This window comes from Salvia hispanica, chromosome 2 (assembly GCF_023119035.1).
Source record: "Salvia hispanica cultivar TCC Black 2014 chromosome 2, UniMelb_Shisp_WGS_1.0, whole genome shotgun sequence".
NCBI classification, from domain to species: Eukaryota; Viridiplantae; Streptophyta; class Magnoliopsida; order Lamiales; family Lamiaceae; genus Salvia; species Salvia hispanica.
Window position 1 is genome coordinate 28,274,449 of NC_062966.1, and position 72,089 is coordinate 28,346,537.

At 34.6% G+C, this 72,089-nt stretch overlaps 4 protein-coding genes across 4 annotated transcripts; 2 read left to right on the top strand and 2 right to left on the bottom strand.

The window, feature by feature from the left end:
• Window positions 1-431: 431 nt before the first annotated feature.
• Window positions 432-920, bottom strand: LOC125206700 (putative F-box protein At3g17270). Its single transcript, XM_048105940.1, has one exon. It carries the CDS (start codon window positions 918-920, stop codon window positions 432-434), a length of 489 nt encoding a protein of 162 aa, XP_047961897.1.
• A 3,984-nt stretch (window positions 921-4,904) lies between these two features.
• LOC125206701 (fatty acyl-CoA reductase 2, chloroplastic-like) lies at window positions 4,905-9,510 on the bottom strand. The gene is made up of 10 exons (XM_048105941.1): window positions 9,501-9,510; window positions 8,511-8,699; window positions 7,452-7,552; window positions 7,169-7,368; window positions 6,746-6,846; window positions 6,445-6,643; window positions 5,872-6,033; window positions 5,719-5,800; window positions 5,259-5,620; window positions 4,905-5,168 (listed from the first exon to the last, which is right to left on the bottom strand). The coding sequence occupies exons 1-10, from the start codon at window positions 9,508-9,510 to the stop codon at window positions 5,012-5,014; spliced, it is 1,563 nt and encodes a 520-aa protein (XP_047961898.1). The 3' UTR covers window positions 4,905-5,011.
• Window positions 9,511-19,148: 9,638 nt separating this feature from the next.
• Window positions 19,149-25,010, top strand: LOC125204978 (LRR receptor-like serine/threonine-protein kinase FLS2). The gene is made up of 4 exons (XM_048103758.1): window positions 19,149-19,972; window positions 20,138-20,341; window positions 22,592-24,433; window positions 24,526-25,010. The coding sequence occupies exons 1-3, from the start codon at window positions 19,792-19,794 to the stop codon at window positions 24,082-24,084; spliced, it is 1,878 nt and encodes a 625-aa protein (XP_047959715.1). The 5' UTR covers window positions 19,149-19,791; the 3' UTR covers window positions 24,085-24,433; window positions 24,526-25,010.
• Window positions 25,011-27,934: 2,924 nt separating this feature from the next.
• Window positions 27,935-34,073, top strand: LOC125205865 (probable LRR receptor-like serine/threonine-protein kinase At3g47570). The gene is made up of 9 exons (XM_048105027.1): window positions 27,935-28,793; window positions 28,865-29,008; window positions 29,113-29,259; window positions 29,331-29,540; window positions 29,613-29,834; window positions 29,995-30,198; window positions 31,044-31,187; window positions 31,445-33,430; window positions 33,526-34,073. Exons 1-9 carry the CDS (start codon window positions 27,965-27,967, stop codon window positions 33,888-33,890), a joined length of 4,251 nt encoding a protein of 1,416 aa, XP_047960984.1. The 5' UTR covers window positions 27,935-27,964; the 3' UTR covers window positions 33,891-34,073.
• The last annotated feature ends 38,016 nt before the right edge of the window (window positions 34,074-72,089 follow it).

The window sequence follows — 72,089 nt, forward strand, 5'->3', positions numbered from 1 at the left end:
AGAAATATCACTAGTACTCAACGTGTATTCTTTGGTCCAAGATTCTTCAACTTGGTATTTCTTTATCAACCAGATGTCAGTTTTATTGGAATATGAGTAACAAATACAGAGGCAGTCCCTCAAAATAGACAACACCCCAACACACAAGTCCTCGTGTTCAGCTATCAAAGGAGGAGCAGAGAAGATACTAAAACATTCGGTTTCAATATCAAAACCAAAAATTTGTACGGGTTGAATCAAATCATTTACAATCCAATGGAGCTTTCCATTACATATAACGCATCCATCGCGACATAATTCGAAACCAGAAGCAGCACCGGCTTCAACGCGCCTCCATATTCTTGTTCCAAGGGTGTATACATATGCATAATGAGGGTCGGATCCGGCGTCCCCATTAAGGCAGACCACCTTATATTGCCCACTTAATTTGCTCATACCAAATCCAAAACACAACTTAAAATCTTCTGAGATGCATTCCTCTGGGCATAAGACCTGATATATTGACGAGTGATCGGATTGCATATAACAAGCGAAATTCGAGCATGCCCTAACTCTGAGTACAGAAGAAGCAATCCATTAGCGGCCATACCTGCCATGTATGCTGAGTATGTGTGAGGGATGCCAAAATCTATGAGGGGCATGATGTAGTGAAGATCATTGCTTTCCGTATTGGCTTCGTCTTCGTCTTCAATTTCGAAAATCGTGCACCGAGTTGAGTTCAACTTGGTTGATATTATGCGAACTAGGATGCGTGGGGTTTTGATTATGGAAAGACAGGATTTGACGAAATCATCGGACTCAAACATATCGCGCCATGATTTGCAAACAGACTTGCTGATTGCAAGGCTTGGGACAGAGAGGGGTGAGAGGATGTTGGTGGTTAGTTCTGATGGTAGATTCGTGAAGAAATCTTTCTTCATTAGTGGAGAGTTTCTGAATCTCTGATTCTCACAGGCTAATGATGATGGATAACAAGAATTAGGGATTAGGGTTTCTCGTCTTGTTATTAAGGCAAAAGTAGTTAATTTATATAAAAAGAGTTATTATCATAAGATATATTAATGCCCTAAATCTTGCACGCTACTCTACCACTTGCACTAAAAGGAAAGATTTAAACTTAGGAAAGATACATACTCCCTCCTTCCCACTTAAAATGCAACGGGAATTGGCACAAAATTTTATGTAATGTTGTTTTGTGAGTTAATGAAGAGAGAGTAAAGTAAAAGAGATGAAAAAGTAGAGATAAAGTTGTTTCCATTTTAGGAAACGTTTCATTTTTAATGGGACAAACAAAAAAGGAAAACATTTCATTTTTAATGGGACAGAGGGAGTATAAGAAAAGATCCAAAGTAAAGGTAAGATATCATGCTATAAAATCAATCTTTTTATATTTTTGCAATTTTATATAGGAAAGAATTAGCTTCTTAACAAAAAAAAGTTATTATCATAAATGGATACTACTCCAACACAGCGGATTTAATCCCTTCTTCTGAAATCTCTTATATATTAAAGCCCTAATTCTTATTAACACGATACTACTCCAACGCACCAGCTAATTCCTCTTCCTCCTACTCTTCCTCGTTTGAACAGCAGAAATGATGCAAGATTTCTTCACAAATCTACCAACAGAAATCACGACTGACATCCTCTTACGCCTCACTATCCGAAGCTATGCAATCAGCAAGTCCGTTTGCAAAGCATGGCTCAATCTGCTCGATTCCGACGATTTTGACAAATCCAATCTCAAAACCCCACCCGCCCTAGTTCGCTTTAATTTTACGAGGAGGTTCCTAGCTCGGTGCACAATTTTCGAAATTGAAGACGGAGATGAAGCCGATCTAGAGAGCCATGATCTTCACTACAACATCTCACGGACTTGGAGATCCCTCACACTAACATAAGATCAATGGTTGGTATCGCCGCTAATGGATTGCTTCTTCTGTACTCACCATCAATACAATATATTGCTCATGTTTGCATATGCAATCTCATCACTCGTGAATATACCGAGCTCAGTTACCCTGAGGACTACCGTCCGTAACGACTGTTGCGAGTTGGATTTGGTGGGAGCAAAATAAGTGGGCAATATAAGGTGGTTTGGATCAATCCGGACACGGGTTCCGACTTTTATTGTGTATATACCCTCAGAACAGGGACATGGAGGCGCGTTCAAGCCGGAGCTGCTTCGGGTTTCAGATTCGAGGGTCAACCAACCCATTTTATGTAATGACAACCTCCATTGGAATGTACTCCTAAATGATTCAACGAATTTCATATGGGCTTTTTGTGGTTTTGACGTTGAAACGGAACGTTTTAGTATCTTCCCTTTCCCCTTCCCTATGGGAGATGGATTGGGTTTGAGGAATTTATCTGTTTTGAGGGACTGTCTGTGTTATTCTTACTACACACGCAATGATGAAATTGTCAACCGTGAAATTGTCATCTGAATGATGAAGGAATACCAAGTCGTTGAATCTTGGACCATGGAATACAAGATAAGTACTATCGAATTAGATTTATCTTTTCGTAGGCGTTATATATCTGTTGAAGCAATTAAACTTTTTAGAGATGGTGATGTTTTGATGTTGCTGGACCGTTCTATTCTAGTCTACTACTCCAATAAGACAAGAACTCCTCAACAATTCGATATGTATCAGAATGGAGATGCGAAGGATTACAATCCCGCCCTGATTTTTTATCCTAGCCTTCTCCCTCTCAAAAATTTTGGATTCGAGAACGTGATATCGAAATTTTAGTCCAAAAATTTAGTCAAAATTTTTGGGTTCATGTCGAAGGTTTGTGTTCGGGTTTGGTCTTGTCGTGTTGAATCGAAAATGTAGTTTAATTTATTCATTTGAATGAATCATTGCGATTTTATGCAGAGTTGGTACAAAAGTGGAATTAACAACTTCTAATTTCATTTTTATGTGTCGTTATGAGTAAATTATCTAAGACCATGAAATTATTAACCATACACATACAAATTAAATACTTATAAAACATAAAAGGGTTAAAATACCATTTAAACAGTGTTTTAATAACTGGACCTGACCGGCGGGTTCAACCAGTTAAGCCGGGCAAGCATATGTTTTATGAACAATGTACCAAAAAATAGTCGCATTGATCGATTTGATTCGGAGAGATATAAATCACCTTCAAATTGAGCCGTCCCGAATCTCTAAAATAGGCATGTTCGGTGTGTTCGTGTTTACTGTTTTTGTTATCGTGTGGTGTAACTGGTGTTTGAGCTTCAAGATTGCTCTGGTCAGATGGCAAGATACCTTGTGATTTGTGAAGATTTCTTGACTAGGTAAAACAGAGTATAGAGAAGTGCCATTAATGCTATTTTTTTGGGACAGAAAGGAAGAAGAAATGTCATTGCTTTACTTGTGAAAGCAAGTTAAATCAAGAAAATCAAAAAACACCAAAAAAACCCTGGACACAAACACATAAATGTAGACTAATATAATGAACTAGAACGAAATAACTTTCTCAATTCTGATATTCTTGAACGAGAAAAGGCTATGAGTGAACATAAAAGGATAGAAATTGTCTTACTCTACAGCTGCATCCTTAAACATACTGACCTGTTTAGTAGTTCTCGTCTTGTTGGAATAGTAGATGAGCCTCTTGTCGTCCAGAAACATCAAAATGTCACCATTTTCGGAAGCTTTGATAGGATAAACAAATGGTATTTCATTCCGATCAAAATCAATACCACTCAACCTATATTCTATGGCCCAGGATTCTTCAACTCGGTATTCCTTCATCGACCAGATGACAATATCATCGCCACTTGTGTGAAAATAACACAAGTAGTCCCTGAAAACAAACAACTCCCCTAAAGTCACCTCAAGTGCATCCATCCAAGGAATAGTAGAGAAGAAAGGAGCAGAGAAGATACTAAAACATTCAGTTTCAACATCAAAACCACATAAGTAGGGTGCAATCATATCATTTACCATCCAATGGAGATTGCCATTACATATAGTGCATCCGATTCCGAAATAGAATCTGAAACCAGAAGCAGCACCGGCTTCAACGTGCCTCCATGTTCGTGTTCCAAGGGTGTATACATAATGAGAGTCGGATCTAGCGTCCGCATTGAAGCAGACCACTTTATACTGTCCACTTAATTTGCTCACGCCAAATCCAAATTGCAACTAGAATCTTCAATGTATTCCTCAGGGCAGGAGAGCTGGATATACTAACGAGTGATCGGATTGCATATGTAAAGAGGAGTGCTACCTCTGAGTATAGAAGAAGCAATCCATTAACGGAGATGCCTGCCATTAAATCCAAGTATGCATGAGGGATATTGAAATCAGAGAGCTGCATGAGGTAGTGAAGATCATTGCTTTCCGTATTGGCTTCGTCTTCGTCTTCAATTTCGAAAATTGTGCACCAAGTTGAGTGAAACTCGGTTGATATTATGCGAACTAGGACGGGTGGGGTTTTGATTTTGGAAAGATGGGATTTGACGAAATCATCGGACTCGAGCAGATTGAGCCATGCTTTGCAAACGCACTTGATGATTGCACGGCTTCAGAGAGGGAGGCGTGAGAGGATGCCTGTCGTGATTTCTGGTGGTAGATTTGTGAAGTAATCTTGCAAAGAGACTATGAATTAGGGTTTCTTATAGCTTTCAATATTTATCTGCCAAATTTTCTGTATTTTTTCCTCAATATTTTTCTTTTATTATATTAAAATATGAGCTTATTAAGCATTATTGTTATTTATATAATTCAATACTATAGATTTGTGTTATATTTATAAAATCGGATATTCTATATTCAAAAATGATTATCTTGATTATTTAAAAATAAATATTACAAAACTTATCTAGCTAGTCAAAACTTATCTAACAGTATGCAAACACCAATTGAAAGAGTTTAAGATCCAATCCAAAGCATTAGTTTCACAAAACATATTATTACCAAAATAATTTGAGAAACAACGGAGACAATCATACATATAAGTATATTACCAAAATAACTTTTATACAAATGATTTACATAGAGCCATTGACCATATGTTTTATCAAACCAGGAATATGAATTTCCTCAAAGTACTTCTTCCACTCTATATTGCTTGCATCCACTTCAAAGCTAACTCTTTCCTCCTTTGACATTGCTTCAATTAACTTCTTTGTGTTCGATGTGTCAAACCTGAACAATAATATATATTTTAAATATATTGATTTATATGTACAAAATTCTCTAAGAAATCCAGACCCAATGTTAATCAAGATAATGTACCTTGCACTGAAAAATCCTATGAACTCATACAGCTTGCAAAGTTTGTTGGCATATGCAACTTTGGCTTTAGCTTGATTTCGGGATTTTAGAGTCATCTTCTCATCACCATTGATTGAATTTCTTGTGTATTCAGAGAAATCTTGGAAATTGTCAAAATATTTAATTCTTGAAATTTTTTGAGATGGGATAAGAGGAGCTGAGTTGAAGTAGTGGAAAAGGTATTCAAAAAAATCAGAATATAATAGAGGATTTGTAGCACTAGATGCAACATGGTAAACACTAGGTTGTGGCTGTGGCCTATGCATGTTTCCCTCCTTTGCAATAGCTGCAATTGTTGTATTTGCTACCATATCTACTGGTATCTGATTAGGATAAAAAAAATTAATACTATTTCTTAATGAAACTATTGACCAAAAAAATCCATTCTAATTAATTCCATTTAATAATGACTTGAACTTACAACATCCATGACCACTTGAGAGTCTCCAAAAAACCCTGGTAGTTGTCCTTTCCCATAGGCCATAATGACAGGATCAAACATCCTAAATTCAATTATCATTAAAAATGATGCAAAATAAATATTGGAAATTAAATTAGTTAGCTAGATAAATACCTATTTCCTTGTATCCATCCAGGGAAAGGGTCTCTATAGGTGCTTTCAATAACAGTGGGCCTTATAATAAGCAAAGGCACATCTCCTCTTATTTCATCAAGAGCCATTTCTCCCATAGCTTTAGTCATGTGATATGAATTATGCCATCCAAATTCCGTTGCTCTGTTACATTATCATATCCAAAATAGGTAAATACTTATATCTCAACGATAAAAAAAAGTACATGAAGTTTATCGAGATTTATTGGATATATGTTGAAGTTCCAATGGACAATACTGGACACATTAACCATGCCAGAATAACCTGAAATTCGCAATGGGCTTGCAAAACTGACCAAGGAATCAAAGTCATCGCTATAACGTGATGTACAATGAATTTGATTTCCTTTTGAGTTCCTGTGGTTTTCAAACCACTTATAATTAGCATTTTAGTTGTTATGCAATTAATTTTATATTATTAATAATAAATTTTGAATTCAAGAAACTGGGGTTTTTGTGTTTTACAATCAGTTCAATCATTCTCTTATGATGCATTTGCATAAGTAAATATAAGAATAAATGAATTGTAGTATACCTGTCTTGGGCAAGCCTTTTGAGATTTTTGGTAAGATCATGTTGGGTAGAGGAAGAAGATGATAATTTGAGAATCAAGTTATTCTCCTCAACTAAGTCAAGTAGGGCTGATTCAACACAATATTCCTCCTTTCTTCCATTCCCTCCCATTATAAATGGCTTTTCCATGATCAACCCTTCTCTTTTTCCACTAACATAAGCTGTCATTTCAATTTCAAATTAATACTAGTAGTAAATTTGTGATAGACCAAATAAGAGAATATTTTCCAAAGACTAATCTGTTAAAAGAGAATTGCGCGTACCAGTAGAAATATGCGCAAAGAGAGTGAGATTATTGCATGTCTTTGCAAACCTCATCAATCGTTGGGGGGCACTCATGTTTGCATCCACCAACAAGTCATACCTATTATCAAAATATATAGACAAGTTTATTTCATTCTCCAAAATACGTGTGATTTCTCCAAAATACACATCTTTTAAATCTATATCTTAACCCTAATCCTAAAATGAAACCAATTAAAATCAACCAAATTAACATATTGATCAAGATATAACTTTTATAGAGAAAAATGTGATGGGCTATGCCTATGTTACCAAAACTAAAATGGACTCATTTTTGTGGACAGAACAAAATGAAAGACCATTTCATTGTGAACGGAGGGATTGTCATTCGTATTTGAGATGATTCTCTCTGACAAGAAACGAGAAAAATGAACTAAACGAACCTGTCATTCAAGACTGTGGAAGCTGCAGATTGGATTATGACATCGACATCTTTTCGAACTTGAGCAATAGATTGAGAATCCATTCCGAGATTCGGTTCACAGATATTTCCGGCAATAGGTATCAGCTTCTCTCGTATCATGGTTTCGTAGGAATCCCCAAGTTCTTCCTTCAGAGTTTTGAATAAGTCCGAGTTTGTTATCTAAAAACATTCAAAGGAATTATGTTAAATAGGAGTAGTATATAAATATTATTACAAGCATTTTGAAATTGGTAAGAACTCACTTCATTTGTTAATCTGGTAGATGCAGCCTCTTTGTCCTTGGCCTTGATCAGTAAGTAGATTTTGCCCACAGACATTGATCTTAATATCTTCTCCACAAGAACTGATCAAATAAAACAAGTACATATATGTAAGATATAAGTTGTGTGTGTATAGTACTAACATAAATATCAAAAAATGGATTTTATATTTTTTATATATATTATATAGTGCTGCAGTAGTTGACCATGTACTAATATCTATACTGGTTCACTTATAGGTCTTGTTTTTAAAATATTGACTTTTTCACCAAAACTAATCCAAAACTTTTAATTCTACATATTCTTGATTTAATTTATTTTCACAAATCATATTGAAGGTGATTTTACAAGGATTCTAATGTCATCATTATTGCATATGTTCGGATTAAGAAATTTGATAAGTACTCCCTCCGTCACACAATAAGAATCATATTTTGCCATTTAAGTCTGTCACATAATAAGAGTCCTATTCACTTTTATCATAAATGGTAAGTAGGTTATATATTCCACTAACTTATTTCACTCACATTTATTATAAAACTAATACATATACTCCCTCCGTCCCATTTTAGGAGTCCCGATTTACCATTTTTAGGTGTCCCACTTTAGGAGTCTCGGTTAGAATATTCCATAAATAGTATTAGGCCCCATATTCCAATAACCTTTTTCTACTCACATTTTATTATAAAACTAATATAAAAAAGTAGAACCCACAGTCCACTATCTTTTTTCACCAACTTTCCTTTACATTTCTTAAAACGCGTGTCGAACTCAACTAGGACTCCTAAAGTGGGATTGATGGGGTACTTCACTTACTTATTCAACTCACTTTTCTTTATATTTTTAAAACTCGTGCCACAACTAAATACGACTCATATTGTGGGAATGAGGGAGTTATATTTTTTGGATGCTAATATATTTTGAAAATCGTTAATATCTCGACATATGAATCATATTATACAGATGTAATACATGTATAAATATCAATATAAGCATGCGTAAAATATCAAAATATCAGACACAATATTAATAAAAATATACCTTTTCCAAGAAGGCCGGTGGCACCGGTGAGAAGGATGTTCTTCCCGTGGAAAAAAGGAAGAATTCCTATCCCAGTATCTGCTGCTGCATTGAATTCTTGATGATGCAGCTCTGCCTCAAGAGGGTGACAAGGAGAGTTGAAGTAGGTGTATCCATCATAAAGAACTTTCTTCCACTTGACAAAACATTCTTATTTCCAACACTATTGATATTGGAAAAGGGGAAGTGGTTATGATCAATAGTTTTGGGGAACTTTGCCAAGGGAAACTTGATATTGCTTAGCAACATTCTTACTGTATTTGTGTGTGGTGTGTGTATATTGTGTTTGTGTGTTTTGAGAAGTGTGATTTTGTTATGGAATAGAATTGATGTATTTATAGCCACAACTGAAGAAGGGAAATATGGTGATCTAATGCATGAAAATTCTAAGCTATTTGTAGCTAGGAAGATATTATGTGTTATGAAGATATTTCCTTAACTTTAACAGATGAATTTGTTATTATAGAAACAATACTAAATTTCTTGTGAAAAATGACGAGCTGATAATAATTAAATTTTCGCCTCATGTAAAGCTCACAAACTCATTTAAAAAACCTATGAATTTATCGTAGATTTTCAAATTTGAATACAACAATTATTCTTATTTTATATATTCAAATTTATTTTTGTTTGGTAGTATAACTGTTTTGAAATTCAAATCAGGAAGTATTTTTTTTTCAATTTTTAATTTACTTTGTGAGATTGTTGTTTCATAATTGATCTTTATACACCTGCTTTGTCGTACCGAATTAATATTTGGATAAGCTCTTGATTTTAGGCATATGTATATCATTTTTCTTTTAAGTTTGAAGTGCAGAAGAAAAACGTTGAATTTTAATTAGACCCCTATATTAAGTTATTAACACATGGAAAAATTAATCCAGTGGTGATTTGATGTAAATTTGATAATGTTGGAGACCAAATTGTAAATCAAATTTGTACATAGCCTACCATCTCTCATGTTTTGATTTATTGCAGTATTATATTAAGATTTCTGGAATATGGATAACGTTTCCCATCTTACGCATGTTGAAAATTATTAATGTTACACGTTGCATGTCTTGGGTTCGTACTTACAAATTTATTTCAGAAGAAACGTATAATAAGTTTCAATAATTTCAAGTATTCCAGTTTTTATAATCACCAATTCACCATATTATGTATAAACTAAAAATCTTTTAACAGTTAAAAATAATTATTTGAATTCATGTTTAAATTAATTTTCTAGATGGACTAATAATTGATGACATGTAAAACCAAATTAATTAATTTTATGTAACATGAACTATAACAATTCTCATGATGCGAAGAGTACTATAATGGAAGACAGTTCAATTGAATTAAAATTTTAAATTGAACTACTATATGTGACCGACCATACAGTAGCTAGTTACAATAGTATAAACAGATAGTTTACTTTTGCATCTAAATGGTTGTTTAAGTTTATATTAAACAATTTATTCCTTTTAAAAAACATTAATAATCTATTTAATAAAATATTATATTATGGATTTTAATTAAAGCATTCAGAATGTTATTAGTTTTTGTCGTTTAACTAACTATACAGATTTTACGACTAAAATCATTTATAAGAATATTGCAATTAAGTAAACTATTTTGATAGAAATATGGAGTATATGGTTTAGTGTAATATTAATATTTTAAACTTAATACATATGAAAACTTTTCCAACTTCTAAGCTAGACATTCATGGGATAAAATATGATATTCAAATAGAATAAAATAGTGAGAATAATCATGATTTTATTGTTGATTTTGTTGGACAATGATCTCCAAGCTATATGGAGTATGTTATAGTTTAGGGGACTAAATTGGATAAAAATATGTACTGGTTTAGTTCCAATTTTATTCACATGTTCACTTTTTTTGTCCAACATCCATGTACCATTTTTATCTTATTTTATTTAGTAGTACTATACTGTAGTTGAATTTTTTATTTATTATCAAGAGTTTATTGGACCAAATTAACGACTCTGCAAATATATTTTTCGAATTTATTTTCACTTTTATCATATAAAGTTAATAAATTCGAAAGTAGGGTGAACAATTAGTATACACGGAGTATTATGGTACTCCCTTCATATACATAAGTAGAAAATTAATTTAAATTAATAGTTTACTTGGAATGAATAGATAAATTAATAATAAAATATAAGTGATTATTTAAAAAATAAAATGACCACAACCATAAATTAATTAATCTTATCTATAAATAGAAGATTAATTTAAAATATTTGTATCTATTCCTCGTTATCACCAAATTGGATTGAAAATGGTGTTAAGATTAATCATTTCCAAAATACGTGTGCACTATTTAAAATTGGATTGAAAATTAGTACTATAAAGTTCTATAATCTCCAAATATGTAGGCATTAATACTGAAAGCAATCACACATACAAGTTGAATTATTAATTTCTTTGTGAACTTTTACGTTTGGTCATCATCATCTTCATGGCCTAGCTTAGCTAAAAATGTTTATTTTCCATATCCTACAAAATACTCCACGTTTTCAAGTTAAATTAAAATTCAATAGTATTTACTTGTTATTTGACCCTCAAAATCCTTCGCGTTTTCAATTGTTAATGCATTGCTAATATACATGTAAGCAGCAGCCGCGATTAAATACATAATACACTCCAAGATAAGCGATTCATATTCCTAATAGTGACTTCTCTTCTCTTTCAATAAAAATTACTTCCTCTATTTAATATAAATATAGCATATTTCTTTTTTCGTATGTCCTATAGAAATAGTTCGTATCTATTTATTACAATCTTTTTCTCCTTTCTTTCGTATTTAATTATTCATGGGCTTCATCTTCCACTATACAATTTCAACTATTTTCTCTCCTTCTCTCAAACTTTACCAGTTACGTATTAAAACATGTGTCAATCCTAAATGACGTATTCTATGGGATGGAGGGAGTATAGCACTAATTCTTTTAAATTTTTAAATTTTATTTTCTATTTTTATTTATTTATTCTATTTTTTTACTTTATATTATTTCCTTTTAACTCATTAAACATTACTTTATTAAAATTCATGTCCGAAATAATTTTCAGACAAATTTCTACATATTACATGGGTGTTACAATAATGTACACACGTTAATCGTAAGTGAAAAAGGATCGTGTGAGACGTGGGGGGGCCTTTTGAGTCAAATTATTTAACGACATTACTATACATAGGGTCGATGAAAAGTACTACTACTTGTAATTATGTAATTTGAAATTTTCCCATACCATAAATGTAAATGAAAAATTGAAGTTACACACGGCCCTAACTTAAAAATTTAAAATATAGTGAATTTATTCTAACATGAGTTTTGTTATTCGGAATAAAAGCTCGCAAAAAAACGAAAGCAAAAAAAAAAACACTCACTGGCAAAAGTTTTAAACACAAGTGTAATTTGCACAATTAAGTTGGTCAATTAATGCATGTAACACGAACAAATTAATGTTAAATTGAAGAAGAACCAATGTATATTTATCCTTCAATAATCTTACTTAAGTTACAAGATCATACTTATCACATATAACTAAGGCAAACGTCAAAAGTGGATATATAATTTATGCCTTATCTCAGTTTATGACAATTTATTTCTTATCTCAAAGATGCAAATAGCATGCATTGGTGTCCAACCTAGACAAATTAGAATGGATTACTATCACACCTAAAGATAAAGTCTTTCCCTAATAGTAACAGCTGCTCAATCAACTTGTAAACTGATGTAGAATTCATTTTGGACTAATTATTAATAATTTATGAGCTTATTGGCTTACTTTTTGCAGTTTACATCTAATAATTTCTCTGCCCTATAATTTAAAAAAAAATATTTATTTATACTCGGTAAAAAAAGATGAGTTTAATCGATGCTTGAGTATTTTCGATCATGTCAAGACGAAGATCTTAACATAATACTCAACAATTTTTTATTTTATACCGATGATGAGTTTTACCAGATATGATAAAAAAAGAGCCACAAAGCCAAAAAAATGTTCAATACTCAACCAAAATTATTACTAATATATACGCCAAACACTGTCAATTAGGCATTGGCATACCTGACAAAGCCAATTCATCAATTGATTTTTCTAGTTATAAATTGGAACGTTTCTACATAAGCACGTTTCTGAGGGTGGAAACAAATCGTTAATATCAAATTACTGCTCAATTTAGGAAATATTAAAAAGAGTGATAAAATACATAAAATTATATAGTATTGGGCCGGAAACAGAGCAGCGGCTCAGGTTTCGTACCCTCTCCGCACTCTCTTAATTTCTTTCTTAAAATTTAATAAATTGAATTAATGAATTCAAAAATACTAATAATTTCTTTAAATTGATTACTCACGAAATTAAATTGTCGTCTCCGGAATTAACTAATCAGCTCCAACAATTAATTAGCTAGCCTAAACATTAAGAGCATCCACAATGGTGTCGCTTAACCATTCTTGACCCGTCCCGTTGGGACGGGATGGTTAAGGGAGGCTGATGAGGGTGCACCGTCACAAATGGTCTTCAGTTATTGATGGAGGATCCCATTTTGGCAGGCCACATATTTAAATTTTGATATTTTTAAACAAAGAAATATTTAAATTGGTTAAAAAATTTCCACTTCTCCAAATATTAATGTTTTTCCCCCTTTTTTTTCATTTTTTATCCTCCTATTATGGAATTATGGTTTTATCAATGAAATTTTATTTTTATAATTTTAATATAATATTTAATTTAAAATTAAATTTATTATGAAAAAATAAAATAAATAAAATAGTGATATTGATGAATAGTGAAGGGATTGTTAAGAAATGAATGATTGTGGATGTTGTTTCTTAGATAAGGAAGGATGGGGGGCAAAAAGTAGAGATGGCCATGAATAGTATAGTTATGGAATGAAGGGATATCGTTGACTTCTGTGAATGCTCTTACATTTTGTTTACTTTTATTTTGCGGACCGAAAATTACTCAAGCTCAAAAGAATTATTGAGTCTAGCAAAATGAAGGCCCAACAAAAAAAAATTTAGTCGAGAACTATACATCCATCTGTTTGTTAATGCTAAGTGTTGTATATGCAATTATGCACAAAGAAATTCAAGTTTGTGATTACCTATCTTGTGTAATTGCAGCTCCTTTTGCTTCACTTTATCTTCTAGTTCTCTATTCTCTGATTAATTGAAAGTGTTCAGATTGTGGAAGAGAATGAAACGTATATATACTATATACCGTTGGGATTAATTGAAATTGATTTCTGAATTGATTGTCCAATTATATTAGTTCCAAAGAGTTGAGGTGAATTGATTGATAATAGAATCGCACGCAAGATTTATTTGATTCTTCCAAAAGTGGGCTAAACAAAACAAAATGGGCTTGAGGAATTTTTGAAAACTTTCTTATGTTTTTACTAGGCCCAGGACTGGAATTTTTGACTTTCTTTTATAAGGCCCTAGTGTATTACTACTCCTTCCGTACCATAGTAGTTGCCACACATTCCTTTTTAGTTTTTCCCACAAAATATGTCATATTTCCTCTTTTAGAAAAAATTTCCTCTCATATCAATTAAAAAATCATATTTTCTCTCACCACTTGACACACAAAACATTTCCTAAAATCTCGTGTTATCTCCCAAGTGTGTCATCTTCTTTGGAATGGAGGGAGTACTGTTACATGTCTGTAATTTGATTTCTGTAATTTTTACTTCCTGTGGTATATTTTAACTTGGGTTTCAATTAGTACTTTCTTAATAACCTTGCAATTTTTCGTGCATACAAGTTATCAAATTTTATCTATTTATTTTTATATTTGTGAAATTAATTTATAGCAGCAAAATTAATTTATACCACATAATGGAGTAGTTCTATTATCTAGTATACTCCCTCCGTTCCTTAGATTTTATCATAGTTTGACCGGACGTACATGGATTTTAAAAAATGTAATAGAAAGTGGGTTGAAAAAGTTGGTAGGACATGAGTTCTACTTTTAACGTACTAGTTTTATAATAAAATATGAGTGTGAATAAATTAGTAGAATGCGTGTCCACTACCAGAAAAGGTAAAAAATGAAATGTGACAAATTTGTGAGACCGTTGTAAATGGAAAATTGTGACAAAATTTCATGGACGAATGAAGAATTTGTTTACATAAGTGTGACAAGTGTAGTCAACGACGACCCGCGTGGTTTGCCCTGTTGATCACGTAATACAGTTAGAGATGTCAAATGGGCCGGGCCGACCCAGCCCAGCCCGGCCCAAGCCCGGTATGGGCCGGCCCAGGCCCGGCCCGCCAATGAAATGAAGCGGGCTTGGGCTGGGCCGAGTAGATGAATTGTGCTCCAATTGGGCCTTTTTACAAACCCAGGACCGGCCCGAGCCCAGGCCCACTCGAAGCCCGGCCCAGGCCCAGGCCCGGCCCAGGCCCGGCAGAATCTAATTATTTGCTTGGTTTTATACTACTACTCCTATATTTGTTTGTTCTTTCAATTGTTTTAATTATGGATAACATAATAATATACTAATGACATGTCCATATCTACTATTTATTAATAACATTATGCAAAAATATTCAATTAATCAATTATTACTCAACTTAAATCAAAACTTATACTAATAAATTTGATTTTCATATTTATAGAGTAGTATTGACTATTTTTTTAAAAAAATAGAGGATCCTAAAATTGATTGTGGTATAATTATTTTGATATGCATAATTATAGAGATTAGTTGTTAATAATTTATCTCTATCATATATAGCTCCCTAATTATAGTGAATAGTGATGACTACTTATCTATATTACTATTTATATGCAAATTGTAATATGCATTAATGTGTATGCCTTACGGTAGTAGTATTAGTATATATGCATATGACTATATGAGTATAAACAATGAAGATTGGATATTATTTCATGCATATTCATTTCTATTAATATATTGTTAGATGCATGATTATTTTATATTTTTATGTTTTCATAAATTTTTTATTAATGATATTATGCAAAAAATAATCAATTAATTAATTACTCAACCTAAACTAAAACTTATAACAAGTTTGATTTCCATAAATACATTTGATTTGCATAATTCAATGGTTAATTGATTTGCATAATTATAGATAGTATTAGTTTTTACTTCATATATCTCAATTAAAAATAGTTCCATAATTATAGTGCGTCATGATTCTAATTTTGTGGGATAATGTAACATTTACGTGTGTAATCTATAACATTAATACACAAATTTTTTGGGAATATATTAAATTGTAGCAAAATCTTGATTCCTTATTTTGTGGAAATATATATTTATAAATCATTATACACTATATACTATTCCAATATAGAAAAATTAATATTTATCTAGCACAATAAAAATTTTGAACTTGGCCCAGCCCAGGACCGGCCCAGCCCGGCCCACTTACCAACTGGGCCCGGGCTCGGGCTGGGCCCATTATTTATAAATAAAACCCAGGCCCAGCCCGGCCCGGCCCGCCACAAACATGGGCCTGGGCCGGACTGGCTGAAAAGTCGCTGGGCCTCGCCGGACCCGGGCCAGGCTGGGCCGGCCCGGCCCACTTGACACCTTTAAATACAGAGTGGAAATGTTTCCATTGGTTTTTCAGCATAATCCATCCAAATTTGGTTACTACATATAAATTTCTACGTTGCAATATTCAATGTCATTTTGTTGTATCAACAAACGAAGACTACTTTGATAAATAAAAAAATGAAATAATTCTGATTTAAAATATAGAGTAAATAATACTCCATAAATTATCAGAACTCATAACTATAAATCATCTCTTGTAGAGGGGACAGTCTGTCAATTTTTTAACAAAGGAATTGCAATGTTTTATAAAATAAATGCATTGAAATTGGATTTTTGGATTTTTTTTTTCATTAATCTAAATATGAAATAGCATAATCAATACTAATACGCTGGAGCGGAAGTTTTTACAGCTTAGAAATCAGCGGCGATAATCAGAAGAACTGAGGCGACGGGGCAGGGGTTTGGATGCCGTGGGCCGGGCCGGAGGCTGCTGGAGGGTATTTTACGGCAGGTCGCGGGAGCTGGTGGTGGGGTCGGCTGACCCCACGCGACCCCCCATAAATTATCATCTGTTATATGTATGAATGAATTAAAGTTTATATTGCCACTAAAATTGTTGACACTAAAATTGTTTTAATGACACTAAAATTTATATTTTACAACAATTTTCATGACAATATCTCAAGCAGGTGGGGGGGTCAGCATAAAAATCATCGCGACGCATGGCATGCTCAATATTACCGGCTCTATATTGATTTTTTTTAAAATTTTTTTATTAATTCAAAATTATATGTATGAATGAATTGCTCTCTTTTTACCAAGTTCCAAGATTTTTTAATACTCCCTCAGTTTCATTAAAGATGACCCTTTTCGTTTTTGAAAAAAACATAATAAATAGTAAAAGAAACCTAAAGTATGAAAAACAATAATGTAAAAGAGAGTCTCTTCCATATTATTATCTCTCTTAATATAATTTACACGTTAACTATTTATTATGATTTTTATAAAACACATGCAAAAAATGAAAGGGGTCATTTTAACGGGGATTGAGAGAGTTAAAATATTTGGATCATTCTAATTACTGAAATCCTATTGAAGTTACTATGCCAAAAGCCCAAAACCTTTCCCACCTTAAAATATGGGCAAGTTAAATTTGGGCTATATTGAAAATGATACTCCCTCCGTTCTCGAATAAGAGTTGCTAATTTCTATTTTGGTCCGTCCCCAATTAGGAATAGCACTTCATTTTTACCATAAATGGTAAGTAGGTCCCACATTCCATTAACTCATTTCACTCACATTTTATTATAAAACCAATATAAAAAAGTGGGTCCCACATTACACTAACTTTTTCAACTAACATTTTTTTATATTTCTTAAAATCCGTGTCCGGTCAAAGTGTTACTCATAATGAGGGACAGTGGGAGTATGACTTATTTTTGGATTTCAACATATGTTACATACAGCGTGGACTAGAAACAGTTTCAATTAAACTATCTCCATTCATTTATATTAACTTCAGATCCATCACACATCTCTAATAATTTATACCATGTCCGAACTCAAAAAATTATTCTTTATATTTTTTTTTTCAAACACAGGAACGTGATTGTTATCCATAATATACACTTTCTTAATAGGCCTTACAATTTGCGTGCATACAATCTGTGGAATTTTATCTATTTATTTTTATATTTGTGAAATTAATTGATACTACCACATAATAAAGTAGTTCTATTATCTAGTATATTTGATTACATTAATGTTTTTAATAAAAATAAAAGTGTGACACAAGTGGAGTCAACGACGACCCGCGTCGTGTGGAAATTGTTTACATTGGTTTTTCAACTTTATTCAAATTTTGCAATAATGCAATGTATGTTGTAGTAACAACAGACATAGAAATTTCTACTTTACAATAATGCAATGTCATGTTATGGAAAATATCTTATGGAAATATATGTGTGGTGAAAAATATTTGATTTAAATATCTATCATTTCAGATCTAGAAACTTAAGTAGTAGTAATCTCTCCGTCCCAACTAAATAGAGTCGCATTATTTTTTTAGGATGTGACAACTAAGTTGAGTCATTTCCTCTTATAACAAAAAACAAAACATCTGTTCATTCTTACTGTATTTCATCACCTACTTTACTTTCTCATTATTTTTTCTACTTTATTCATCACTCCTATTTTTTAATACAATTTCTTAATCTTCGTGCCCAAAAGTTATGTCTCAATTTAGCTGGGACAAAGAGAGTACTATGTAATGCCGAGATCATTGTAGGAAAAATATTATTGATTCAAAGGAAATATAATTCAGTTAATACATTCCACAATTATAATAATGACTATAAATGGTAAAGAGAGGCCTCACATTCCACTACATATCATTAAAACTAATACTACCTCTGTCCTCCAAATTTTGACACAGTTTACCATTTCGGTCCGTCCCTGAAAATTTGACACACTTCACTTTTTACCATTTTTGGTAGTGGACCCCATATTCCACTAACTAATTTCAACTCACATTTTATTATAAAACTAATACTTTAAAAGTAGGACTCATATTCCACCAACTTTTTCAACACACTTTCCATTACATTTCTTAAAAATCCGTGCCGGGTCAAACCGTGTCAAAATTTGGGGGATGGAGGTAGTATCTCCCTCTGTCCCATTAGAAATGCAACGTTTTCCTTTTTGGGTTGTCCCACTAAAAATGAAGCGTTTCCTAAAATGGAAACATCACTCTCTCTACTTTTTCCTCTCTCTTACTTTACTATCTCTTCATTAACTCACAAAACAACACTTGCATAAAATCTTGTGCCAGAAACCAAATGTTTCATATTTATTGGGACGGAGGGAGTACATAATACCAATGAAACTCATATTTTGCTAACTTTCTTCCACTACTTTTCTTAACATTTCTTAAAACTCGTGCCAGAATGAAATAGGACTCTTATTCGCAGACGGAGAGAGTACTCCATAAACTATAAATCATCTGTCACAGAGGACACGGTCTGTCAACTGAAACAAAGGAGCAAATTCATAGAGAGTCTTACTTTTCCCTTTGCTCTTTGCATCTTGCTATTGAATAGCTTTGCCTTCTCCTTGAATTCTGACACTGATAAAAAGGCACTTACTTCCTTCAAAAACTCCATCACTTCCGACACTAATGCTATCTTGAGCACCAATTGGTCGCAAAACACATCAGTCTGTAGTTGGATTGGTGTGTCGTGTGGCCTCAAACACGGCCGTGTCACTGCTCTCAATCTCTCTCGATATGACCTTGATGGAACTGTGGCTCCACGTCTCGGAAACCTTACGTTTCTAAGATATTTGGACATCAGTTCCAACAGTTTTGGGGGGATGTTACCCTTTGAGCTATCTAAATTGCGTCGTTTGGAGGTGATGAATTTGGGAGTGAATTCATTCATCTGAAAAATACCAACATGGTTGGGCAGTTTACCTCAAATTGAGGAACTCTATCTGTACAATAACTCTTTCTTAGGTACAATTCCCGAGTCTTTATTTAACAATTCCATGCTACAAATATTACAGTTGTATAATAATTAATTGAGTGGGCACATACCACATGGTATTTTCAATGTGTCTTCACTTAGCGAAATTAGAATTAAAAATAATAGCCTATCAGGTCGGCTCCCAATTGATGTGTGCAATAATATGCCCAACATCAAAATATTGTCACTCTCTAAGAACAATCTTGAAGGGCAGATTCCGTCAAATATATGGAAATGCACACATCTTGAGCATGCTTACAATTTCAGTGGAAACATTCCACGTGATATTGGAAGATTGAGCATGCTTACAAAGTTGTACTTAGGGTACAATAGTGGTTTTCAAGGTACAAATATTTCTTCTTTCTTCAATATGTGAAATGATACATTTACATCAAATATTTCTTCTTTACTATATACATATGCTTGCGTGTCATTGGTTCTTATTCATAAAGTATAAATGATACATTTATATATATCAAATTGATTGTATTGATGTATAACAATCACAGGAGGAGTTCCATCGGAAATAGGGAATCTTTCAAGGCTTGAGATATTAAATATTGACGGCGCTTCTCTAACAAGAGATATCCCATTTTCACTCTCCAACATGTCTTCCTTGACATTCTTGAGTTTATATGACAATAGTTTGACAGGAAGTATCCCAATTTTCCAAAATCTCCAGATATTGTATCTCAATAACAACAAGCTCACAGGTACTTGCTTCATCAAATCAATTTTATGATATACATTTACAGATCTCAAGTAATGAGAAATTATATCAAAAATTGAAAACTTTAATCTGGTCCAGTTATTATATATATTTTGTATTCCCTCCGTCCCAATTAAGTTGAGTCAAAACTGTTGGGCAAGGAGAATAAGTTCACACGTACTTGCAGCTTCATCAAATCAATTTTATGATATATATTTACGGATCTCAATTGAAAACTTTAATCTGGTCCGGCTAGTTCTTATATTTTTTTACAAAAATATTCATCATTATAAAATTTTCTTTTTGTATTACTACCTCCGTATTTAAAAAATAGAAACTTTTAAAGTGGCACGGGTTTTTGTCCACAATTGGTTAAATAAGAGAAAAGAATTGGTAAGGTAAGAGAGAGAGGAAGAAAAAAATAAGTAAAGTAAAAGAGATGAAGAGAAAAAATAGTGCAATAGAGTTACTGAATTGTATGGTCCACTTCTTAAAATGGAAAGTTAACAAAGTTTCTATTATTTAAGAGATGGCCCAAAATTGAAATAGTTTTTATTTTTATTTTTAAGAGATAGAAGATAATATTTCTTATGATAACTAAACAACAAAAAAATTTTATGTACAATTATGATATATATAAATGAATAAGACCAGATGAAAACTTTGCCTAAAAGCTCAAACTTTTATTTAATTAATTTTTATGTTTTGTTGTTTTAGATTTTGAATTTAGCTATTGTTTGCTTTTCTATTAAGGAAAAAATAGTCTATTTTATACAAAAAGTTATAACCATTAATAGATATTTATTTATAGTGGCTATTATTAACGCAAAATTCAATCTTAATACAAAAATGCAGAACCAAAGCATACGGATGTGAACTTTAGGTCATTGTTAGTTAATTTTTAGGTCATTTTAATAAGAATGGCATAAAATAATTTAAAAATAACTTTAAATCCGAATTTTATAAAATAACCTGAAACTAAGACCTTCCGTGTTTTTGGTTAATTATTAATCGTCTGATTGCCAAATCAGTCTACATTTATGTGATAAGATACATTTTTGTTTTGATCAACTTCTAGCTACAATTATTATTTTGCTTAAAAAACGATGAGCTTTGTATTATGAATTGTATCTGCTCTTCTAGGACTTATTCCTTCGAATATCTGGAAGTGCAAAAATCTTGAGAACTTGAACTTAGAAAACAACAATCTCAGTGGCAACATCCCTCGTACAATTGGTAATATGAGCATGCTCAGAGAGTTCTTGCGTCAGAACCATTGTATTACCATACATGATACTTTCAACACTTTTTATGATAACGAAAATCCTTTATCAAATATTACCCCATTTAAGAAAATTAAAGAAAACAAGTACTAGGATTTTTGTTCAATTTGACAAAATATCATGAATATGTGTAGATGAATTGCAAGTTCCGTTATTACTTTATCACTTAGAGTACGTATAATAACATACTATTTATATTAGGGAATTAGCCACTAATATCATTGAATTTTTAAAAAAAAAAATTCTTTCCCACGAACTATCAACTTGACAAATAACATCACGAACTTTATCCGTGATTGTTATTTCCCACAGCGACGGGTTCCAGCTACATTAAAATAACATGGATGCTAAGTTAGCTTCATGAATTAGGGTCTGATTCAGGACTCATGATTTCGTTATTGTTGATGTATACAAACTCGGCATCCATGCCATTTTAAAGTAGCCAGACTCCGTCACCGGTGGGAAATAAAAACCACAGATAGTTAAAGTTCGTGATATTATTTGCCAAGTTAAAAGTTGGTGGAAAAATAAGTTTTGTTAAAAGTTTCATATATTACCACAAGGGGATGTGATCAAATGAAAACTCTAAATATTGTACAAACTCAAAACTATGATCTTGACCATTGAAAATTCAATTGTCAACAGATCACAAAAAAGCATCAACAGAAAAATGTCAACAGAATTTCAACGGTAGTCAATGATTGATGTTGTGTTGATATTATGTTGATACTGTGTTACATTAAAATCTTGAAATTTCACACTGTGTTGATATAGTATTGAAAATGTGTCGAGGAGTTTTGAGTTTGTACAGTATGTAAGTTTTTGCATTTTATCACTACCCTAGATTGACACTCTACCAATACTTGAGATATTCTCTGTGCCGAGCGATTCCTTATATGGATTGATCCCGTCTTCCATATGCAACGTATCAATTTTGAAGGTTTTAGAATTTACATATAATGACTTTTCAGGTTCTCTTCCATCAGATTTGGGGAACTCACTAATCAATCTTGAAAAGCTTCTACTGAGACAAAACAGACTCAGTGGCTCAATTCCGAGCACTATCGCCAATGCTTCTAAACTTACCATCTTGGAGATGGATGACAACTCATTTAGTGGCTCTATACCCCACTTCGGCAATTTGAAGCTCCTACAATCACTTCTCCTTTCGAAAAACAATTTGAGTGGAGCAGAATTTGCAACTCAGGAATTAACATTTCTCTCTTCATTAACTAACTGTCTACATTTGAAGTACCTCGCAGTAAATAACAATCCATTGAATGGCATCCTACCCGCTTCAGTTGGGAATTTTTCCTCATCTCTAGAGATTTTTGAAGCATCATACTGCAACATCATGGGTGCCATTCCTTCTGAAATAGAAAACATGAGCAGTTTGCTAACTCTAAATTTGATTAAAAATCAGCTGAGTGGACTCATTCCACCAACAATTGGAAAAATGAAGCAACTCCAAAGACTATATCTTGGTGGCAATCAATTGGTAGGATCTATCCCTAACCAACTTTGCCAAATGAATCATTTGGGGGAGTTGGACCTAAGCATGAACAGGCTTGTGGGTCCCATACCTAAATGCTTGGGTGGTGTTAAATCCTTGAGAGACATCGACTTGGGTTTCAACCAATTAAATTCAACTGTCCCTCCTAACTTTTGGACTCTCACAGACCTTCTAACTTTGAGCTTGTCCTCCAATCATTTGAGCGGTCGATTGTCATCTCAACTTGGCAATTTCAAGTTACTTAGCTCTTTGGACTTGTCTTCTAATCAATTTTCAGGTGATATTCCCACCTCAATTGATGGTTGCCAAACACTAGAGTTTCTTGACTTATCAAATAATTTTCTCAGTGGATCCATTCTTCAATCGTTGGTAAAGGTTAAAGGTTTGAAAACATTGGATTTATCTTACAATAATCTTTCTGGATCAATACCCAAGTCCTTGGAAGATCTATGTTGTCTTGAAAATTTTAATGTTTCCAACAACAAACTGCAAGGGAGAATTCCAGATGGTGGTCGTTTTCGTAACTTCAGTGCACCGTCTTTTTCTGACAACTTAGCTTTGTGTGGTCCAATAACATTTCAAGTTCCAGCTTGCCCAGAAAATCATCATAGATCATGGTCAAAGAAACTCGTGGTGTCATTAGTGATTTTAGCTGTCATTGTGGCGATTGCATTGCTTGCTTTCATATGGATGTGTAAACGGAAAAAAGTAGCCCTTTCAGTTGATATTTCACCACAAATTACCGAATGCAGAAGAATTTCTTACATAGAACTTGAACAAGGAACAAGTTCATTTAGTGAAACAAACCTACTTGGAAGAGGTAGTTTCGGTTCTGTATTCGAAGGAACACTTTCTGATGGGCTGAAAGTTGCAGTAAAAGTGTTCAACTTGGAACTACAAGGAGCACCAAGGAGCTTTGATGTTGAAACTACTATATTGAGCACCATTTGACACAGAAATTTAGTTCGAGTTATTGGATGTTGTTGTAATATGGAGTTTAAAGCATTGATTCTCACATATATGCCAAACGGGAGCTTAGAGAAATGGTTGCATTCTGGCATGTATGGTTTGGAACTTATTCAACGGCTGAAAATAGCAATAGATGTTGCAGCAGCCTTGGAATATCTTCACCATGGCCATACATTTCCAGTCGTACATTGTGATTTAAAGCCAAGCAATGTGTTGATTGATCAAGACATGATTGCTCATCTTGCTGATTTTGGTATTTCCAAGCTTTTTGGTGGAGGGGAAACTTTCATCCAAACACAAACAGTGGCGACGTTTGGCTATGCAGCACCAGGTGATGCACGATGCTCTGATTTAAATTTCATTGTATATAAATGTTTTTACCTGATCCTAACAAAAATGTTTGAATGTGTGTGATACAATTAGAATTTGGAATGGAAGGCATAGTGTCAATTAGTGGTGACGTGTACAGCTTTGGGATATTGCTGCTGGAGATGTTCACGGGAAAGAAGCCAACGGATGATATGTTCAATGAAGAAAAGAACATAAAACAGTGGGTGAGTGAAGCACTAGAGCAAAATGCAGTTGTTGAAGTGGTGGCGCATGCGTTGTTAGCAAGGGAAGATCAACATTACTCTGCCAAGGAGAAATGCATCTTATCGACATTTGAATTGGCAATGAAATGTTTAGCCGTTGCAGCAGATGAAAGAATCAACATGATTGAAGTAGTTGCTGCTTTGCACAAGATCCATGCCACATTTGTAGCAGCTACTGAAATGCGTCGTCCTCGATATGCTTTTCCTATAAGTATTCGCAACAATGCGATTTGATTCTGGTATATAGTATAGCTTGTTCTGGATTTTCTATAAAAAACTTATCAGTTGAAAGATAAATTGATATATTAAATCAGTAGTATAACTAAAATAAGCAACGCAATATTGTACATTTTATTAATCATATTTAATTTCATATTATAGTTTTTGATTTACTACAAAAAACTTATTTTGTTGACACAAAAATTGAGATATAATTAAATAATAATTTAGGACGCTTTTTGAAACGCTGGTGGTATATTTAGAAATCCAAATTAGTGTCCTTATTAAAAAATATCTTTAATAGTCGATAATTTATGGGAATATTTTAGAAGAAGGTACATGTGATGATATCCTACAATAATAAAATGTAATCCATATCCAATTTGATCAAAATGAAAGAGAAGGCAACATATAACTCAAAGTAGAGTTTTCAGTTACAAAACTTGCGGCTCACTATTCTATTAATCGATAATTATGTTGGGCCTGACTTTTATGTAAAGCTTGGGCCATTTTTTAAAATAACTGGTGCTTGGGCCTAGACTAATTAAAATAATTAGTGCTGTTCTCTACAAAGTTCTGCAAAACTTTTCCTTTTGATTTTGGAATTATTGGTGTGCTCAAGTGAAAAATGGCTACTATTTATATCAACCAAATGCATGAGTGTTGTGGGGAAGTTAAACAACAGAAAAAATAAATCATCCAATGCTTGAAATGTTAACATAGTTTTAACGAATGACTTGTTCATTACCGGCTCTAAATTGATTTTTTGGAATTTTTTATTAATTCAAGATTATAAGTAGGGGTGCTTAAACGGTTCTCCGGTTCTCGGTTAACCAGAATCGGAATCGGAACCGACCGGTTAATTGAAGAACCGGAACCGGAAAACCCGGTTCCGGTTCCGGTACCGGTTCCAACTTTTTAAATAACACCGGTTCCGGTTCGGAACCGGAACCGACCGGTTCCTAACCGGGAACCGGATTATAATTCAATTTTATTTTTTTATAATTTAATATACTAAAAAATCTAATTTATTGAATTAATTTTGAATTAAAGTAAAATAGTTTGAAACATTGAGTGATTTTTAGATTTAAATGTTTAATCTGTGATACTTTGAATCTATAATTATTTCCCTAATCCATTTTTTATGAACTAACTACAATGAGTAGAACATCATAAGTTTGTTTTTAGTTTTCAAAAGAACTTATACAAATACAATATCATTTCATATGATATATTTATTACAAATTTATGTAACAATTCATTTAACATACGATTTTAACATATTTATGAATAATTTATTAAGTGTTCCGGTATAAACCAAATAGTCACAACAATATTAATTAGTATTGAAAATTCCAATGAATACTATGTTTAGCCAAAAACGGAAAAATGAAATTCAATTTTAAAACTCATTTTTTTTTAAAAATGCTAAAGTTTAGAACTCCTATTTTTGTATTAGTAAAAAATTGCTAACATAAACTAGTCCGACTTGACCTACTACACTTGGCATCACTCTTATCCATATATGAATATTATTGTATTGTTAGTTTGTATTTTGTGTATTTATTTTAATTTTTAGGTATTATTTGTTATAATTTTAGATGTTGGATTATTATTTTTTTAGTATTGAACTATTTTAAATTATAAATAAATTCGGATTAAAATTACACATCGGTTCCGGTTCGGAACCGGAATCGACCGGTTCTTAACCGGTCGGTTCCAAACCGGAACCGATCGATTCCGGTTCCGGTTCCGGTTCTTGAATTTATGAAAATTTAAAACCGATTAACCGGTCAACCGGTCCGGTTAGAACCAGAACCGGCCGAATAAGCAGGCCTAATTATAAGCATGACTTGCTCTAAAGTTCAAAGATTTTTTAATACTAAAATATTTGTATCGTTTTAATTAGCTTTTATGCATTCCTATTGAAGTTACTATAGCCAAAAGCCCAAAACCTTTCCCCCTTAAATTTGGTAAGTTAAATTTGGGCTATATTGGAAATGATACGACTTATTTTGGGTCGACAAATCTAATTTTTTACACCAAATCCAAACACAAAAAATTATTTATATATTTCACAATCGGGGAAAAGTGATTGTTATCCTTAATCTACACTTTCTTAATAGCTTTACAATTTCGCGTGGATACAATTTGTGGAATTTTATCTATATTGATTTTCATATTTGTGAATTTAATTGATACCACATAATGGAGTAGTTCTATTATCTGGTAGTACTATATTCGATTACATTATATTTTTAATAAAAAATAGAAGTGTGACAAGTGGAGTCAATGACGACCCGCATAGTTTGCCCTGTTGAACACGTAATACAATATATAGACATCTTGACAGTGTGATTTTGTTTCCATTGGTTTTCCAACATTATCCAAATTTTGTTACTACATGCTCCTTCCGTTCTACAATAATGAAGTCATTTTGCCATTTTAATACATTTTATAATAGTAGAGTTTTTTTTTTTTTTTTTAAATAAAAATAAATACATTTCTTGTTACTTACTTCATTTTTTATTCATCTCTCTACCTTTTTCAAATTCTACTTTATTCTTCATTTACTTAACTCACTTAACACAAATTTTTTTAAGTGGTGTGCTGAAAAGAAACGCTCCCACCACATGAAACGGAGGGAGTATAAATTTCTATGTTGCAATAATGCAAATTGCAATGCCATGTTGTTGTAGCAATAGACAGAGAAACTTTTAGTTTTTATGGAAAATAAAAAATATGTGTGGTGAGAAATATTTAATTTGAATATCTATTATTCCATAGAAACTTAAATATATATATTAATTGCTGAATTCATCGTTGGAAAAATATTATCGATTCAAAGGAAATGTAATGCAATTAATTATATTCCACAAGTATATTTGGATGAGTATATCGTTGACGAAGACACAAATCAACGAATACTAGTAATAAGTAAAAGAAATTGAAATAATTCTGATTTACAAAATCAAATTATCAATACTCATAACTATAAATCATCTGTTGTAGAGGACACAGTCTGTCAACTGAAACAAAGCAGCAAATTCATGGAGAGTCTTACTCTTTCCTTTGCTCTTTTAATCTTGCTATTGAATAGCTTTGCCTTCTCCTTGGTTTCTGACACTGATAAAAATGCACTTATTTCCTTCAAAAACTCCATTACTTCCGACCCTTATGCTATCTTGAGCACCAATTGGTCGCAAAACACATCAGTTTGTGATTGGACTGGTGTGTCGTGCGGCCTCAAACACGGCCATGTCACTGCTCTCAATCTCTCTCGATACGACCTTGCTGGAACTGTTGCTCCCCATCTCGGAAACCTTACGTTTCTAAGATATTTGGACATCAGTTCCAATAGTTTTGCGGGGATGTTACCCTTTGAGCTCTCTAATCTGCGTTGTTTGAAGGTGATGAATGTGGGAGCGAATTCATTCACCGGAGAAATACCAATATGGTTGGGCAGTTTACCTCAATTGGAGGAACTCTATCTGTATAATAACTCTTTCTTAGGTAAAATTCCTGCATCTTTGTCTAAGCTCCAGATGTTACAAACATTACATTTGTCTAATAATCAATTTAGTGGGACTATACCATATGGTATTTTCAACATGTCTTCTCTTATAGAAATAAAAATAGGATATAATAGCCTATCAGGTATGCTCCCAAGTAATATGTGCAATAATTTGCCTAGCATCAAAATACTCTTTCTCCATAAAAACCAATTTGAGGGCCAGATTCCGCCAAATTTATGGAAATGCACACATCTTGAGAAGTTGTCACTAGCCTTCAACAATTTCAGTGAAAACATACCACGTGAAATTGGGAGATTGAGCTTTCTTACAGAGTTGTACTTGGGGTACAATAATGGTTTTCAAGGTATGGCATTCTCTCCTTCGTATAATGATTGATATATAATGATTCATTATGTTGGTACACATTAATTGTAGGAGGAGTTCCACCAGAAATCGGGAATCTTTCAAGACTGGAGATTTTACAGATTGAAAACGCTTCTCTAACCGGTAATATGCCATCTTCAATCTTCAACATGTCATACCTTGAGAAGTTATATCTTGGTGATAACAAGTTGACAGGTATATTAAGCCAATTATATTGTCTCACTGTATTTCTTATCTTCATATATATAACAACATGAACAAAATAAAAGAGCTTTCACTCTTTTCAAACCAACTAAAAGGGGAGATTCCACGAAATATATGGAAATGCACACATCTTGAGAAGTTGGCATTATCCTACAACAATTTCAGTGGCAAAATCCCAGGTGAAATTGGGAGATTGAGCATTCTTATAGAGTTATACTTGGGGTACAATAACGGTTTTCGAGGTATGACACTTTCTCCTTCCTATAATGATTGATATATAATGATTCATTATGTTGATATGCATTGATTTTAGGAGGAATTCCACCAGAAATAGGGAATCTTTCAAGACTGGAGATTTTACAGATTGACAACGCTTCTCTAACTGGAATTATTCCGTCTTCAATCTTCAACATTTCTTCCTTGACATACTTAAGCCTCTCTTACAATAGTTTGTCAGGAAGTATCCCAACTTTCCATCTACCGAAGCTTGAGAACTTATATCTTGAAGATAATGAATTGAAAGGTATCTCCATCTCATAATACTATCGCAATGTGTGCCTTATCTACACATGTATAAGGAATTTCTTATCATCAGGTTTGTTCCCGACTGATATGTGCAATAACGTGAGCAAAATAAAAGAGCTTTCACTATTTTCAAACCAAATAAAAGGGCAGATTCCCCGAAATATATGGAAATGCACACATCTTGAGATGTTGTCATTATCCTTCAACAATTTTAGTGGCAACATCCCATTTGAAATTGGGAGATTGAGCATGCTTACAGAGTTGTACTTGGGGTACAATAGTGGTTTTCAAGGTACAAATATTTCTTCTTTCTTCGATATATGAAATTATAGAGTCCAATCATTATGTGATGCAATATATTTATGATTGCGTGTCATTTGTTCTTATTCTTAAAGTATAAATGATACATTTATATATATCAAATTGATTGTATTGATGTATAACAATCACAGGAGGAGTTCCATCGGAAATAGGGAATCTTTCAAGACTAGAGATATTAAATATTGACAGCGCTTCTCTAACCAGAGATATTCCATTATCACTCTCCAGCCTGTCTTCCTTGACATTCTTGAGTTTATCTGACAATAGTTTAACAGGAAGTATCCCAATTTTCCAAAATCTTCAAGACATGTATCTCGATAACAACAAGTTCACAGGTACTTGCTTCATCAAATCAACTTTTTGATATACATTTAAGGATCTCAAGCAATGGGAAAATTATATCGAAAATTGAAAACTTTTCAGTTAGTTCTTACTCCCTTCGTACTCGAGATGTTGCCTATTTTGTTTTTTTCCATTTTTGGTAAATGGATCTCACTTTCCACTAGCCATTAAACTCACATTTTATTGTAAAACTAATATATAAATGTAGGACCTACATTCAACTAACTTTTCCCATTCATTTACTTCACATTTTTAAAACCCGTGTCGAATCAAAATTGGACAGTATTATGCAGATGGAGGGAGTATATTTTTTACAAAAATATTCATCATTATAAAAAAAATTTCTTTTGTGTTATTTTTTATGATAACTAAACAAAAAATAAAATTTTTATGTACAATTATGATATATATAAAGAAATAAAAAGCTACAAACTTTTATTTAATTAATTTTTTTGTTTTACATTTTCAATTTAGCTATTTTTTGCAATTCAATTAATGGAAAAATAGTCTATTAAAAAAAAGTTATTACCATTAATAGATATTTATTTATAGTGGCTACCAATGGGTTGTGATATATGCAAAACATAATCTTAATATAAAAATACAGAATCATAGCATACGGAGGTGATTATTAGGTTATTGTTAGGTCATTTTAATGAGGATGGCATAAAATAATTTAAAAATAACCTCAAACCTAGATTCTATAAAATGACCTGAAACTGAGACCTTCCGTGTTTTTGGTTAATTATTGAGCATCAGATTCGAAAATTGTTAGTAATTTTGTAATAAGATGATGATTTATTGAGCTATGTATTAAGAATAACATCTACTCTTGAAGGACTTATTCCTCCGAATATCTGGAAGTGCAAAAATCTTGAGATCTTGAACTTAAACAGCAACAATCTCAGTGGCAACATCCCTCGCACCATTGGAAATATGAGCATGCTTAGAGAGTTGTACTTGGGTTGGAACCATTTCACAGGTATTGCCATTTATGATAGTTTCAACACTTTTTATGATAACAAAAATTCTTTATCAAATATATCCCAATTAACAAAAATTTAAAAAAAAAAAAAAAAAAAAAAAAAAAAGCACAAGTTGGCTTTTTTTCAATTTGACAAAATATCATCAATATGTGTACATGAATTGGTTTAAATTATTACTCTATGACTTAGTAAGTATAATAACGTACAATTTTACATATATTTAATATTACTATCTTGTTGACATGTACCGCAGGTGAATTACCACAAGAGATTGGCACTCTACCAATACTTCAGATATTTGGCGTGCTTAGCAATTCCTTATACGGATTAATCCCATCTTCCATTTTCAATATATCAACTTTGAAGGGTTTAGGAGTTACATATAATGAGTTTTCAGGTACTCTTCCATCAGATTTGGGGAACTCACTAATCAATATTGAAGAGCTTCTTTTGAGTTTTAACAAACTCTGTGGCTCAATTCCAAGCACTATTACCAATGCTTCTAAACTTACAATCTTGGAGATGTATAGCAACTCATTTAGTGGCTCTATACCCTACTTCGGTAATTTGAAGCTCCTACAATCACTTCTCCTTTCGAAAAACAATTTGAGTGGAGCAGAATTTGCAACTCAGGAATTAACATTTCTCTCTTCATTAACTAACTGTCTACATTTGAAGTACCTCGCAGTAAATAACAATCCATTGAATGGCATACTACCCACTTCACTAGGAAATTTTTCCTCATCTCTTGAGCTGTTTGAAGTAGAAAACTGCAGCATCATGGGTGTCATTCCTTCTGAATTAGGAAACTTAAGCAACTTGCTAGCTCTAAGTTTGGCTCAAAATCAGCTGAGTGGACTCATTCCACCAACAATTGGGAAAATGAAGCAACTCCAAAGACTATATCTTGGTGGCAATCAATTGGTAGGATCTATCCCTAACCAACTTTGCCAAATGAATCATTTGGGGGAGTTGGACCTAAGCATGAACATGCTTGTGGGTCCCATACCTGAATGCTTAGGTGATATTAAGTCCTTGAGAGGGATCAGCTTAGGTTCCAACCAATTAAATTCAACTATCCCTCCTAACTTTTGGACTCTCACAGACCTTCTGGCTTTGATCTTGTCCTCCAATCATTTGAGCGGTCAATTGTCATCTCAACTTGGTAATTTCAAGTTACTTAGCTATTTGGACTTGTCTTCTAATCAATTTTCAGGTGATATTCCCACCTCAATTGATGGTTGCCAAACACTAGAGTTTCTTAACTTATCAAATAATTTTCTCAGTGGATCTATTCCTCAATCCTTTATAAAGGTTAAAGACTTGAAAACATTGGATTTGTCTTACAATAATCTTTCTGGATCAATACCCAAGTCATTAGAAGACCTTCACTTTCTTGAAATATTTAATGTTTCCAATAACAAATTGGAAGGGAGAATTCCAGATGGTGGTTGTTTTCGCAACTTCAGTGCAGCGTCGTTTGTTGACAACTTAGCTTTGTGTGGTCTAATAACATTTCAAGTTCCAGCCTGCCCAGAAAGCCATCATAGATCATGGTTGAAGAAACTCATGGTGTCATTAGTGATTTTAGTTGTCATTGTGGTGATTGCATTGCTTGCTTTCATAAGGATGTGTAAACAGAAAAAAGTAGCCCTCTCGGTTCATTTTTCACCACAAATTAGTGAATGCATAGGAATTCCTTACTATGAACTTGAACGAGGAACAAGTTCATTTAGTGAAACCAACCTACTCGGAAGAGGTAGCTTTGGTTCTGTATTCGAAGGAACACTTTCTGATGGTCTGAAAGTTGCAGTAAAAGTGTTCAACTTGGAACTACAAGGAGCAGCAAGGAGCTTTGGTGTTGAAAGTTCTATATTGAGCAGCATTCGACATAGAAATTTAGTTCGGGTTATTGGATATTGTTGTAATATGAACTTTAAAGCATTGATTCTCACATACATGCCAAATGGGTGCTTGGATGAATGGTTGCATTCTAGCAATTATATTCTGGATCTTATACAGAGGTTGAAAATAGCAATAGAGGTTGCGGCCGCCTTGGAATATCTTCACCACGGCCATACATTCCCAATTGTTCACTGCGATATAAAGCCAAGCAATGTGTTGCTTGATCAAGACATGGTTGCCCATCTTTCTGATTTTGGCATTTCCAAGCTTTTCGATGGAGGCGAAACTATCATTCAAACACAAACGCTGGCAACCATCGGTTACGTAGCACCAGGTATGCATGATTCTAACCTTTTCAATTTAAATTTCATTATATATTAATGTTTTACCTAATCCTGACAAAAAGTTGAATGCATGTAATACTATCAGAGTTTGGAATGGAAGGTAAAGTGTCAATAAATGGAGATGTATATAGTTTTGGCATACTGCTGCTGGAGATGTTTACTGGAAAGAGGCCAACGGATGATATGTTCGGTGAAGAAAGAAGCTTAAAAGAGTGGGTAAGTGAAGCATTAGAGCAAAATACCGCAACTCAAGTGATGGCGTCTGCTTTGTTGTCAAGGGAAGATCAACATTACTCCGCCAAGGAGAAATGCATGTTATCAACATTTGAATTGGCAATAAAATGTTTAGCCGTTTCAGCAGACGAAAGGATCAATATGATTGAAGTAGCAGCTGCTCTGCACAAGATTTATGCAACATTTGTAGCAGATACTCAATGGCGCCGTCCATGAAATTTTTGCTACGCCGCATCAGGTGAATCAAAAAAGCTTGTTATGTTTCATTTATTTTATCATGTTTTTGGACTCACTACTGTGTAGTTTTCCATTCATAGGTTATGAATCGAGGTGAAAACGGAAATAGTATAGTTGGAGTATTACGTTTCTAATTGTTAATTACAGTCTATATTCTGAATAGCCGTTCAATTTATAGTCAATATTGCTTATAATTAGTAGAAGTCAATCTATTTATCTCCATATTTGTGGACTTAATTGACACCACACAATACCAATAATTTATTAACTTGTAGATTTGTGTAGACAATAAAAATACAAGTGTGACAAGTGGAGTCGTCAATGACCCACATCGTTTGCCTAGTTGATCACGTAATACAACATACAGATTAATTTGTAACTAAAAGTTATTGTTTATGTGGATTATAGTCACTCTCACTATTTTATTTGTGTTAAAGCATATCTTTTGAATATGGTTACTAAAAAATAAATATTAGTGTGTTAATGGATTAAGAATAAAATATGAGAATTGTGAGGGAATAACGTATTAGAGAGAAAAACATAAGAAAAGATAAAATAAGAGAGATTAAGAATGTTGTATTTGAAAAAAAAAAAAAAAAGAAGAAATGATCCAAGTGCAATATGACGGCTCAAAATGGAATATGACCCAACACTGATAGAAACTCAAATCTAATGGAACAAAAGGATTAATACATGAGAACCTCAAAATGGAATATGACCCAACACTAATAGAAACTCAAATCTAATGGAACAAAAGGATTAATACATTTTTCTTATTAATAATAGTTATTGGTTACTCTAAATAAAAGTACTATTTCAAATCAATAGTAAAAGTTTTATTATTGTGAGTAAAAGTTATTGCTATAATGAATCATAATTACTTATTCCTGTAAATAAAAGCTAGTATTATTTTTTTAGATAAAAAGTTATTTTTATGAATCAAAGTTACTCATAAGAGTTAGTACTTTTTATTTAATAAAAAGATAATTTTAATCAATAAGCTATTTTAACATGATAGGGAAGCTTAACAAATAAGTCGAGGCCCAAAAACTTGTGAGGTAAAATACCATATTCTTTTCAAAATTGCGGTAACAGCACGATAGAACTACGTTTTGGACACATAAACTGAAATAAGCCTATAAATTAAATTAAATTAAATTAAATCAAATCAAGCCCATACTTTTACATGTCATCAGCCGATATACACTAAATATGTACCAAATGGCCCATTCCACATAGAGAAAACATAGAAGGGAGCCCAATTAAACGAATAAAATCGGTCGAAAATAAAGGACTACCATTTCAGTCCAAAAAAATAAAATAAAGCCCCCAAGAATTGGCAGACTATTAGATTTAGCAGTGTTTTGAAAAATGAGGTTTTAAAAAACATTGGTGTGAAAAATGATGTGGAGTTGGACAAGTTATATGGAATTACTAATCGATACACCAATTCATTTAATCCCCAAAAATGCATTCTGTGTCTATGGAATTACTAATCTAATCATCAACCTCCTCCCCCGTGCTGTGCCTTCTCTGCTCCCCTTTCAACCGAAATACTAAGATTTTATATAGTGTTGTTTTGTGAATTAAGTGTAGAGAAAAAAGTACTGATTGACATACTTGGATTTTACATGGTTTTAGAGCATGGTTTTGTATAAATTTAATCATATTTTGTCTATTATTGAGCGCGTTTATATCTACTTCTCTACTATGTTGGTATGTTGACCATTTTGTTAAGAATGTGTAGAAAAAGGTACAAAACATGTGGAAATGCAGCAGCCTTAGTTTGAGATTATTTTTACTGGATATTTTGAAGCCTTATCAGCCCCTAATGCATATCAATCTCTTCGTCTTTGAAAGAGCTTCGCGTGGGTATCTCGCACGCCCCAATCAGAGTTCGGTAGAAGAAGTTATGGTCATTATAAGAACACTACGCTGTCTAGAAACTTTCACGCGGCCGGGTGAATTAATCCCTGTAAATTCACCCGGCCTAGTACGTTGTTTTGGCCTATTCTTTTGCCAAAAACGTGATTTTTTTATGGGGGATTAAAGGGAAAAACGCCTAGGGTTGCATATACGGGATTTATTCTACACCTACCGCCTCTAACACTCACACATACCTCCAAGAACTTTTTGAGAGAGAGAATTGAAGATTGAAGACTTCAAATCGGAAGATTGAAGCTGTCATTCCGTAGATTTATTCTCACAGGAATATCTTTATCTTTTTTCCATGTTTTTCATAGAATCTTTATTCTTGATGATGATGCACTAATTTCATACTCCCTCCGTTTCGCCATAGTTGATGGCGAAACTTTTCGGCACAGAGTTTTAGAAATGAATATTGGTTGTGTTAAATAAATAGATAAAAAAGTAAGAGAGAGGAAAATGTAGAGAAAATAAAGTAAAAAGTGAATAAAGTAGAGAGAATAAAGTAAGAGAGAAAAGAAATTACCACATTAGGAAATGACTCAACTATGAAGAAACTTTCCGAAATGGTAAAATGACTTAACTATAGTGAAACGGAGGGAGTAGTTTTTATTCAATTGATTTTGTTCTTACCTTGCTCCTGTAGTTATTTGATTATTCTTGGGTTTATTCTTTTCAATTGCTTGATCACCATTTGATTGTGTAGGATTAATTAGATTAATCGGGAGATGAAATAATTAATCAAGAAATAAAAATAGTTCACCCCTTAATACAATAGAACTCTGGGAGAGTTGAGGTTTTGAGTAAGGTCTTTGACCTTATCGAGCTTTTGGGAGTTAGGGGTTTAGGGTTAGAAGGGGACTTCCTAGCACCTAATCTATAGGTTTCTCACCTCGACATGGGGTTTAATCTATAATTCTGGTCGACTTAATAACTCTGGAGACACCAAAAGGCAAGGTAATTTGATTGAATAAGAGCTTGAAATTGTGCATCGGATCCTTGTGTTCTACAATTTTTCTCCATATTATCTTCTCACTCCGTGTTTACTTGCTTTTACTTGTTTACTTGCTTATTATTTATTATATGCTTTTATTAATGTTAGAACAACCAAACTTTTCCCGATTGTCTGGATAGTAGTTGACATTTGTTCGTGGTAGTTAAGTTGATACAAATTTGTCTCTGTGGGATAACTATACTCTTGCTTGCTAATTGTTACACTATCCTCGTACACTTGCGAGTATCACTAGTGTTAAAATAGGTCGAGTCACTGATGATGTTGTTAGTGTTTTAAAAAATATGTCATTTTCAGTGGAATAATCCAAAAATAAAATGTGTCACTTTTAATGACTCCAAAGTCATTTTGTAGGGATAGAGAATGAAACATAAGTTATGCATAATTGTCATAACAAAATATCTTTTACTCCACACCAACACCGACAGTCTATCGTGGAAATTAAAGACCACAATACTTGGTGGTAAATAAAGTTTGCCCATAATAGAAGTGCAACAAGTTCAGTTGAGACGACACCAACAGCCCATTGTGGAATTTAAAGACCACAATACCTAGTGGTAGATAAATTCTGATCAAAATAGGAGTGTGACATTGTTACAATGGAGCACTTTGGTGTCTACATAAAGAGTGCAATCCATCGCCCCAAATGAAAACAAGTAGGTAGCAAAATAATAATGGGGACTTCTACCTTTTCCTTTGTTCTTTCAATTTTAATATTCAATAGCTTTGCCCTCTCCTTGAATTCCATCACAGATAAACAATCACTTATTTTCTTCAAAAACTTCATCACTTCCGACCCTTATGCTATCTTGAGCACCAATTGGACACAAAACACATCAGTTTGTAGTTGGATTGGTGTGTCGTGCGGCCTCAAACATTTCCGTGTCACTGCTCTCAATCGATACGACTTTGCTGAAACTGTTGCTCCACATCTTGGAAACCTGACGTTTCTAAGATATTTGGATATCAATTCCAACAGTTTCACGGGGATCTTACCCTTTGAGCTCTCTAAACTGCATCGTTTGAAGGTGATGAATGTGGGAGGAAATTCATTCACCGGAAAAATACCAACTTGGTTGGGCAGTTTACCTCAACTTGAGGAACTCTATCTGTACAACAACTCTTTCTTAGGTACAATTCATGAGTCCTTGTTTAACAATTCCACATGGGCACATACCACATGGTATTTTCAATGTGACTTCACTTAGAGAAATTAAAATTGGAAATAATAGCCTATCAGGATGGCTCCCAATTGATATGTGCAACAATACGCCCAACATCAAATTCTTGTCAATCTCTTTTAACCAATTTGAAGGGCAGATTCCGTCAAATATATGGAAATGCACGCATCTTGAAAATTTGTCATTATCCTTCAACAATTTTAGAGGCAACATTCCAAGTGAAATTGGAAGTTTGAGCATGCTTACGGAATTGTACTTGGGGTACAACAGTGGTTTTCAAGGTACAAATATTTCTTCTTTCTTCAATATGTGAAATTATAGAGTCCAATCATTATGTGATGCAATATGTTTATGCTTGTGTGTTATTTGTTCTTATTCATAAAGCATAAATGATACATTTATATATATCAAATTGATTGTATTGATGTATAACAATCACAGGAGGAGTTCCATCGGAAATAGGGAATCTTTCAAGGCTAGAGAAGTTAAATATTGCAAGCGCTTCTCTAAAAGGAGATATCCCATTTTCAATCTTCAACATGTCTTCCTTGACAATGCTGAGTTTATCTGATAATAGTTTGACAGGTAGTGTCCCAATTTTCCAAAATCTTCAGGAATTGTATCTCCACTCGCTTCCAAAATCAAAATCAATTATATGATAGAAAATTATATTGAAAAAATAGAAAACTTTAATCTGCTCCGGATAGTTCTTACTCCCTCCATCCAAAAAAAAATAGGGCACTTTGTGAATGACACGAATTTTAATGTAGAATTGGTAAAGTAAGAGAGAAGTAGTGTTAGTGGAATGTAGGGTCCATACTATTATTAAGAGAGAATGGAAAAAAGTAAGAGAGAAGTTGTTGAAAACTTTCCTTTTTTAAATGTGCTCTGTAGATGGAGGGAGTATATTTTAACAAAAATATTGATCATTATAAAAATTTTCGTTTTGTATTATTTTTTATGATAACTAAACAAAAAATAAAATTTTATGAACAATTATGATATATATATATATAAACGAATTAAGACCAGTTGAAAACTTTACCAAAAAGCTACAAACTTTTATTTAATTAATTTTTATGTTTTGTTGGTTTAGATTTTTAATTTGTCTATTTTTTGCCATTCTATTAAGGGCAAAATAGTCTATTTTTACAAAAAAAGTTATTACCATTAATAGATACTCTCTCTGTCTCATAAAAAATGTCTCACTTTTTTTTTAGTTTGTCACACTAAAGATGTCACATTTTCATTTTTTAAAAAAATTCTCTCTCACAATAATATAAATATTATATTTTATTTTTCTACCTAACACACAAAACAAAACATCCTAAAATCCCATGTCGTCCTAAGTGTGACATCTTTTGTGGGACAGAAGAAGTATTTATTTATAGTGGCTATAGTTGGGTTATTATTTATGCAAAACTCAATCGTAATACAAAAACACTGAACCAAAGCATACGGAAGTGATTTTTAGGTCATTGTCAGTTAATTTTTAGGTCATTTTAATAAGAATAGCATAAAATAATTTAAAAATAACCTCAAACCCGGATTTTATTAAAATGACATGAGACTAAGACCTTCCGTGTTTTTGATTAATTATTAATCATCAGATTGCTAAATCGGTATGCATTTATGTGATAAGATACATTTTTGTTTTGATCAATTTCCGGCTACAATTATTACTTTGCTTAAAAATGATGATTTATTAGAGCTTTGTATTAACAATAATATCTGCTCTTGGAGGGCTTTTTCCTCCTAATATCTGGAAGTGCAAAAATCTTGAGATCTTGAACTTAAACAGCAACAATCTCAGAGGCAACATCCCTCGTACAACTGGAAATATTAGCATGCTTAGAGAGTTGTACTTGGCTTGGAACCATTTCACAGGTATTACCATACATTATACTTTCAACACTTTTTTTAATTATAACAAAAATTCTTTATCAAATACTACCCCGTTAAGAAAATTAAAGCAAACAAGTTAGGATTTTTTTCAATTTGGCAAAATATCATCAATATGAGTAAATAAATTGCAAGATCTGTTTAAATTATTACTATATCACTTGGTACGTATAATAACGTACTCCCTCCGTCCCATTGAAGATGACCCACTTTCCTTTTTAGTTTGTCCCAATCAAGATGATCCATTACTTAAAATGGAAACACTTTTATCTCTACTTTATTCTCTCTCTCTTACTTTACTCTCTCATCTCAACACACAAAATAAAGTTGCATAAAATCCCGTGCCGCCCAGGGAAGGGGTCATCTTCCTTGGGACGGAGGGAGTATTAATTATATTAACAGAATTTATATATATATAGGGATGTACTAAGATGACAACCCTCTTTATTGTAACACCATACCACCATTTTAGGCCATTGGATCTGAAAATCGTGTGCTTGTCATGCGTTGCCACGTGTAAAAACACGGAGGGGTAAAATAGGAAATTTCTAATTTTACGTTACCAAATTGCAGTGTTGTTCATTGAATATTGCAGTCTTACCACAACAATATTGCAGTTTACCACGACTGCAATATCTAATACAGTAGACTGCAATATCTAATACAGTAGACTGCAAACCCGTGTTTTTTCACGAAACTTAATCCTAGGCGTCCATAAACGAGATCTAACGGACTATATTGGTGGTATGATGTTATTTTAACTATGGTGGCACCCTAGTGCACCCCTATATGTGCACTAGGGTGCCACCATAGATAGGATAACACCATACCACCAATATAGTCCGTTAGATCTCATCTATGGACGCCTAGGATTAAGTTTCGTGAAAAAACACGGGTTTGCAGTCTACTGTATTAGATATTGCAGTCGTGGTAAACTGCAATATTGTTGTGGTAAGACTGCAATATTCAATGAACAGCACTGCAATCTGGTAACGTAAAATTAGAAATTTCCTATTTTACCCCTCCGTGTTTTTACACGTGGCAGCATGACAAGCACACGGTTTTCAGATCCAATGACATAAAATGGTGGTATGATGTTACAATAAAGAGGGTTGTTATCTTAACACATCCCTATATATATATATATAGAGAGAGATGATCAAAATAAGAATGCATTTAAACCCAGAAATGCAGCCCAAATCTTGGCCCTAGGATTAGATGATCTAAGGGTCAATAATTAACCCAAAACACGGAAGGTCATAATTAAGTAGTTTTAGGTCAAATTATAATATTTGAGTTTATGTCATGTTAAGATCATTTTAGGTCATACTTACAAAGCATGACCTAATAATAAACTAACTATGACCTAAAAATGCTCTACGTATGACCGTGTTCTGCGTTTCTGTATTTAAATCTGGTCTTCATAGATCAAAACCCTATATATATATATATATATATATATATATATATATATAGGATTGTGTTAAAATGACAACACCTCTTAAAGTAACACCATACCACCATTCCTAGCCAATCATTTGTACATGTGGACGAATAATAAGCTGCCATGTGGCAATCATAAAAATTGCTCAAGGGTAAATTTTCACGGACTGCAATATTCAATACATTAGACTGCAACTTTTCCCGACTGCAATATCCAATACGCTAGACTCGCAATCAATAGATTGCAGTCTAGCATTATACTATTGCAGTCTAGCATATATAATATTGGTCTAGCGTGGTGTCACAGTGTCATTTTAAGAGTGTTGTCATTTTAACGCACCCCTATATATATATATATATATATAGGTCCATGATCAATTGAGATTTTTTAGGGTAATTGAGAAATGAGATGTAATATCAGCCACTCATTTTTATTAAATGAGTGGTCCAGATTTTGCCACATAAAAAATATTTTTAGATTAATTTATAACAAAAGGGTATAATGGTAATTTTATGGTAATTAAAATTCAGCAACTCCCATCTTTTGCTCTCTGCTTCTCGATCTCTCTTTCTCCATCTCTGAGGTGTTCCTTCCATACACTGAGGAATCTCCTTACACAAAATTGCACCTCGAATTCGAGCTCCGTTCATCTCATGATTGTATTCTTCCATCAGAGAGAGAATTGTAGATCAGAAAATACAGAAAATCGAGAAAGAAGATGAAAATTGAAACTCTAGGTAGAATCTGAACGCCGTACAGAGATTGTGCAGCAACTACCTATCGAGATGGTGAAACTGAATTTCCGACGAGTTTGGCGGCGGAGTACAAATTCGAAGGTGTGGAGAGAGGATCGGAGTCTGATAAGCTCGATCAGGAGCGACGACATCGGCCCCATCTACCTATGCCGCCTCTGAGGCGCGGCGGACGACAGTGTTGTTGCAATTATTTAATTAGTTAGATGAAATCCTCAATTCAGATAAAATCGCGAATCCTCAATTCAGATGAAATCAATTTTTAATTATTTAATTAGTTAGAATTGTTGTATATTTGCATATTATATGCTCAGATTTTGACCTCTCTCTATGCTCCGCCGCCGTCCCCGCCGTCAAGTACCCTGACTTCTCGCCGCATCCGCCGTCGCCGGCGAAATCCTCCACCGCGTCGGCACTGACTCCATTCTCCTACATCTCCAACCGCCTCTTTTGATCTGTGATTTGGTGATGATAGTCTGGAGGAATTGGATTGGATTGGATTGAGGAATAAGCTTAATCATAATGCACTCTAGGTGTTTGGTGATATTCCTCAATTGGGAATTAGCCATCTCCCTTTTTTAATGTTGTTGTTGACATTAATTATATGTAAAACGTTGCAGTTGACATTAATTATATAGTTTGTTGAGATGAAAATATTTATTCTTGACATGAATTATATAGCTCGTTGACATAATAACGTGTGTTGTTGACATGAATTATATAGGTCGTTGACATAAATTTTATGAAAAATGTTGTTGACATAAATTATATGTAAAACATTGTTGTTGACATGAATTATATGTAAAATGTTGTTATTGACATAAATAATATAGGTCGTTGACATGAAAATATATGTTGTTGACATTAATTATTTGTAGAATGTTGTTGTTGACATAATAATTGGCATAAATAACGTTGTTGACATCGTAGTTGACATAAATAATGTCTATAAGTACAAGTCATGTCAACTATGTTACATACTATGTCAACTATACGTACAAGCCATGTCAACTACACATAGAAAACATGTCAACAACAATTATAAGTCATGTCAACTACACGTACAAGTCATGTCAACAACAATCAGAGTTGTTTTATAGTTGTTAACATATACTACAAGTTATTGACATTTTCTTATTAGTTGTTAATATTTGATTTTGCTCTCTATTGACATCGCATGATTTTCTTTTAATTTTAAGATTTGTTTTCTGAGTTGTACACACTTTATACAAGTTGTTGAGATTTGGTTATAAGTTGACATTTCAATATAAGTTGGAGTCAGGCTTCCTTCCGTGCTCCTCGCCGATGAGGTTGTCCAGACTGCCCCAATCTTGCCTACAATTCATGTTTTTAAGGTTAATTACAATTAAAAATCATGTCAACTATATATACTAGCCGTGTCAACAACTAATATAATTATGTCAACTATGGTGCACATTGTGTCAACGGCACATACAAGTCATGTCAACTACGGTACATATCGTGTCAACTACACATACAAGTCATGTCAACTATGTTACATACTATGTCAACTATACGTACAAGCCATGTCAACTACTCATAGAAAACATGTCAACAACAATTATAAGTCATGTCAACTACACGTACAAGCCATGTCAACAACAATCAGAGTTGTTTTTTTGTTGTTAACATATACTACAAGTTATTGACATTTTCTTATTAGTTTGTGATATTTGATTTTGCTCTCTACTGACATCTATCGTATGATTTTCTTTTTTAATTACTCCTTCCGTCCCAAGTTACTTGAGGCGTTTCTTTTCGGCACGGGATTTAAGAAAGTTGTATTTAATGAGTTAAATAAAGTAGAGAATGGAATAAAATACTCCCTCCGTCCGCGATTAGGAGTCCCGGTCACTTTTGCGCACCCATTTTATAAAAATGATAAAAAATAGTTAAAGTGGAAAAATGGTAAAGTAAAAGAGAGAATAATGTTGAGAAGACTCTTGTCAACATTATTCTCTTTCTTACTTTACCATTTCTACACTTTAACTATTTTTTATGATTTTTATAAAACGGGTGTGCAAAAATGACCGGGACTCCTAATCCCGACGGAGGGAGTAAGAGAAAGAAGAGAGAGTAAAGTAAAAAAAGAAAAAAGCAAGTGTGATTAGATGTTTTGTTTTTAGCCAAAAAGAGAAATGACTCAAGTAACTTGGGACAACCCAAAAAGGAATACGACTCAAGTAACTTGGGACGGAGGGAGTATAATATTTGTTTTCCGAGTTGTTGACACTTTATACAAGCTGTTGACATTTGGTTATAGGTTGTTGACATTTCATTATAATTTGTTGAATTGATTAACATTTGATATAACTGATAAGTTCAAAAGTCATAATCCACAATAATAGTTTTAAAACTCATCCAAAAAATAAGTTAACATCAAACATTAAAATCACATTTTGTTCATTTCTTGTTTCTACAACTAAACAACTCCTTGTACTTGTTGTTTAGCTCAAACAATTTGTCCATGTTTGCTTCTATCCAATCATGAGTCAGTTGTAACATCGGCAACCTCTGGTTATTGTAAATTGATGCAATCATCGTGAAGCAATACATTTATCACCATATCTGATGGGAGTAGGTTCTGAGAAGAAGACCCAACTCCACTGTCATCTGTCATCTACATCAAGACTTTGTTCTTCATTCCCTTGTTGCTGCTCCTCATTACGAATGTATCTCTTCTTTATACGTCCTAAACCAAAAACTTCTGCACTGGTCTCTCTATCTTCTCTAGCCTAAACATGCTCACTTTTCCATCCTTTCATTAATGGAAATGTCCGAGGAACAGAACGCTTGTCTTGTGTAACTCTGTCTAAGTAGCAGAGCTGCATATGTTAAAAAATGCATGTCAATTACTAGTGTGTAGTGTCAACTCAATACACAAGCCACTTAAATAACTAATACAACTTATTACAACTATAGTACAAGCTATATCACTTACACATACAACCTAATGTAATCATGTTAACGGTTAATAATGTGTAATGCAAAATGTAAAACAAACCATAAGGAAGGGAAGTGGTCCTGCAAAGGCGTTCTTCTCTGTCTTCGACCAACTTTCCATTGCAAACTTGAGCACAAACATTGTATATGAACAACAGTTGATATTTCTCACATTATCCAGATCATCAATTATCTCTCCAATCTTAGATTTTATCATTTCACATGTTGATTGCTCAATCAATGCTGTTCTAACAGAACCAAGAACATTCTCTTGAACTGTGTTCCTCCTTGAATATCTGTGAACATAAGTGAACAGATTCTCTTCAATGATATGATTTTTTTTTCCCATTATAAAGCTTTATCTTGCACTTTTTTTCATCAAAACTTTTTAATAATGAGAATGCTAATCTACTAGGAATGTAATCAATGTTGAAATGTAGGATACTCTCAAAACCCAACTCCTTCACAGCATTAATTTGTTCCTAATTCAGTTTGCTTATTGCATCAACAAAAAACAACGGTTTCCTTTTCACTAGAAGCCTTTGAGATAAATTTTCAGCAATCTCAATCTGTTTTTCATCCTCTACACTTTTCTTTTGTTTTTTCTCAATAATTATCAACTCTTTCTGAGATACTAAGGTACTCCTTTTTCGCTTTGATATTTTTCTGTTATTGGTTTAAAATCAAACATAATAAATCTATATCAATTATACACAATATCATGACAATAACAAGTATACTCTGTTGACAGCAAGTGCATGTATATTACTAAAATTATGTCAATAGATATACCAAGCACAATTAACAAAAGTTTAAGCATTAAGTATACTCTGTCATTAACAGGTATATCCCATATATAACAAGAACAATTATCTTATTACTATTATGTCAATAGTTAAGTTTATAATGTTGACATACCCTGTTGATTATCTTATAAAGTTTATGGCAAGCATACTCTGTTCACATAAATATGACTATGTCAACAACTATTCAAACAAACACGCAATATGTCAATAGCTATTGATATACTACTACAACCATACATATGTTTTCTACAACCATCCTAACAGCCATTCAAACAAGCATACAATATGTCAAACAAGCATACACTATGTCAATATCATTATGTCAACACCTATTCAAACAAGCATACACTATGTCAATAGCTATTGACATGCTACTACAGCCATACATATGTTTTTTACAACCATCCTAACAACCATTCAAACAAACATACACTTCGTAACAAGCATACACTATGTCAATATAATTATGTCAACAATCATTCAAATAATCGTACACTATGTCAACAATATATTATTATAGCTAGGTCAGTAGCTATTGTATAAAATGTCAATAATCTTAAAAATTTAAACAAATCCTTAACTGGAAGGTGATGCTTGTCCTCTTCTGTTTTTTCCAGAAGCATTGTTCCTTTCCATCTCTTCCGATTCTACCATCGCTAATCAACAAAAAAAAAATCAGCAGAAATCGATTTCATAAGAAAACAAATCCAGATGTGTTGTAATACACTAAAATCGAAGCAATATACTTAAAATTTGAATCAATTTCTTAACCTGAAGAAGTCGATTCAACAACCGCCGATTTGGAATGCCTTTTTCTGGATGCAATCGCCGCTTCAGCTTCAACTATTTCTTCGATCCTCATTTTTCGAAATTAATTGATGTAGAAAACTGACCGAAATCTAAGATTAGGAGATGAATCGCGACGAAAAGGAGAGAAGATGCAAAATTGTATTTAGAATCGCGATGAATCGCGACTGAAACTTGGGAGAGAACTTTGAGAAACCGTTCAAAGTTTTACAGCGTATTTAGAATACAGTTTAAACATTTTAGAACTGAAATGACAAAAATACCCCCTGTTGACATAAACTACAGGCTGTTGACATCGCGCGAATGAGTGGTTGTGGTTGCATCTCAATTCTCAATTAGGCCTAAAAATCTCAACCTAACAAGACCCTATATATATATATATAGGATTGTGTTAAAATGACAACACCTCTTAAAGTAACACCATACCACCATTACTAGCCAATCATTTGTACATGTGGACGAATAATAAGCTGCCATGTGGCAATCATAAAAAATACTCAAGGGTAAATTTTCACGGACTGCAATATCCAATACACTAGATCGCAATTTTTCCCGACTACAATATCCAATACGCTAGACCGCAATCTATAGATTGCAGTCTAGCGTTTATACTATTGCAGTCTAGCATATATAATATTGCAGTCTAGCATGGTGTCACAGTGTCATTTTAAGAGTGTTGTCATTTTAACGCACCCCTATATATATATATATAAATTAAATGTTAGTAACCTTATCTATGTTGTTGACATGTACCGAAGGTGAATTACCACAAGAAATTGGCACTCTACCAATACTTGATAGATTCTATGTGCTTGGCAATTCCTTATACGGATTGATCCCATCTTCCATATTCAACATATCAACTTTGAAGGGTTTAGGAGTTACATTTAATGAGTTTTCAGGTACTCTTCCATCAGATTTGGGGAACTCACTAATCAATATTGAAGAGCTCCTTTTGGATTCTAACAAACTCAGTGGCTCAATTCCAAGCACTATCGCCAATGCTTCTAAACTTACTATCTTGGAGATGGCTGACTACTCATTTGGTGGCTCTATACCATCTTAGGTAATTTGAAGCTCCTAAAATCACTTCTCCTTTCGGAAAACAATTTAAGTGGAGCAGAATTCACAACTCAGGAATTAACATTTCTCTCTTCATTAAATAATTGTCGACATTTGAAGTACGTGCAAGTCAGTAGCAATCCACTAAATGGCATCCTACCCACTTCACTAGGAAACTTTTCCTCATCTCTTGAGGTTATTGAAGTAGAAAACTGCAGCATCACTAGTGTCATTCCTTCTCAAATAGGAAATTTAAGCAGTTTGCTATATCTAGATTTGGCAAGAAATCAGCTGAGTGGACTCATTCCACCAACAATTGGGAAAATGAAGCAACTCCAAATACTACATCTTGATGGCAATCGATTGGTAGGGTCTATCCCTAACCAACTTTGCCAAATGAATCATTTGGGGGAGTTGGGCCTAAGCATGAACATGCTTGTGGGTCCCATACCTAAATGCTTAGGTGATGTTAAATCCTTGAGAGTCATTAACTTAGGTTTCAACCAATTGAATTCTAGCATTCCTCCAAACTTGTGGGTTCTCACAGACCTTCTTACTTTGAGCTTGTCCTCCAATCGTTTGAGTGGTCAATTGCCGTCTGAGCTTGGAAATTATAGTCTGGATCTTATACAGAGAATGAAAGTAGCAATAGATGTTCCGGCCGCCTTGGAATATCTTCACCACGGTCATACATTCCCTGTTGTTCACTGTGATATAAAGCCTAGCAATGTGTTGCTTGATCAAGACATGGTTGCCCATCTTGCTGATTTTGGCATTTCCAAGCTTTTCGATAGAGGCGAAACTATCATTCAAACGCAAACATTGGCAACCATCGGCTATGCAGCACCAGGTACGCATGATTCGGAGATTTCCAACTTAAACTTCATCATATATTAATGTTTTACCTAATCTTAACAAGAAATTGAATGCATGTATTACTATTAGAGTTTGGAATGGAAGGGAAAGTGTCAATAAACGGAGATGTATACAGTTTTGGCATACTGCTGCTGGAGATGTTTACTGGAAAGAGGCCAACGGAGGATATGTTCGGTGAAGAAAGAAGCTTAAAACAATGGGTAAGTGAAGCATTAGAGCAAAATACTGCAACTCAAGCAATGGAGTCTGCTTTGTTACCAAGGGAAGATCAACATTACTTTGCCAAGGAGAAATGCATGTTATCAATATTTGAATTGGCAATGAAATGTTTAGCCGTTTCAGCAGATGAAAGGATCAACATGATTGAAACAGCGGCTGCTCTGCACAAGATTTATGCAACATTTGTAGCTGGAACTCAATGGCGCCGTCCATGAAATTTTCCTGCCGAATCTCCACCACATTCGGCGTCATTTTGTAGCTGCAATCAGCCCATGCCTCCACCCGGTGGTTCGCCTACCTCTAGGCGCTAGCTACATGCCACCCGAGAGGTAGATCTTCATCCTTATGGTGATTTGATTTGAATTTGTGTTGTTAATAATTTTAAAGTATTGTAAACTAATGTTTTCTTTAGTTTTTTAGCTATAATATATTTAAGATGAACATTATGTTAGTATAGCTTGTTATATGGCTTTATGAATGTGGTTGTGGATGAGGTCGCTTTCCTTTTCCAAGTTTCATCCTAATTAAAGTCGTTTATCTCGTATTCGGATTTTTCACATAATTTCGATCATTCATGTGCGAGACCAGCCAGCCGCTTGCGCGCCTAAACGTCCTTGCTCAACTCCTGGTATCTTATCGGAAAAGCTTGGTAATTAACTCCCGAGATTTGAATAAATGTGCGATTACTTTCCATATAGAATTAAGTTAATTTCACCAATTAAATATTTCGGGAATTAATTTAACAAGTCCATATAAATGAATTTATACAATAAAATTCCTAAATTTCTTTTAGTTAATCTGGCCCATATATTAATTAAAGTTTGCCCAAGGAATGGAAGCCCAAAACTGAATTAAAATTCCCATTTAATCAACAAGAGGCCCAAGAGTATCTCAGTCATATCTCCCTTCTCTCTTTCTTAACTTCTTGGGTTCTTTCCAATAATGTGGAAAATTAATGACAATAATTGGGATTTATGTGGATTAATTGGCTTAATTGCCAATTTTGGAAATTAGGATATTTTAATAACACAGTATTTTAGTTAGCTAATATGTCCTAAAAACTTATTTTATTATACTATTTTAATTTATCCATCAAAATAAGTCCATTAATATTTTTTTTAAAATCACAATAAACTATATTACTAAAGATATAAAAGTTCAATTAATAAAAAAAAATGGCATATCAAATAAATGTATGCAACAAAACTATAAAAAGGTAAAATAAAAAAATTAAAAATTAAAATAAAAATAAAAACCATTGAATAGATACAAAACAAGAAGATGAAATGATTTAAATTCTCAATCCGGCATATAGAACTAGGAATGTCAATTGGATTAACCAGTTCGGATTTGGGCCGGCCCGTTCAAATTGTCGGATTGTTTGGGTGTCGGCTATTCGGATTATAAACTTTTTGGATTGTAAATTTTCAACCCTAATCTTAGTCCATTAAGTTTCAGACTAACCCATCAGATTATTCAGGGCAAAAATTATATAAAAAAATTAAATTCATAATAGTTATTCGCATTCATTTATATTATTATCGAAGAACTTATTTAATATTAAAACTTATTAAAATGTCCCATTAGTATATATTTCATTTCTCAGTACCATCACTCAATTAATTTATTATTAAATCAATTTCATTATTGAAACACTCAATAAAAATGTCCCATTAGTATATATTTCATTTCTCAGTACCATCACTCAATTAATTTATTATTAAATCAATTTCATTATTGAAACACTCAATAAAAATAATCTCAAAAGTTTTGAACACAAATTAGCCATGAAAAATAAGTTAGTTTTTTTTAAAATACTGACTTTATAGTTTTTTTTAAAATACTGACTTTAAATTTATCGGATTAAACAAAATTTACTAAAAAAATTGTGATATTTTGAAAATGCTGAGTGGTGATGACAAACGTGAATATATGTTTGATTATTGTCGCGTAGTCAACTAATGAATGGATTTAATGCGACCAAAGTTGTTTGGATCCGATAAATCGAAATGAAGTTGTGATGGGTTGATTAAGGATTTTTATTCGATAATTAGTATCACTGAGTTATTAAGTAGTACTAGTATTTATTTTGTAGTACGAAATTTTAAATACGGGGGGAAGGGACTAGAACAAATTATTTCCCTATGTACTTTGTAGTACTTTCAAAAGAAAATTTTTAAGTATGGATATTATATTGAGTCAATCAAAATAATTAAAGTTGAATATCAAATTAATTAAATTATAAGTGTTGGGCCTTTACTCAATAAAATAAAATATAATAAAATACATGTTTGGGCCCAATTTATTAAATTCACTTTTGAGCCCAATAGCACACTTGTGTTCAAACGAAATTTACTTCCAAAAGATAAAAATCAAAAATCAAATAAAACTTAGCTTTTGGAAGAAAGTGGAGGGGGGCCGAGACGGACCCACGTGATGGCCAGCATTCCGGCACCTGAAACCGTTAAGGAGACTATGACAAAAAAAAGTCTGTTAAGAAATTTTTAATATAATTAAGGATGTTAATTTGTGTTTCTAAAATACGCTTCAAAAAAGCGTTTTATTATCAGTGTCCCAACCAACTAAAATTAGAGAATGCAAATCAAGGCATCCTAAACCAATTTTGACATAGACGAAGGCAGTAGTTCATTATGCTACACACAAACAGTGACATGGAACTTTTAATAAACCAATTTCATAGATGATAGTGTTGGGATTGAGTCTGGTTTTAATGACCAAAATCAGCAACACTTCAAATTTTCTTTAGGTTGGCAAACAGTTGGGGAATTCTGTTACGAGGAGTTATTTGAATTAGTTGTGAAAAGCTGATTCATTTTGGGAAGCCGAGGATATAAAAAGGGGCAGCTCAACGGATTAACATCTCGTAACATTCTTCAAGATTCAGTTGCAATTCACAGGGAGAAGTCGAGTTTCTTCATCAAGTGAGTTGAGTGATACACTTGTAATCAATAGCTAGTATTGCATCTTTTCTTGATTGAGTTTTCTTAGAATAGAGAGCAAGGGAATAGCATTGATTGTGTATGTGTGTGAGTCTAGCCGAGAGCTTGTGTGCTAAAGTTGAATCTTGTAAATTTCTTTCTGCTTCTGTGATCATTACAGGCACTATCTTCTCCCCGTGGAGCGTAGGTTCATTGAACCGAACCACGTAAATCTCTGGAGTCTTCATTCTTATTTTGTTTACTGTTACATTCCAAGTGTTTGACAGTTTGCCCGAGTGGGTGTGATCTTTGCTGGTTCAATTGCTCACAAGTACTGTCTAATTCAATTCCAGGTTCATGTAGATCACATTGTACAGCTTCTCATTTGTATCAAATTTGGATATGGTTGGTTTTTCTAATTTATTGTACTTCACTAGATTTAAGTAAAAAAATTTTGTTGAATTCCAAGTAGAATTTATCAGATATTATGGTTATTATCTACTATGTTATAATTGGAGACATCTCAATGTATCTTTTACTGTTATTATTAGAGACGCCTCAATGTGTGTCTAAGTTGTACATATAGGGATGTTTTTAATAGTATCTCTAATTTTTGTTTAAAGACACTTTTTAAGAGCGTCTATAAGTTTATTTTAGGAACGATATACTTTCTCCGTCCTATAGAAGTAGACCATATTTCTTTTTTCATCCGTCATATACAAATAGTCTGTTGAATATTATGTGGACTATTTGTGTGTTGGACTGTATATTAATCATATTGGACTTGTCTCATTTAATTAATATGTGGCCCAATGTCAATAATAAGTTCGGCCCGTCCTGTGCAGGCCTGTTACTTATTTTGGTGGTGCCGATGCTTGCCACGTAGCAGCTCCACATGGATCGTGCTCCTAGACCGTTGGATTAAATGTGTGTGTTTGTTATGAGTCTCTTGACTCTTCGGTTACACTCTCATTCTAATCCAGACGTTTCTCTCTCTTGTAAACTGCTCCGACTTCTCTCTAACCTCTCTCTAAGATTCTGGCCTTATTCACCGGCGATCTTCTCCGATCTTTTGTTTCCACCGTTGATTCTCGGTTCTAGAGAGGTTCATCGGTTAGATCTTGAGTGAAGTGAGTTCTTAAGTGCTCCTTCCTAGATCTAGAGTTTAGTCCAACTTCCGTGTTGGATTTTGTTGTGATTGGAGGTTTCTTCTGAGGTTCTCTGTGTTGAGAAGCTGCGTTCCAGGAGACTGGGGTTGATCCTTGTGTAGAGTAGGCACTCGGTGAAACTGAGGTTTCTGGTCCTTGAGTTTATTCAACTGGTTCTCACTTTGTGACTTGTGGTAGAAGCGTGTGGGGAGGTCCTTGGCCTAGTGCAGTCACCGTTGTGACCTGAGCCATATTCCTACTGTTCTTTCATAGTTGCTTAGTTCCATCCAGTTTCTTAGATCCGTAAGGATCTTGTTTTGTGTGTCTAACTCTTCTTCTAAGTGTGCAGGTGATTCAATCCGGAGGAGCTTCAAGTCCAGCTTCATTGAAGGCTAGACTAGAGCTAGGGTTTCTGATTGTATCCTCTAGCGTTATACTTAGTGTGTAATCTTGACACTGTACTTGTATTGGCTTCTACCTCTGAGATTAGCCATCTCACATCCAATCAATAAAAAGAGGTCCCGGTTATTATTGAATCCTAAGTGCTCTGATCCCTCAATAGTCTATATCTATTTATCATAACTTTTTTGTCCTTCCCTTTTTACTTTATTGTTTATGAATCCTAACTTTATACTTTTTTTGTGGTGGACTTTCATTTTGGTTGTTCATTGATGTAGCCGATGTGACATTAGTTTGGGCTAAGCCCAATCTTCTTACCTCTACCTCCAGATGATGCCATGTGTACACCCACCCGGATCAAGGCTCTGAGCCGTTGGATTGTGATGTGTGTTAGTTATGTGAGAGGAGACTCTTTGAGTCTCATTCATTCATTCAACTCTCTCTCTCTCTCCACTCTGAGATACTCTCTCTTCTCTCTGTTTACTCTTCTTCTCCGATGGCTTCTCCGGTGGTTTCCTTGTGGTTATTCGCGGTGGTTCTATGCGATTGACAGAGGTGTTGACTGGTGGAGGCAACTGCTTTGGTTGTCGGTTGTGTTGTGAGACCTAGGGTTTTGGTGAGTGAGAGATTTCGTGTGAGGCTGTGTTCTTGAGTCCTAGATCCGGTGTGAAGGAGTTCTTGGTGTTGATCTCTGCGGTGTGAGGTGAATCACTTGTGGATTCAACGGTTGCTCCCTTGGATTTAGGTTTCTGGTGAATAGACTTGTTCTATAGGCGGGTGGCTGAGCCACTACCTTGATCTATTCTGTATTCCTTCTTGATCTGTGGTTCACTTGATTAACTAGTTTAGATCCGAGAGGATCTGGTTTTGTCTTACTGACAAGTTTATTAAGTGTGCAGGTTGTGGAGATTCAAGATTTAGCTAGGGTTCGATATTGATTGTAATAGCTAGACTTTGCATTCTTGTATTCGAACTTTGTAATCTTGATACTATCAGTCGCATGGTTAGAGTTTGACTGAGCTCTCCTAATGAAGAACAAATAGGTCTTGGTAAGTAGTGAATTTGTTCCTAGTCTGATCCCTATAGTCGTATCAGAGTCACGGGGGGACTAGGACAGCACGCCAAGTCGCTTAAGGAGGTGGGCAAGTGGAATCCTCCTTCGAGTGAGGGTTCGCTCTGGTAAATTGGCTTGATCTTTTGTTCTTTTCTTTTCTGTTTAGTGCCATGTATACGCTTGGGTTCTTGTTTCTGGTAGACAGCCTCCGGCAAAGGCTTAGGACTTTTCTGTGCTTTCTCTGTGTCTTGCTTCTGTTAGTGCTTGTTCTTGTGATCTTGTGATCTCATTTTACTTGACCACCAAGCATTTTACACTGCCCAAGTGACCCCCTACGCTCTCCAGAAATGAGTGATTGCGAGCTGGGATAGCCTTGGCCAGTTTTGCTCGTGACAGTCAAGGATTTGAGATCTTTAACTGTTCTGTGAAAGTTGTGTGCTAGTTCTTGTGCTACTGTGTATGTCTCTGTGTTCTCAGGTTTCTAAGGCCTTGTGTTTCTGTCTTGCTTCCTGTGTTCTTGCAAATATTCTTGCTAAAATGGCTCAACCTGTTGGTGTGGTTCCCTATAATGGTAAAAATGATTTTGCTATTTGGAAACAGAAAATGAAATGTGTTTTGATTCAGCAAAAAGTTTTCAAAGTTGTTGATGGTACTTTGCCTGAGGATACTGCTCAGGACAAAAAAGATGAAATGAATGAGTTGGCTAGGGCTACTATTGTGTTAAATCTGTCTGATTCTGTGATTAGGAAAGTTGATCATGAGGAATCTGCTGCTGAAATGTGGAAATTGCTTGATACTCTGTATACTGAAACCTCTATGTCTTCTAGAATGTATTTGCTTGAAAAGTTGTTTAAATTTAAGCTTGATCTTGCAAAAGATATTGATGACAATGTGGATAGGTTTCAGAAGCTTGTTCGGGTGATAAAACTATAGATGAATACACTAGCATAGCCCTCATGAATGTCATACCTGATTCCTATAGTGATGTTAAGGCTGCCATAAAGTATGGTAGGGATTCTGCTCCTCTAGACCTCATCATTAGCTCCCTGAAATCTAAAGAACTTGAACTTAAGGAGAGAGCTGCTGATAAGAATGCCTATAATAAGGTTTTGAATGTCAGAGGAAGATCTAAATCTAGAGGGGACAATGAGCCCAGTAGTGGTTCTGGTAATACCTCAAACTCTAGGAAAAAATTTAGGTCTAGGTCTAGAAGTAAGGATCCTAAAACCTATAGGAAGTGTTTCAACTGTGGAGATGTTGGGCACTATAACAAAGATTGTACTAAGCCTAAGAAGAATAAGTTCCCCAACAACAATTCTCAGGTTGAAACCCTTGTCAATGTTGCTACATATGACAATGTAAATGATTTTGTGTTCATGGTGCATGATCTGCAATTTGTAAATGCTTCTCCTACTTGCCCCTTTAAATCTAATGATTGGCTATGTGATTCTGGATGTACTTATCATGTGAGTCCTTTCAAGGAAGTATTTTCTGAGCTTAAACCTTTAACTAAAACCTTTGTGCCTATGGCTGATGACAAGAAGTGTGAAATTCTTGGGATTGGCACTGTGTGTTTGAAGTTTGAAAATGGTTATGTGCTCAACTTCAAGGATGTGAGATATGTTCCCGATCTGTGCTATAACTTGATGTCTTGTACTGTTATTGAAAATGAGGGTATGGGGGAAAGTGGGGGGAAGGCTGTTGAAAATTTGCAAAGGATCTATGTGTTTGTTCAAAGCTAAAAAGAAGTGTGGTTTATATGTCTGTACTGCTGTGCCTCTCACATGTGAAAAAGCTTTTGCCAATGTTGTTAAATCTGATAGAACTATGTTGTGGCATAATAGGCTAGGTCACATGAGTGCTAAAGGCCTAAGTTTTCTGAAAAAGCATGTCATCCTGTCTGATAATGATGTTCAAAGTGAGTTGCCTTTCTGTGATTCTTGTGTGCTGGGTAAACAACATAGGGTCTCCTTTCCTTCTACTCCTGCACCTGCAAATGTGAGTACATGTATTATGGAATATTTGCATATGGATGTTTGGGGGCCTGCTTCTGTGTCTTCTCACTCTGGATGTGTTTATTTCTTGTCTGTTATTGATGATTTTTCAAGAAAAGTTTGGTGTTTTCTCATGAGACAAGTCTAAGGTGTTTGAAAAACTGAAAACTTGGAAAATTTTGATTGAAACTCAGATTGGCAAGAAAATTAAGGCTATTAAAAATGATAATGCCTGGAGTTTTGTAATAATCAAATGGATGACTTGTGTGATGGTTTTGGAATCAAAAGACATAGGACTGTGCCTTATACCCCTCAGCAAAATGGGGTTACTGAGATAATGAACAGTTTTGCTTGATAAAGTGAGATGCATGCTTTCTAAGTTTGGTTTGTCAAAAAATTTTTGGGGTGAGGCTTAATTAAATGCTACTTATTTGGTGAATAGGTCTCCTTCTGTGCCTCTGGTTGGTCAGTGTCCTGAATATGTGTTTTATGGAAAGCCTCTTAACTTTTCTCATCTAAGGATTTTTGGTTGTACTGCTTTTGTGCATACTAAGTCTGATAAACTTGAGCCTAGATCTAGGAAAGTTGTTTTTCAAGGTTATCCTGAAGGTGTCAAAGGTTATAGAGTCTAGCTAACGGATGAACCTGGGTTCAAGGTCATAATAAGTAGAGATGTAGTCTTCAATGAAGATGAAGTCCCCTGTTTAAGATTGACAAGTAACCCAGATCCTATAGATGTGGACAATGAATCCCTCAATGAGGTGGAGTCCTCAAATACACTCACTGGTGTGGAGCATCCCAGTGGTGCTCCAAGTGAGGTGGAGTAGCCTTTCTGGAATACTTATCCAGTCTTTACACCTAATGAGACACCTAATGAAGAAAATCCAAATGTGATTCATGATATGCCTGCCCAAAATTCTGAAAAATTTTAACACGTTTGATGCTAAACCTGCTTCTGTGCCTTTAGCTGCCCATTTTATGTTGAGTAAAGACTTGTGCCCTAAGTCTCAGACTGAAGTTGATGCTAAGAAGAGAATTCCATATGCTAATGACATTGGCTCTGTGATGTATTTGATGGTGAGCACTAGGCCAGATATAGCCTATGCTGTCTCATGCCTTAGCAGGTACATGTCCAATCCAGGCCCTGTGCATTGGGAAGCTTTGAAATGGCTTTTGAGATACTTGAAGAATACAACCAAGTTTGGGTTGTGCTACTCCAAGTGTGATGAAGGGGTGAACCTCACTGGTTATGTAGACTCCAATTATGCTAATGACAGAGATAAGAGAAAGTCAACTACTTCCTATGTGTTTACTGTATGCAGGTCATGTATTAGTTGGAAGTCTCAATTGCAGCATATAGTGGCTCTTTCCACTACTGAATCAGAATATATTGCTATCACTGAAGAAATGAAAGAAGCTGTGTGGTTAAAGGGGGTACTCTCTGAACTTAAGTTTGTGAAGGATTCTCCTACTATTTTTTCTGATTCTCAGTCTACAATACAATTATGTAAAAATTCTGTTTTCCATGATAGGACAAAGCATATAGATGTAAGATTTCATTACATCAGAGATATTGTAGAAAAGGGTGAAGTTTTTCTTCTAAAAGTGCATACAGATAAAAACCCAGCTGACATGAGAACTAAGCCCTTACCCTTAGAAAAGCTTATTTTCTGCATTAAATACTTGTATTTTGATCTAGGATAGGTTGCATGTCCTGGGGGAAAGACCTCAGCTTTCTTATCAGCTGTGGTAAGGGTGATAAGTGGCTTGAGGCATGAAGTCCTTTAGACTAATGGGTGTCAGCCCCTCTGGTGTCTAAAGGCAATCTGGTGGTTTCCAAAATGCTTGTGGACTTAGTCCTTTGGTGCTAAGGAAACTGTCTTGTAGGCTATGATGATTTAAACCTTAGCCTATAGTGCGAGTTGGTTTCCCAGAATGAAGTCCAAGGTGGAGTATGTTGAATATTTTGTGGTGGACTTTCATTTGGGTTGTTCATTGATGTAGCCCATGTGACATTAGTTTGGGCTAAGCCCAATCTTCTTACCTCTACCTCCAGATGATGCCATGTGTACACCCACCCGGATCAAGGCTCTGAGCCGTTGGATTGTGATGTGTGTTAGTTATGTGAGAGGAGACTCTTTGAGTCTCATTCATTCATTCAACTCTCTCTCTCTCTCCACTCTGAGATACTCTCTCTTCTCTCTGTTTACTCTTCTTCTCCGATGGCTTCTCCGGTGGTTTCCTTGTGGTTATTCGCGGTGGTTCTATGCGATTGACAGAGGTGTTGACTGGTGGAGGCAACTGCTTTGGTTGTCGGTTGTGTTGTGAGACCTAGGGTTTTGGTGTGTGAGAGATTTCGTGTGAGGCTGTGTTCTTGAGTCCTAGATCCGGTGTGAAGGAGTTCTTGGTGTTGATCTCTGCGGTGTGAGGTGAATCACTTGTGGATTCAACGGTTGCTCACTTGGATTTAGGTTTCTGGTGAATAGACTTGTTCTATAGGCGGGTGGCTGCAACTACCTTGATCTATTCTGTATTCCTTCTTGATCTGTGGTTCACTTGATTAACTGGTTTAGATCCGAGAGGATCTGGTTTTGTCTTACTGACAAGTTTATTAAGTGTGCAGGTTGTGGAGATTCAAGATTTAGCTAGGGTTCGATATTGATTGTAATAGCTAGACTTTGCATTCTTGTATTCGAACTTTGTAATCTTGATACTATCAGTCGCATGGTTAGAGTTTGACTGAGCTCTCCTAATGAAGAACAAATAGGTCTTGATAAGTAGTGAATTTGTTCCTAGTCTGATCCCCTACAGATATAAAGGAAATATTAAAAAGCGTCTCAAAATTTATTCAGCAGACGCTATTATTTTGCATCCTTATTTCAAATTTATTCAGCAGACGCTTTTATTTTGGATCCTTATTTTTGTCATGAACGTCTAAATCCCTCCAATAAAATTATTTTACTAGGCCCAAGACATAGAATTTAATAATGTACCCCAGCCCATTCAATTTACCAAAGCTGTCGGCCCACTACAAAGCACCTTCTAATTAAAGAATAATACTCAGGCCCAACACATATACTCAACATTTCGTATAATTTTGCATAACCTCAACATTTGTGATCCATAGATCATTAACGTATGTGTAATGACGTGATAGCAACACACTAGTTCTAGTAGTTCATGTTCAAGTGTATTCATTTATGTAAGCTAAACTTAGCTTTGAGGTGCATATAGATTCTAAATCGAGATGTGAACTTAGTATCACCTATGTACCACCAACTGTTTACTAAACTTGTATCCATTCTTAATTCATTAGCCGCCCTTTATTTAGTCATTTTGAAATTTAATAGTACTGCTTAGGCAAGTCAACAGCCAATAGTAACAATTTCATTTAATTTAAACGAAATTAGCCCGACAAAAACCTTAAAAACTAAGATAATTAAAAGCGGGTATTATTACATTGAGGTAGGTATGTATATTTAACTGTTCAACTGTTTATTTAACGTATTATATAAATATATCAAAAATAAATCAAACAAAAAAAAACAATCCTCAAGACCACTATCACAAAATAGTTGACCGAGCAAGTTGAAGGCGCAACATAAACATATTTAGAACATTATTAATGCTGAAATGCTAGAAGAAAAGAGAAAAAGTTTTGCATAATATTTAATGAAAAACATAATAGAAAATAATATTCCGTAGCCGTAGTATGATTGAGCGATAAACTTCCACATGCATATATTTATAGGCTTAAGATTTAGAAAACAATGTCAGAAACGTAGCAAAATTTAGGATATAATCATGTAAATGTTAAATACTAAAAGCCGTTGAAAATTGACCAAAGGAAGAAACTTGAACTATAATTGTTCATATTAAATTCATTAGTATACAGTGAGCAAAAATTTATCTTGATCCATTTCATATTCCAATGTTTAAAGAAACGGCATGAGAATTCTAGTGCTTTTAATATATAACTTGGTATTGTAAATTTGAAATAACTTTCTTCACACTTATTTTATAATGTGAAATAAATTTATGAAATGATAAACAATATCGTAATACAAATCTAAAATTATAAATATATAAAATCATGATTATAAAAACAATATAAAATCAAACAATTTTCAAAATCAAAAAATATATACAAATAAGTCATTATTACCCCCAAAAGTCCTTTTTTATTAAGTATAGATTTACATATGCATGATGGATGTTATAGTAATACTAATTTAAGTATACAGATTTAATAAATAAGAACAATATTATCAATTTGGTAAATTAATAATTAAATGAAACTATAATTTATATGTGAATGTTGTTTTATGCTACTGATATGTTTTTCTATCTTCTATCAGACAATTATTATATTGATAAACTCACTTTTATATGTATAGGTGAATGTTGTTTTATACTAATAAGTTTTTTTATTATAATTTGACCATTCTAATACATATTTTAATTTAATTCCACGTTTATTATCACAAACAATAATATTACGGAATGGTATTATTTGTGAATTTACTTACTTTTTCATTATTTGTACAAGGCTAAGGCTAAATTGTTGTTGTGTCTATTTCTATTATGTTTTATGGCATAAAGAAGTTACTTAAATTTGTAAAATTTTAAACTTATACAGTATAAAATTAAATTAACTTCTGTGCATAGCACTAGTGTTACACTAATGAGACTTTATTAAAAATAATTTAACAGCATATATATTATTATGGTAATGTACACAAACTTCATTTGAAATCATTCCACACAATATAAAACTAGTAATTTTACAAAAGACAAACAAAGATAAAATATTTTTAAGGTTAATTGTCGAATAAACTTCAGCCCAACTTTTCATTCACTCACATGAAACGATTAGATTTATAGTCTTCTCATAACTAGAAAATGGCACATGAATGTTGCTAAGTTGCACTGGCTTCTCTTTCAGCACTGCGTGTCTAATAGTCTTATACTAACCAAATATGTCATACTCCCTCTGTCTCTTAATATTGGATCATTTCTTTTGGACGTAGATTAAAAATAAATATTTAATGAGATAAGGCATTGTTCCGTTGCAGATGTATAAACCACCATGATTGTTAGGCATGTACCAGTGATTGACTTTCTTCTGTTTAATCATAAAATTGATCATCCCTTACAAATTCATTGGGTAGGTAATGTAAAAACTGCTCACTGTATTTCTTTGTAATAATCTTATTACACTTATAATAATCTTATTACCCTAATTTCATGCTATTTAAATTAGATCCCTCCAACCGATATAGTTTCATTCACTCAGATGAAGCGATTAATTTTCAATTTTCACATAATTAGAAAACCGCACGTTGATGCGGCTAAGTTGTAGTGGTTTCTCTTTCAGCACTGTGTGTCTAATGGTCTTAGACCAAATACGTCATACTTTTTAATATTTCATGGATATTACACGCACATGAAGCGATTAATTCAGTCTTCTCGTGATAAGAAAATTGCACGTGGATGCGACACATATTGTAAAATCATGTTCATCACAGGTTCAAGGATTTTTAAGATAAGCTGCTTACACATGGACTATAATGCTTATATGGTTCATAATGGATTCAACAATATCGAGAATTCGAATACCTTGGAGATGATTCCTAGACTCGAACAAGCATTTAGTGATAGTCGGCAAAATAGACTATACTTTGAAGGCTTGGCTAGAAATGATGTTATTAAAGGACAAAAGCAATGTTCAACACTTACCGATTTAAGACATCCCACGCACTGGTGGGATTATATTGAATCAGATTTCATGAGTATTTTTGGTCCCATCGTTTCTGGCATTAGAGTATTTCACTGCCATGGTAAATATCATGACAAAGTGATGACATCAAAGATCTCGTAACATGATTGTTGTCTTAAACCGTGACCTAAATGCGCAAAAGTGTATTCGTGCAATATCCAGTATTATTATGGAAGAAGTATGAGATGATACACTTGTTCCGGATGATGTGTCTATCTAGTGTTGTTTAAAATACGCATCTGAACACCTCGAACAGATTGTTACCTCTGCTTTTGTGAACAAAAATCAAGTTAAACAAAGGAAGGAACGTTGAACTAAAAACGTGCAAAATTCAGGAGTGGGCAAGTTACGTTTCTATGAAAACTGCACAGAGCATATTGATCTAGATTATGATAATGTATAGAACATATCAATATTTCAACACATAATTACTATACTATGATATACTTCCTCTGTCCCATTAAATATAAAACATTTGGAAATCCGCACGGGATTTTATGTAGTGTTATTTTGTGAGTTAATAAAGAGAGAGTAAGTAAGGGAGATGAAAAACTAGAGTAGGAAACGTTTCATTTTTAATGGGACAAGGAGAGTACTATTTAGCATTTTAATACTTGTTTTATATGTAACTTACAAGGCATGTATATACAATAGCATAAACATCCATAAAACTATTATCTAAATATTATGATCATCGACATAGTCGATTGTACGAGTAGGCAGACCGCAGACAGCAACGTCCGAACCCAACAGAGGCATGATATCGAGGATATCGGGGAGTTAATCAAATATGTCTTAGGCTTTGCATTCCCGAATCGCACACCTCGGATCCCAGAATCCATAGACATGTACTTTCTACGACAAATAGATGATAGGTACCATCTGTTGTTATAACTCTTACGATATTCTTTTGAAATCCCTAACTAAAAACTAATTTGTAAATTTACTATATTTTCATGCAGGGCAACGTAAACGTACGAGATGCGGGTAAAATGGGGTCTGAATCCTGTTTTCTTTTGGGACAAACACACGATCATTAAGTTTTTGACGGCAATGCATCTGATTTTATTTAGAGGTGCACCTACATTCGACCAAAGGGTAACTGGTGTTTTTGTTAACGCCGATTGGATTCAGAAAGTGAAGCAATCCAGAGTAAGGAATATGCAACATGTCCTAAACTACAACCAAGTCCAAAATCCATATACGACAGCGATGGACAAAATGCGTTTCTGGATAAACTGCATGGAGCACATACCATCATATGTAAGTAAGATATATATCCAAATTCTTATACAAAACTACTACTGTATATCTGTTAATTCTATTTGTAATTTATGCTGGGGTTTGTTGCCCCTTGCACAGCGGAAGACTTGTACAAAACAAATAAATCAGACAAGGATCTATTTGACCGATTATGCGATTAATCAATTCACATGTTTAACATATAATTGCATGCTAGAACGCAAATAATTCATGCTCATAGAAAGTAAATCCTAAACATGAATACTACGGTTTAAGGTTACCGATTTGATTCTCCAAAGAATCGACGATTGCTTGCGCCTTCTCCACGAGATGATCTTCAATACTAGACCACGGATCTTCTCTCTGGTTCCCCGAACTGTACTCCAATATCAGTGTGGGCTGATCTTACTAGAATACTAGGACTTAAATAAAGAAGACAGAAGAAATCCTTTTGAGAATAGGAGTGGAATTCAAAAATTCCTACAGCTGGGGAGCTGAAATTTTTGAAAAATACAATAATGAAAAATTGTGTTATTTCTGTCTCTTTATTCTCCTATTTATATTAAGTTCCTGATAATTATCGAAAATTATTTAATCTAGTCAAGGGAGAATCAATTAAATAATTAAGTTTTATATTGGATCATAATTATCCAATTACTGATAGGATTTATCAAGATAGAGTTAACTATCTAAATCCATTTAGGATTATTCAAGATTTTATTTCGATAAAATCAAATCCTACAATTCAAGATAACGTTGATCTAAGATTATCATTATTTAAATCGTACTAGGATATTACTAGATAGAATCAGTTCCATCATTATCCATAAGATAAAAATAAAATCCTATCAACCAAGATTTATACAAATCTTTATTCTATTTAGAATAGACATCCAGAATATATTAAACATTTCTTAGGATTTCTTAGATAAATAAATTTATCTAAATTCAATTAAATAAGGATTTCTTATATATCATCTTTATCCTAATCTATCTAGGATATAAATCCATAAGATAAGGATAAATTGGATTAATACTTATTTTAATCCATCTAAGATTTGTCTTAATAGAATTAAATCTATTCAAATCTATAGGATAAAATAAATTAATATAAATGTTTATCCTAATTCATCTAGGATTTATCTTGGAATAAATCCATATAAATCCATAGAATAAGATAATATTATATTATAATCATTCAAATCTATCCAAGATTTATCAAGGAACAAATCCATATAAATCTATAAGATAAGAATAAAATATTATATTATCATTATTCAAATCCATCTAGAATTTATCTATGAAAAAATTCATATAAACTCATAGGATAAGAATAAAATAATATTATATTTATCTAAATCCAACTAGGATTTGTCTAGGATATATCCACATTAATCCATAGGATATAAATAAAAATTAAATTGTCATTATCCAAATTTAACTAGGATTCATCTAGGAATTAAATCCCTACAAATCCATAAAATAAGGATAAAATCTATAATTAATCCATGATTTAATACAAAATCAAATCTTATATAATATATAAAGTCCACAAGATATATTCAAATCTTATTTCCAAATTAATCCGGAATACTTTCCAAAATTAATGCAAGGGTTAGGAAACCCTAATCAAATTTGGAAAGCGAAGTCACGGAACGAGGTAATGCGACGTCAAACTCGAGGCCGGGAAACTGCCCGCGAAGAGCTCCCACTCGAATCACAGCCGCTGTTATGCTTCACGCAAACTGTCAAGCTCGAGAGCTTGAGCTGCCGATGCAGCTTGGCCAGCCTGACTTCTCCGACGCCGGCTGCTCACGAAGGTCGCTGTCTTTCGAGCCCGGGAACTGCCCACGAAGGGCTCCTACTCAGACCGCCATCGCCGCCTGCATCAAGCTAGCCTTCCCTCTCCGTCTCACGCATCCACCGAGCCTGACGTCTCCGACGCTGCTGCGTCGACGTCGCTCCGCTGGAGCTGCTGTCGCGTCTCCGGCGTCAGCGGTGCTGCTGCCTCGTGAAACCACCATTGCTGCTGCTGCGACATCTCCGACGTCGCTGCCGCCGTGTCGCAGCTGCTCCGGTGTTGCTGTTCACTGTTGCGACGCCTCTGGCGCTGCTGCTGCGTCGTCGCTTGTGCGACGTCGTCTCTGCAGCCGCCGGCGCTGCTGCCCGGTGATCTCCGACGCTGCTGCGTCGACACCTCTCCGCAGCAATTCTCCGCAGCTGTCGCGAATTCCCGACAATCTATTACCGAAGGCGGTGAACACGCAGCAGTTCTTGAATTTGCCGACTTGGAAATTTAGTTCACGTAAGGCAAATAATAAACAAAACTCATCTAATCCAAGTAATCATTGCAATATTGCAATGATTGCTTTATAAATGAATTAGATTCCACCGAATTAGTTTCTTCGATGCTTCGTGTTTTACGTTTTGTCAATTAAAACTAAACAACAAACAAACAAACACGCGGCGAAGAAATCATGCATTCAAGCAATTCACATAACATGAAATTAATTCACATAATCAGAGCCAAAAATTGGCTCTGATACCAATTGATGGGGTTTGGTGCCCCTTGCACAGCGGAAGACTTGTACAAAACAAATAAATCAGATAGGATCTATTTGACCGATTATGCGATTAATCAATTCACATGTTAAACAGATAATTGCATGCTAGAACGCAAATAATTCATGCTCAAAGAAAGTAAATCCTAAAACATGAATTCTACGGTTTAGAGTTACCGATTTGATTCTCCAAAGAATCGTCGATTGCTCGCGCCTTCTCCACGTGATGATCTTCAATACTAGACCACGGATCTTCTCTCTGGTTCCCGAACTGTATCTCGATATCAGGGTGGGCTGATCTTATCAAAATACTAGGACTCGAATAAAGAAGACAGAAGAAATCCTTTTGGGAAAAGGAGTAGAATTCGAAAATTCCTACAGCTGGGAGCTGAAATTTTCGAAAAATTTGAGTAATGAAAATTGTGATAATTCTGTCTCCTTTATTCTCCTATTTATATTAAGTTCCTTTTGGGCCCAGACAGGGATCTATGGAAGGTTTTGGATATGGGCTCGCCCAATTAGCTTTTTACTAATTAAATTGAACCCACAATTTAATACAAGCTTATATTGGAATATTACGAGCAGCCACTACAGAAGTAATATTGAACTCTCCCCATCCAAATCCGAAATTACAAGTAATCCGGGTTTCCACTTTTATTATTTATTTCCCGCGCTTAAGATATAAATGTCGGGGCACCAAGGAAATCATCCACCCTTGGCCATGGACTATATCACTTCTTCTTGCACAAACCAAGATATCAAGACCAGATAATCATTTCTCACTCAATAGGAGCAAATGCAATGTCCCTGCTACATTCTCAAAGTCTTTAGAATATCATGTTTGTTCAGATTCAGCTTTATCTTCTTCTAGTACAGTTGTAGTTAGCCTAGATTTGTGGCACAAGCACATTGGCCACTGACACTATGATACGGGCATGTATTTGCCACACCACTAAATGATCATGTCAAGTTAGTTATATTAGTAATGCAATTAGTCTTAGTTGGTTTCCCACATTTCTTCATAGTAGTATAGATTAGTTTCCCATGTTTCATTATGCTCCATTATCTTAAATAGTGTAGTAGTGGTTAGTTAATCATTTGTCTATAAATTTTTGTAAGCGTTTGGCATTAAGCAGAGAAGAATAGAAAAGTATATTTCCATTTCCATTAGTTTATCAAGTTCCTTTTCTTTAGTTTATCAAGTTTTCTAAATTTCCATAATTTAGTTATTTTGTTGGAGTTCGAATCCACTCGAAGGATTCAAGTTCGTAACACACTGTCAAGAAGGCTTTATTCCACTATAATATCCCCTATGACATGTTTATGTTTTAGGTCCTAATTTTGTATTAGGCCTAGCCCGTCGTCTATGTGCCTATTTATATAGAAGTATGGCACATAACTCTGTAATCTGAAAGCACTCTGAATAATATCTGTTCTCTGTTTCCGCCCGTGGACGTAGTCAACGCAACGTTGGTGAACCACGTAAATCTGTGTCTTCTTTACGTTTCTGTTTATCTCGATTACACAATTGCTCTATTCTGTCACAACAAACTGGTATCTAGAGTCTGGTTTTCGAACTAGGGTTTTGAATTCCGCATCTTTTAGGGTTTCTGTGTTAATCAATCAAGATGTCTGCTCTGAACGTGAAGGTCGACAATTCACTGGGAGAAATAGTTTCGGTCTATGGCAGATCAACATGCGATCTTTGCTGAAGCAGCAAGGGTTGTGGGCGCCGCTAACTGAAAAAGGAAAGGCGAAAAAGGCAGACGAGAAGAATGACGAGTGGGTAACCCTAGATGAAAAGGCTCACTCGACAATCATGTTGTGCCTATCTGACGAAGTTATCATCGAAGTCACTGATCAGGAAACTGTGGCTGCCCTCTGGACGAAGTTGGAGAGTTTATACATGACGAAGTCTCTAACCAATAATTTGCTCTTGAAGCAACATCTGTTCCGATTACGCATGCAGGAAGGTACGCCCGTTCGGGACCATCTGAAAAATCTGAATAAAATTCTGCTGGATTTGCGTAATCTCGGAAGAACTGTTTCCAAATAAATCGGTCTCCAGAAGAAAGACGGCAAGGAGGAAGCCGTGAAGTTAAAGTAGAAGATGAGGATGCCTGAGTCGTATGATAATTTCGTTGAGTCTTTTATGATTGGGAAAGAAACTCTAGCTCTGGAAGATGTTCGATCTGCTCTCCACATCAGAGAAGATCGGCAACAGGCAACAAGTTCAGCCAAAGAAAGTCAGGCGTCGGGATTATCTACTACGGGTACAGGTCAGAAGAAATCTGGAAAGAAAATGACAAAATCAAAAGGGGGATCGAAAGGTTTCCAACCCGGCGACATCTGTAGATATTGTAAAGAACCAGGACACTGGAAATATAATTGTCCAAAGAAGAAAAGGAAAGAGGGCAAGAAAGGGGATGCCAATGGTTCAGCAACTATGGCAGAAGCTGATGACGCAGACTCTGAAGTAAACCTGGCGCTGGTTGCAGATGACTAGCCTGACTGCAACAATGTGTGGATTTTTGACTCGGGAGCATCGTACCATCTGTGTCCGCACAGGGAGTATTTCACGACTTATGAGCAGATAGATGGAGGCAATATTACCATGGCCAACAGTGTTGTCTGCAAGGTGGTTGGCATTGGCTCTATCAGACTAAGGACACATGATGGGGTGTTTTGCACCTTGAACGATGTCAGGCATGTTCCACAGATGACGAAATATCTGATATCTCTGAGTACCTTTGACAGTTAGGGATTCAGCTTCAAAGGTGAAGGTGGAGTAATGCAAATTATGAAAGGTTCGAAGGTGGTTCTGACAGTCTTGAAACGGGGTACCTTGTATATTCTGAAAGGTTCCATCGTGACAGGCTCTGTTGATACTGCATCATCCGAGATTCCGGCCGAGAGTATGACAAAGCTATGACATATGAGGCTTGGTCGCATGGGGGAATGAGGGATGCAAATTCTGTCCAAGCGTGATTTTCTCTCTGGGCACAAAGTGAAGAATCTGGATTTCTGCGAACACTGTGTTTTTGGGAAGCTTCATCGCAACAAGTTCCCAAAGAAGGCTGTTCATCGGACCAAGGGGACGCTCGACTACATTCACATGGATTGTTGGGGTCCATCACGTGCTGAATCTATTGGAGGTCACAAGTATTTTGTGTCGATGATTGATGACTACTCGAGGATGACTTGGGTGTTCATGATGAAGCATAAAGGTGACGCTTTCAAGAAATTCAAACAGTGGAAAACCTTGGTGGAAAATCAGACAGGGAAGAAGATCAAGCGACTGAGAACTAATAATGGTTTGGAATTCTGTTCGTCTGAGTTCAATGAGTTTTGCAAGAACGAGGGGATTGTTCGCCACCACACTATTAGACATACGCCGCAGCAGAATGGTGTGGTAGAACGCATGAATCAGATAATGCTGGAAAGAGCGAGATGCATTCTTTTCCAGGATGGGTTGACTAGGAAGTTTTGGGCAGAAGCAGTAAACACGGCATGTTACCTGATCAACTGTGGACCTCACACTAGCATTGACTGCAAGACACCTTATGAGGTATGGTCTAATACACCTGCAGATTACTCGTTGCTGAGAATTTGGAAGTATTGTTTACTATCATGTGAGTGAGGGTAAATTGGAACCAAGAGCTAAGAAGGGGTATTTGTTGGTTATGAAGAATGAGTTAAGGGGTATAGAATCTGGCCACCTTCGGAGAATAAAGTAATTCACAGTCGGAAATGTGGTGTTTGATGAGAATTCTATGCTCAACTCTGTTGTGAAGTCTGTCGGTTCAGAGGAGTCTGGTAGTGTTGATAAACAGGTGGAGCTGCAAGTCACTCAAAATGAGAGTGAATCACAACTCCAAGGTGGAGAAGATCAACACACTACTGCTTAAACTACTGGTTCTGATATCCATCCGGAGGCTCATCAAAGAAGCATTGCTATTGACAGAGCTAGGAGGATAGGTGTGAAGCCTCCGCTGAAGTACGGTTTTGAGGACATGTTGGCATATGCACTACAGGTTTCCAGTGAGGTGAAGATAAACCATCCACTGCAAAACCATCCACATATAAGGAAGTTGTTTCGAGCAGTGAGCGTACTAGATGGCTCGCTGCAATGGGAGAGGAGATGGAATCATTATGGAAAAATCTGACTTGGGAGCTGGTCAAACGGCCAAAGGGGAGAAAGATTATTACTTGCAAATGGATATTCAAGAAAAAGGAAGGGACCACAACAGATGAGGGTGTTAGATACAAAGCTCGGCTAGTTGCAAGAGGGTTCACACAGAAGGAGGGGGTTGACTATAATGAGATATTCTCACCAGTGGTTCGACACACTTCCATTAGAGTGTTACTTGCGATAGTTGTACATTATGATTTGGAGCTTGAGCAACTAGATGTGAAGACGACTTTCCTACACGGACTGCTCGAGGAGGATATCTACATGCTCAGCCAGAGGGATTTGTGGTTCCGGGCAAGGAGGACTATGTTTGCAAGCTGAAGAAGTCCTTATATGGACTAAAGCAGTCTCCGAAGCAATGGTATAAGAGATTTGACAGCTACATGATCCAGCTGGGATACAGCAGGAGTCCGTATGATTGTTGTGTATATCATAACAAAGCTGATTATGGTTCCATGGTCTATCTTGTTCTGTATGTGGATGATATGCTTATAGCTGCAAAGTCGAAGTATGAAATTCAAAAGTTGAAAGCTCACCTCAGTGCTGAGTTTGATATGAAGGATTTGGGTGCTGCAAAGAAAATTCTGGGCATGGAGATATCTAGGAATAGAGAAAAGAAGAAGCTTTCCTTGTCACAGAAGAGCTACATTGAGAAGATCTTGTCAATATTTGACATGACTACATCAAAGGCTATTGATACTCCGAGTGCCATAAATATTCATTTGTCATCTCATCATGCACCTAAATTTGAAGCTGAGGAGGAGTACATGTCTCGAGTTCCGTACTCGAATGTTGTTGGGAGTCTGATGTATGCTATGGTCTGCACTAGGCCCGACATAGCACACGATGTTAGTGTTGTTAGCAGGTTCATGGGGCAGCCTGGGAATGAGCACTTGCAGGCTGTAAAGAGGATCTTTCGCTACATGAGAGGTACGTCTTATGTTGGTCTCGTTTATGGGAGTGATACTCACTGTTCTGTGATTGGTTATTCTGATTCTGATTATGCTGGAGATGTTGACTGTAGAAGATCTACGACTGGTTATGTTTTCACTCTTGGTGGTTCCGTTATTAGTTGGAAGGAAACTTTGCAGGCCGCAGTTACTTTGTCTACGACTGAAGCAGAGTATATGGTGTTAACAGAAGCTGCTTAAGAGGGAATATGTCTGAAAGGACTAGTTGGTGATCTTGGTCTACATCAAGAGCAAGCTGTTGTGTTTTGTGACAGTCAGAGCGCTATCTGTTTAGCCAAGGATCAAGTCCATCATGAGAGGACCAAACATATTGATGTGAGGTATCATTTTGTGAAGAATGAGAAGAGAATTGAGGTGAAGAAAGTAGGTACTACTGGTAATCCCGCTGGTATGTTCACCAAGCCGGTTCCGGAGAGCAAGTTTCAACATTGTTTGGACTTGCTTAATGTCATGAGTTGTTAATTGTCCGAGGAGGGCAAATCTGAGGCAAGCTATTCGTCTGGCATTGTAATGATGCGTCTGCAAGGGAGAATTCAAGTCAAGGTGGAGATTTGTTAGTATGCCTTGAATCCATTATAGTTTGCCGTTAGCCGAACGGGGGTTTCGCTGTGACATGTTTATGTTTTAGGTCCTAATTTTGTGTTGGGCCTAGCCCGTCGTCTGTGTGCCTACTTATATAGAAGTAGGGCACATAACTCTATAATCTGAAAACACTCTGAATAATATATGTTCTCCTTTTCTGCCCGTGGACGTAGCCAACGCAATGTTGGTGAACCACGTAAATATGTGTCTTCTTTACGTTTCTGTTTATCTCGATTACACAATTGTTCTATTCTGTTACAACATTTTACATATCTTGTGTTGCTAAGGATCATAGGTTACCTTATGACGCTTGTGTTTCAGTTTTATAGTAATAACCATCTAGAGCTTTTGCAAAGTGATTTATGA

Coding starts and splice junctions, on each gene's coding strand:
- LOC125206700 (XM_048105940.1), bottom strand. CDS start 920: ATGAAGAAAGATTTCTTCACGAATCTACCATCAGAACTAACCACCAAC.
- LOC125206701 (XM_048105941.1), bottom strand. Junction 7,553..8,510: donor CACCGGCCTTCTTGGAAAAG/GTATATTTTTAT, acceptor TTATTTGATCAG/TTCTTGTGGAGAAGATATTA. Junction 6,034..6,444: donor AAAAGGCTTGCCCAAGACAG/GTATACTACAAT, acceptor ATAATGTAACAG/AGCAACGGAATTTGGATGGC.
- LOC125204978 (XM_048103758.1), top strand. CDS start 19,792: ATGCCCAACATCAAAATATTGTCACTCTCTAAGAACAATCTTGAAGGG. Junction 19,973..20,137: donor GTACAATAGTGGTTTTCAAG/GTACAAATATTT, acceptor TAACAATCACAG/GAGGAGTTCCATCGGAAATA. Junction 20,342..22,591: donor CAATAACAACAAGCTCACAG/GTACTTGCTTCA, acceptor ATGACTTTTCAG/GTTCTCTTCCATCAGATTTG.
- LOC125205865 (XM_048105027.1), top strand. CDS start 27,965: ATGGAGAGTCTTACTCTTTCCTTTGCTCTTTTAATCTTGCTATTGAAT. Junction 28,794..28,864: donor GTACAATAATGGTTTTCAAG/GTATGGCATTCT, acceptor CATTAATTGTAG/GAGGAGTTCCACCAGAAATC. Junction 30,199..31,043: donor CGATAACAACAAGTTCACAG/GTACTTGCTTCA, acceptor CTACTCTTGAAG/GACTTATTCCTCCGAATATC.